Genomic DNA, 61,532 nt, shown 5'->3' with positions numbered 1-61,532 from the left:
CACAGTGGAAGACTATCAATCATGGATTGGCCTCCCCAGAGCCCGGACCTCAATATTATTGAAGCAGTGTAGGATCATCTTGACATAGATTAGAACAAAAAAGCAACCAAGATTCAAAGAAGAGCTTTAAATGTCCTTCAAGAAGCCTGGAGAACTATTCCTGGAGAAGTTTTTATAGCAAAGATCAACCCAAATGAGCTTTAATTTACACCATACCTAAAAAAAAAAATGACAAAAAAACTCAGACTTGGAGGTTGTCAAGTCGGTGATTGATGAGAGTGTGTTTCATTATTTTATTTCATATAAGAATGCAGAATGTCAAACCACACTCCAAAATGGACCAAAACCTGCATCAGACATCCTACACAGGTGACCCAGCTGAGGTTGATCAAGCCCTGACTTGTGCCCCAGCAGAAACCACCCACAGGTCAGCCCTTTTAATCAAAACCCAGCTTCACTCATGGTTTTAATGGCCATCTTCTTTGCCTCTCCTGTAATAAAAAACCTGATACAAAATACCCAGCCTTTTTGAGCTGTGCTGACAGAGGGCCCTTTCAGTCTCTTCTCAATGGGCTCTTGGTACTTTGCATGTTTTGGCTCAATTGCTTCTTCCATATCCTCTTCCCAGGGCACTGCAAGTTCTGGCATAGTCAGCTGTTTTGTCTCTTCAGAGTAGATGATGATCTTGTGTAAACCTTAGCCCTTTGTTCAGATTGATATGTAACTGTCAGTCGTAGGCCACAGAGAGAAGACTTAGATCCTCAGTTTTGATTTTGGGTAGGGTTTCTTTCCAGCTTTCATAAAGGCATCATCTTTATGGTGATGGTAAATGCTTTATGATGGTAAATGCCAGACTGTCTGCTCAAATATTTTTAGTCTGGTTTTCTGGTCTAACTAAAACATAACAAGAGAAAATCAATTAGATGTAGCATGATTTTTATACATGGGAAATAAACAGTTTAAATAAAGGTACAAAAAAAACCCTTGCTCGCAGTAGTGAAATTTTATTTAAGCAGAATAACCATGAGTTGATTACAAAAATTCAATTTAAAATTTTTCAGATTAATCAATTTTTCATTAACTAAAAACGTTAAACACTGTAACCTAAAATCATATCTATCTTGATTAAGAGGATTTTACTTTTTCAGTTATTCCAACAAAAAACGTTTTCCTTTGGGCACATTTGGAAAGACATCTTTATGATTTTATTAAAAACTACATTAGGGGAAGTGAAGAAGGGGAGACTTCCTAGAAACTCCTGAGAATATTGTCGTCATATTGGTTCCTGATAAGATTGTCAAGTTTTCACCTCATCACATTAAACAATCTTACATACTATTAGCCTGATACACACTGACAAAGCGTTCCTGTTTGACTTTCCACTTTTGATATCAATATTTAAAGTTAGGTAAGAAAACAGCGCTTCCTTGTGGTCACTCGGTAGCACTACAGCTTAAACGAACACCTGCTGCAAACTGCTCCCTTTAACCGAGAAGGGTCTGGCTGCAGCCAGGTGCTCCTGTGGGCTTTAACCACCAAGAACAACAGCGGAAAGAAACGCATGTTGTGTCAGGTGATCACGTGACAGGATGAGGCAAGGCGGTAATGACCCAACCTCTTTAGGCCAAACAGCAAAAGCAAAGATTGAAGAAATCTTTGCTTTTGAGAAACTGGGTACAACTGGGTACAACATGTATACTGCAGTGCAAGTTTGGCTGTCAGAGCAGCCCGTACGCACCAAACGTTATAATGTCAACTGAAGTTTGTCATTACAGGCTGTTCAAAGGTCACACTGACTGTGGGTCTGAGCAGGCAGTTGAGTTGCAGCCTCTGTGTCGGTATCTGCTGCTGGCAGTAGAGACACCTCCCCTGCCCTGTAGGAGCACAGAACAGAGTGCTGCAATCCAATGAGATTCCGGTGGGCGGGGCTACAGCCTGGTTCTTCATTCATGATTTAATCTGGCAAATATGTTTTTCTCGCTGTGTCAGTCGGAAGAAAGGTCTAACAGGGCAGGAGACTATTGTACAGGTAACAGATTAAGATTTTTGTTTTAAATTGAGAATAGACGTGTGACCCATACAGGTGCTGTCACACCTTTGCCTTAAATTTGATCAGGTCAGTCACCTTTTGAATCAGGTGCCTCATGTTGTATCATTTACAAAGTGAAAACTTTTGTTTCTTTATGACCTTCCCAGGAAGTGTTCCTACACAGACGACCACAAACTAACAATATGACAGGTGAGCATTTCAATGCTACAAGCTTCTTTTGAAATAGGGAAGAGAGAATATTCCTACAAAGAAAAAGTGAAACAAACTGTAAAACAAAGCCAACAGGGTGACTTTAATCATCCACTTAACTTTCCTTTTGATTTGACTGTCATGCAGATAATAATTATAGTAAATATCATTCAAAGTGACTTGATGTCTTGAGGAAACTGACCTGCATAAATCTATAAAAGTGCTTCATATGCATGAATGGATATCCAACAGTTTCCCCCTAATTACCTGTGCTGGATTTAAAAAAAAAAGAAAAAGAAAATAAACAAATCATAGCTGCATGAAGGTTATTGAGGTTGGATTTTGCTGTGTCGCAGAAGATATACAGTTTATAGAGCGACAGCAGCATTCATGTCAAGACACCTTAGTATAATACATTTCTGCCTCAATGCCAGACACACCCATTCTGCAGAATGGGTGTGGAGAATAGAGCTGTTTCACACGGCTTCTGGTCTTTCAACAGTCTTTCTCCACCTTCCTCCGCCTGTAACCCAGCTATTGACAACTATCAGGACTCTGGGTGTATGGAAAAATGGCTACTTGACCCCAGCACTAGCAGCACTTATAGCTCTATGGTTTAACAAAAAAGAATATTGCAGTATTTAAATAAGCTGTAAAGCAAGATTTGCATTATTACACTGCATTATTATTTTGTAATTCTTGCACTGGTTATTTACGAATGTGCTTTTTGATAATGTGCACAGAGAACCAAAGACAGAATGAGGTCACCATTGAAAGGTAAACACTATTAGCTGGAAAATCTTACTTTATTCTGGTACCAGACACTGAGAATGTTGCCTGCATTTACTGCAAATTGTTTACTCTAAAATCAGCTCCTCGGATGGTGCAGAGGAGTACCAGATGGGCAACAAACGACGAGGTCTTGCACTCATTTTTAACCAGAAAGACTTCTTCTGGCGCCTGGAACTGCCTGAGAGGCGTGGAACCAATGTTGATCGTGACAACTTGGAGAAAAGGTACAACCTTCTAGCTATCTGCTGAAGAACGAGGAAACCTGTTTTTGGCACAGCTTCATGCTCAAGAGCATGCCAGCACGTGTTTAGAGTTGTTGATCATTTTTGTGGTAAAACTGAATATTTTTCTTCTTTACTAGTATCGCCCCAGGGCTGCAATCTTTTACCTCTGTGCCCCAGGGAGTGCCAAAGACAATATGTCATATGCTATATTTTTTTAAGTTCACAGAGAACTTGGTGATTGTTTTTCTTCTTAATAGTGATGACCCTGATCACAATCCCCACTACAGAGTGTGATCGTGGCCCTATAGAGGTTGATTTCACACTGGTCCAAGTTATTCCCACTGCATCAACAACTGAAGAGATGGTTGTGGATTTTAGAAAGAATCCTATGACCGTCTCTCCTGTGGTGGTAATAGCTGATGCTTTGGAGTGTCTGCAGAAGCAGAAATATTGAGGCATTGAAATTTATAGGACTCTGAAAAAGGTCCAATCAATCCTGATCCGAGCAGATCCTTGTCTAAGGAATTTATATTGCTAATAAAGAACAATAAAAAAAAATTTTGACCATTGATCTGCTAAACTAATCAACTCATTTTCACTTTCTGTTCAGACTGAAGGATCTAAACTTTGAAGTGAAATGTCACAATAACCTCAAGCTGGAGGCAGTCCTAGATGAAATCGCCAAAGGTACCCACATAATCATTTGTTTCTCTCAAATGACCAGCATGCATCGAGATGGACAAAGAAAATCATCACCATAGTTTGAGTTCTTACATAATTCAATTTGTTGCTTTGCTGCAAAAATATCTTTGTCAAATCCAACTTTCGCTGCAAGTTTAACAAGTACTTGTTGTCCCACCAGCTGCGGAGGAAGATCACTCAGATGCTGATTGCTTTTTGCTCGCCTTCCTGAGTCATGGAGATGATAACCACGTTTATTGCCACGATGGAAAAATCAGTATCCAGGAGATCACGTCCAAGTTCAAAGGGGACAAGTGCCCGGACCTTGTTGGAAAGCCAAAGATCTTCATAATACAGGTACAAAACACAAAAACCCATACGAGTCCATCAGATTAACCTGGTGTAGCCATTTTTTAAAGATTCAACAGGTTTACAGTCATTCCAACTCATAACGTAGTCATGAGTCTCAGTCTGGATGTTTTGTTGTGTTGCATTCTTTGGGATGAGAGTTGGGTAAACAAAACTGTCTCATATGTGCCAGAAATGAGTTCCACCACTGCTGTGTCATCTGCAAACTTGACATTGTGGCTGAGCACTTATAAGAGAGTAGAGTGTGCAGCAGGGGGCTTATAACACATCCCTGAGGAGAGCCAGTGTTGAAGATGATGGAGAAGGAGGTGTAGGAGGAAGTGAAGTCTGTCAGTCTGTCTTCTGTTTGTCAGAAAGTCCAACAACCAGTTAATTTGATTTAATTCAACTGGAAACCAATGTTCATCCCCCATCTCCAGGCATGTCGCGGAAAAGAGTTTGATGTGTCAGTTACAGTGACCGAAGCTTCTACGATGGAGTCTGAAGAAAAGGTGTTCATGGATGCCAGCACCATACAGACCCTCCCTGCTGGGGCTGATTTCATCATGTGCTATTCTGTGGCTCAGGGTGAGTCTTCTGGCATTTGACTAAACCTTTTTATTTTTATTTTGACTGAGAGGAAATATCAAAGACACAAAGCAGAGTGTTTTTTTCCATAAGGTAGAAATGTGATGTTAGTATTATTTTAAAGGCTAGACTTCTGACAAATCTTCCCTGCTTTGGTAATGCTCTGAGTGTGTCACCGTCATTACAGTGTCACAAACTATCCAACTCTTGCTATACACTGTTTGTTTATATGTGCTTGTAAGCTCATTTATTAGTGAGCAAAAACTGAACAAATGCTTCAATAGAATTTTATTTCTTAAGTGAAACCATAAGAGTCAGCTTAAATAAATCCTGGTATAAAATATTTCATAGCCCTCAGAAAATCTGTCCTCGTTACTTTTACCTCGACATCCATGTTCATTTTTGCCGTTTTGCTGTTGTCATTATTTGTTAGGCTACTACTCCTTCCGGGAGAGGGAAAACGGTTCGTGGTATATCCAGGATCTCTGTCAGCTGCTTCAAAAGTATGGTGATAGCCTGGAATTCACAGAGTTACTCACACGGGTCAACAGAAAAGTGTCACTGAGGAATATTCCAACACCATGTCAACCAAGATTTATCGGGAAGAAGCAAATGCCTTGTTTTGCTTCAATGCTCACCAAGAAACTTTACTTCCAACCAAAAAAGTAACAATGACACACCTCAGTCTCAAAATGATCAGGTTTATATTTGTTGTTCAACTATGTTGTTCTGTGTCCTTATTACTTTTAAGCTTTAGTGCTTGAATTGCTTTAAAATTGCATGCTGATTATGAACCACAGTCTTTGTAAAACTACTGTACTGAAATGACTCTAGAAGCAACAGAATGATGCTTTAGTGCACAGAAATACATTCATTTTGCCTTATTTTATATCAAGTTCAGAACAGTTTACAGTGGACCCTTCCACTGAAAAGACAGAGAGTCTTGGCGGTTGAGTCAGTTTCGACTTTGTCTTTGAGCCAGTTATTTTTCAGACGAGACAGCTTAGCAATCAGGAAACGAAATCAGGATTTTTGTACACATTAGTTTCATCCATACATATCTCACTGTAAGCCTCAGGGATCCAGTAACATTAACAAACTGTCTAAACATTACGTAATCACAGTGTTTCCTCAAGCTTATCCAATCCAGTCCAATTTTATTTATAAAGCACTTTAAAATACCCAGCACAGGAACAAAGTGCTGTACAGAAAATAAGTTAAAACAATAGAATAACAGAAAACAGCAAAATAAATAAATAAAACACATAAAACATAAAATTAAAACAGCCCTATGTTAAAACAAAAACAAGATAAAACAGCATCGAATCACCTAAAAACAACAAAAATAAAAAACCAACATCTCACGTGGTGTCAAAGGCCAGGGTAAAGAGGTGGGTTTTCAAGAGTGACTTACAAACAGATAAAGAACTGGCCTGTCTAATCTCTAAAGGAAGCTCGTTCCACAGTTTGGGAGCTGCTACAGCAAAAGCACGATCTCCTCTAAGTTTACGCCCAGTCCTAGGTATCTTCAGGAGCAGTGGGTGTATAAGGCTGTAGCAGCTCAGAGAGATAAGATGGAGCTAGGCCATGGAGGGCTTTAAAAGTAAATAAAAGAATTTTAAAATGAATCCTAAAAGAAATCGGCAGCCAGTGAAGTGAAACTAAAACAGGGGAAATGTGCTCAAACTTTCGAGTGCCAGTTAAAAGACGAGCTGCGGCATTTTGCACCCTCTGTAGATGGCTAATATATGATGCGCTGACCCCAATATAAAGTGCATTACAGTAATCCAGCCGAGTGCTAACAAAGGCGTGGATCACTGTCTCAAAGTGCTGCCGTGAAAGAATTGGCTTTATTTTTGCCAGCTGCCTGAGGTGAAAGAAGCTAGATTTTACCACTGCCTTAATTTGATTATCAAACTTCAGATCACAGTCCACTTTGACCCCCAGGTTTGTGACAGTTGGCTTAACATACTGTGCCAGGGAATCTACATACACATTGGGGGTCTCAGTGGGGCTACCAAAAACCATCACCTCTGTCTTTTTATCATTGAATTTTAAAAAGTTAACAGACATCCAAGCCTTAATGTCATCGAGACACTGAAGTAATGGCTGTGTAAGATATCTGCCTTTTTTCTTTAGAGGGACATAGATCTGACAGTCATCAGCATAAAAGTGGAAAGCAATGCCGTGCTTTCTCAGTACAGAACCAAGAGGAAGCAGATATAAAGAGAAGAGGAGGGGGCCTAGAACTGAGCCCTGTGGGACACCACACAAGAGGGGAGCGGAGGACGACACATAGTCACCAAAGCTGACACAAAAAGTTTGCCCCGTCAAGTAGGACCTGAACCACTCCAGTGCTGTGCCCCTAATGCCCACCCAGTGCTCCAAATGAGAGAATAAAATGGCATGATCCACGGTATCAAACGCAGCTGTCAAATCTAAAAGCACAAGAACAACACAGTCCCCAGCATCAGTCGCTAAAAATATGTCATTAAAAACTTTTAAAAGGGCTGATTCAGTGCTATGAAAGGGTTTAAAACCAGATTGGAAAACCTCTAAAACATTTTGCTTTTCCAGGAAGGCCATTATTTGGCTGTAAACTACCTTTTCAAGAATTTTGGAAAGAAAAGGTAGTTTGGAGATAGGCCTGTAATTTGCAATAACCGTAGGATTAAGAGCAGGTTTTTTAATCAGGGGTTTGACTACTGCATGTTTAAAATCTTTAGGGACAACACCTGACATCAGACTATGGTTTACCAGCTCAAGAACCAAAGGACCAACTGTAGGTAACACCTCTTTTAAAAGTCGAGGAGGGACAGCATCATTTGGAGATGCTTACTACCGTACTTAAAAAAAGGGAATTTCTGTTCTGTAATGTGTATTTGCATTTACACATTGACAGTGTATTTTTTTGCATTACTTTAATGATTTTATGGATTTTACTTACTGCTTTGCCCTCAATAAAATCTCTTACTTTATTAGTTTTCTTGGTGTGTGTGTGTGTGTGTGTGTGTGTGTGTGTGTGTGTGTGTGTGTGTGTGTGTGTGTGTGTGTGTGGATTCTCTTATTTGTCCTGAAATGGTTTAGAAGCAGGTTAAATGAAAGCAAAACTGATTTACAGCAAAGAAGTAAGTTTTATTACTTTTCACAGCACCTTGCAAGATAAAATCACAAGGTGCTCCACATCAAATACAAACAGCAAAACAGGAAGGAGACATTACTACAAAATAAATCAAAATGCCACCAAAGTGTTCAAAATATGAGTGTCTTCCACGTCGAAACCACTGAGGTGACCTGGGAAACAGTCCGTGCTTGTCATACTCAGTATGAGATAAATGCCAGTAGCCAGTATGTTATGTGTTTTACTTCCTTCTTTTCCCAGTGTTTGCACTGAGTAAGAAGTCAACAGGCTCGTTCTGTCTGTCATTAGATTGAGATTATAATAATCGGACAATCTAACTTGTGATTTAATCTTTAGCAAAGTCACAAATCTATACAACTTGAATCATCCACAAAAACACTTTTCATGTCTTTATTGTGATTTAAACACTGAGTAAGAATTCATGATCGATAGTAAAAAGGTAAGTGTCTTCTTGACTTTTCCAAAGGTTAGTTTTTCAGGGGAGACTAACAACCTACCATCCTGAATGCTGCTGTGAAACAGAACTAAATTTGCCTATCATTGGGTGATGTAAATATTCTGCTTTCCATAGATGGGTTGTGTACTGTCACACAACTGCCAGTCAACTAAACACAGCAGAGCATGGAGGAGGGGGCGGAGCAAAGCGTGAGAGGTGGGGTGTTTGCACAGACCTGTTTTCAAATGAACGGGAGCAATAAACTGAACTTAGAGGAGAGAATCAAAGTAACAGTCTTTGTGCTAGTATCAATCTCATACCAGTACCAGTGTTGGTATTGATGCTATTAATATTTACACTGGTCCACCCACAGTGTTACAGATTGTCTAGGCGATCCTTGTTGGGATGCAAGCACGTCTCCTCTCTGAGATGTTTACAATCCATGACATGAACATGCATAACAAAATAAACTTGATCAAACTAATATTTAAAACCATATTTATTTTCTGATCAATAAGCAGACGTTTGATTTCTCCCATGATGAAGAACAGCAGTTAGGCTTTGCTGGTAGAGGATGATCGCAGGCACTGAGAGAGCAGTTTATTAAATCAACATAATCATTCTTATGTGATTCACGTTACATTTAATCTGTGTCACTACACTTTAACGGTTGTTTTCAACCTGATCTAGTTATTCAGGTCTAAGGTTGCTGATGCACTGATAAAAGGTTATCTTTAACTGTGGCAAAAAAGTCTTTCTTATCTACATTACTTCCTTCTCCTCAGCATCATAAATAAATAAATAGCCTACATCTCCCACCTCCTTGTCTGGTTTACACTCCTAATAATTTCTTGAAAGCTCCTGTAGGACACACAAAGGCTGGTCTAACGTTCAGCTATATTTGTTATCAACGATATCTTGTGCTTTCTGTATATCAGCTGGTTGATCTACAAATCTTTGGACTGCAATCACCATTCTTCTCTCGAGCAGCTGAAACTGTGAACACTTCTCCATTATTGTAGTTCACAGTCAGTAGCCTATGTTGATCAAACATAGGAAGAAAATAAATAAAAAATATTTAAGTAGTAGGAAATCGTAAGCACTGAGCTACTAAACTGCTTAACTGATTTTGCTCAGTATAAACTTATACTTTCACAATCATCTCTGTAGCAAAATCATCACCAAACACAGACATCTGTGGTAAAGTGATACCACTGCAACCTTTCATCATCTGCATACATGAATGAATGACCGTGGGTGGAGATTTCTGACAACTCAGATCCTTGACGGAAGGCAATACTTCAGATTCAACAAAGACAGCTGGGGGCAGGGCTACAAAATGCCTCTTTAGGATGATTTGAACTGAAATGTCCAGCAATTGAATTGAAACGTCTTTTTCTCTCTGCGTCAGTTGAAGGCAAGGTGATCTGCGGACATGTCTAACAGGGACGAAGACGAATGTGGAGGTAACAAATTACAATTTTTGTCTTTATTTTAAAAAAAGACACCTGACCTGTTTAAGTGCTGTCACACCTTTAATAATTTTTTAATTTCCTTAAGGCAATCCCTATGTTACTACAACAGGTGCCAGGTTCTCTATGACCTTCCCATTAAGTTTTGCTACAGACACAGTAGAAACAGAATAAGACAGGTGAGTATTTCAGACTGTGATTTATATAAACTGAAAACTTATTTTGAAATATGGAAGAGAGAATACTTGTTAATACCAAAGCACAAGTGAAACAAAGTGCAAAGTTACAAAATTTTAAAAAAGTATTATTTTATTATGGCAAAGTCAACATTGAATTCAAATTAAATAGGGTGACATTGATCTAATTACCTGTGCTGGATTTTTAAGGTGGATCTCAACAAATGTTGATGTCCACAGTATTCTGTCCACCATCCTGTCATTTTGTACTAAAATATGTATGAGTGTGGAGTAAATATGAAACACACAGTTCAAAGTAGAGCCTATAACCATGATAATGTGCTGTCAGGGGCTGGGCCTGTGACCCAGCATGTTCATTTTGTATTTTTCATTTCTTATACTGAAAATATGTTAAGTCTTGTGTTAGTATTATCATTTAGGATTTAGTTGAATGTTATTCTAGTTTAAGTTTTCATCTATGTCCCCTTGTGTGAGTCTGTTCTTGTCTTCTGTGTCAGTATGACTTGTATTTCGTGTCTGTGTTTCATGTTGTCAAGCCTGTGTTGTCATGTCTACGTCTCTCCGTGTTTCCTGATTTTGTTTCTTTGTTCAGTGTGTTTAGTTTTACTCTTTCCCTGTGATGTTGTTATGTTCATTTGTGTCAGCTGTTTCCCCAGTTGTGTATTTAGTCTCTGTGTTTCATTCGGTCAATGTCATCTGTGTTCCTTCCCTTCACTTCACATCAGGTTAGACGTTTTTCATGTGTTTGCTCAGGTCATGTTCATGTTCTTGGTTTTTCATCATAGTTATTTGCATGTTCCTGCTCAGGATCATGTTCCTGTCAGTAGTTATCATAGTTTAATGATAGTAATCACAGTTTAGTTTGCCCAGTTTAGATTTTAGTTTAGTTTTTGCCCCTGTTCGCCTTTTGCCTTATTCTGTGTATTTATGTCATCAGCCACAATAAAAGGCTCGCTTTTTGTTTACAGCTCAGTTCCATCTCCTTCGGTGTCTGCATTTGGGTTCGTTTCCTTAAACACACCGGCTGCTCAGCCATGGCAGGAACTTTAGAAACAGAAACAAAAACTGAACCAAATGAAATTCCTTCTGTCAAATACACCCATGCCACCCTAAGTCTACCCTACAGTATATTATCTGTAGAGTAAAGCTGTCCCTCTCTGTCTCTATTCTTTTAGCAGCCTTTGCCATCTTTCACCATGCATCACCCAGCTGTTAACAGCTGTCAGGACTCTGAATGGATGGAACAATAACTGCATGACCATATTTGAGACAGAAGTAGAATAATTTCTGTGCATTTTTGGCCATTTTTTTTGTTAATACTGTAATGACAACTGTCACAACAAGCTCAATTATTTTAATGTGTGTGTGTGTTTGTGTGTAGGTGGTTGTTTGGTGATACACAAATACAGGGAGTGCAGAATTATTAGGCAAATGAGTATTTTGTCCACATCATCCTCTTCACGCATGTTGTCTTACTCCAAGCTGTATAGGCTCGAAAGCCTACTACCAATTAAGCATATTAGGTGATGTGCATCTCTGTAATGAGAAGGGGTGTGGTCTAATGACACCAACACCCTATATCAGGTGTGCATAATTATTAGGCAACGTCCTTTCCTTTGGCAAAATGGGTCAAAAGAAGGACTTGACAGGCTCAGAAAAGTCAAAAATAGTGAGATATCTTGCAGAGGGATGCAGCAGTCTCAAAATTGCAAAGCTTCTGAAGCGTGATCATCGAACAATCAAGCGTTTCATTCAAAATAGTCAACAGGGTCGCAAGAAGCGTGTGGAAAAACCAAGGCGCAAAATAACTGCCCATGAACTGAGAAAAGTCAAGCGTGCAGCTGCCAAGATGCCACTTGCCACCAGTTTGGCCATATTTCAGAGCTGCAACATCACTGGAGTGACCAAAAGCACAAGGTGTGCAATACTCAGAGACATGGCCAAGGTAAGAAAGGCTGAAAGACGACCACCACTGAACAAGACACACAAGCTGAAACGTCAAGACTGGGCCAAGAAATATCTCAAGACTAATTTTTCTAAGATTTTATGGACTGATGAAATGAGAGTGAGTCTTGATGGGCCAGATGGATGGGCCCGTGGCTGGATTGGTAAAGGGCAGAGAGCTCCAGTCCGACTCAGACGCCAGCAAGGTGGAGGTGGAGTACTGGTTTGGGCTGGTATCATCAAAGATGAGCTTGTGGGGCCTTTTCGGCTTGAGGATGGAGTCAAGCTCAACTCCCAGTCCTACTGCCAGTTCCTGGAAGACACCTTCTTCAAGCAGTGGTACAGGAAGAAGTCTGCATCCTTCAAGAAAAACATGATTTTCATGCAGGACAATGCTCCATCACACGCGTCCAAGTACTCCACAGCGTGGCTGGCAAGAAAGGGTATAAAAGAAGAAAAACTAATGACATGGCCACCTTGTTCTTTTTTTTTTTTTTTTTTGCCTGTCCCGTTTGGCTCTTTTGCCATCAGAATTGTTGTCTAAAGGCAAAGAAAGATGCCCAATGGATTTACTTTACCAAATTGACCATCCCAGCCTTGCCGTAATGGTCCATTTGATTCACCTTTTATTGTTCATTTTATTTTCACTTACTGAATACGGGACAGACTTGACTGGGGGAAAGAAGGGGAGAAAGAAAGAGGGAAAGAGAAACAGCTGAGAAGAGGGACGGGGGAGAAGGGCAAAAGACAAAAACCAACAGAATGAGCAGAAAAAAAAAGAAGAAAAAAAAAATGCATATATCAATCACCTGGGTCACCTGCTGAGAAAGAAAAAAGAAAACAAGCAGAAGAGAACAAGAGCAGTAGAATAAACAACATCACAATGATATACGGGAATATGACAGTAAATACTAAATATTAAACATTATTGTGCAGCACATAAGATCAACAGAACACAGTGTGCTTTGAGGTAGGAGCCAAAAAGGGTGTAGTTTGTGGGTGTGATCACCCGTGTGTACATCTGTGAGCATGGACGCGCTTGTTGTTTTTTTTGTTTTTTTTTTTTTAAAGGTTCCTTCATGTAATGATCTGCTAGAGGGTGTGGGGGGGCCACAGCCCTGTCCTCCAGGGCATGAAGCAGGTATGGAGGAGATCAAAACTCCAGACATCCAGAGGCCCCCAGAACACAAGAGACCAAGGAAGACCAACAGAGGGGCAGCCGCGCCACTGTCCCAGAAAGAGCTGAGGAGAGTCCCAGATGAGGGCTCACTCAGCAGCCGCGGAGCAGAAGCCAGGGGGAGTTGCAGTGACGCGCCCGTGAGCTCCGCCGGCAGCCAGCCGTGCCTGAGTGACCGAGGCCGAGGGCACCCCACCTCCGAAGTGGCCCGAGCGAGCCCCAGGCTCCAGGCCCCGATATGCGGCCGCCAAGGAGTGAGCCGGTGTGTACCTGGACGCCCATCCCCGGACACAAAGAACCACCTGATACCCAACCTGACATATAGACACAGAAATACAGGCACACACATATACAAACATCCATCCCACCCTCATGCTCTCATATGCACTTACTCCACACTCAACCAACGTGGAGACAGACATAAAGAGACGCTGTACAAACCGGGTCTAGGTACCCTTGCCCCTGGAGGGGGGAACTGCACCCAGACCCAGGTGGTGTTACCCTTTTCCCTGCGGTGGGGGGAGGCAGACCGCCCCGACTCCGCAGCAGCAGGGAGGCCCCACACTCCAGACCGCAGTCGGACGGCCAACTCCTCCTCCTAGCCACCTTGTTCACCTGATCTGAACCCCATTGAGAACCTATGGTCCATCATCAAATGTGAGATTTACAAGGAGGGAAAACAGTACACCTCTCTGAACAGTGTCTGGGAGGCTGTGGTTGCTGCCGCACGCAATGTTGATGGTGAACAGATCAAAACACTGACAGAATCCATGGATGGCAGGCTTTTGAGTGTCCTTGCAAAGAAAGGTGGCTATATTGGTCGCTGATTTGTTTTTGTTTTGTTTTTGAATGTCAGAAATGTATATTTGTGAATGTGGAGATGTTATATTGGTTTCACTGGTAAAAATAAATAATTGAAATGGGTATATATTTGTTTTTTGTTAAGTTGCCTAATAATTATGCACAGTAATAGTCACCTGCACACACAGATATCCCCCTAAAATAGCTAAAACTAAAAACAAACTAAAAACTACTTCCACAAACATTCAGCTTTGATATTAATGAGTTTTTTGGGTTCATTGAGAACATGGTTGTTGTTCAATAATAAAATTATTCCTCAAAAATACAACTTGCCTAATAATTCTGCACTCCCTGTATGTCCATACCGTCCAATGTTCTTTTCAATACAATGGTTATCATTGGTAATCATAATCATCAATATTTAGATAAGTTGTAAAGCAGGACGTGGCTCTGTATTATTATTATTTTGTAATTATTGCGCTGGTTATTTATGAATATGAATTCGTTTTTCAATAGTATGCAAAGAGAAACAAACAGAGAACAACTCCTTCATCAGAAGGTAAATTCTTACTTCCAACTTTTTTGGCTATTAGCTGGAAATTATCGCTTTAATCTGGTACCAAGCACTCAGACACACTGCATTCATTACTCTTTTTTTTTTTAAAATCAGCTCCTTGAATCCTGCAGAGGAGTACAAAATGTGTAACAAACGACGAGGTCTTGCTCTCATTTTTAATCAGGAGAAGTTCTTCGGGCGCCTGGGCTTGAATGACAGAGTTGGAACCAGTGTTGATCGTTACAACTTGAAGGAAAGGTACAATTCCCAGCTATCTACTGAAGAAAGGGAAACACTGTATTTGACACAGCTTTGTGCTAAAGAACATGCCAGCACTTGTTTAGCAGCTGTAGCTCCTTTCTGTGGTAAAAATGTGTGAGAATTTCCACAGATTTTTCCTGATAATAAAATGTTATTTTCTCTCCTCAAGCCCCTTGGTGCTGATTTCACCTTTGTGCTCCAGTTAGTGCCAAAACCAATATTTGATGTGCTTTTCACAAATTCCCACTGTAGAGAATAATGTCGGTCCTGTAGTGTTCCAAAATCCTGTGACCCACAGCTTGTTGGGAAAAAGCAAATGCCTTGTTTTGCTTCAATGCTCACTAAGAAACTTTACTTCCGACCAAAAAAGTAACAATGTCTCACCTCAGTCTTTAAATCAGCTGATTTATATTTTTTAACTAAAACCAACATCTCACCACAGAAAACAAAAGATCTTTTAGAACGCTAATTAGGATCCTCAATATTTCTAGTGACAGAGTTCTTATAAAATCATGGGAACATCCTCTAGATGTACTATCTATGTATTATAGAGGTACATCTATGCTATTTTACTTAATGGTTACAACTATAGCTGTCTCCTGAGTAACTAAGCAGCCACTTAAAGTACTGATTTTATACAGTTGTATGTAATTCAGATTTGGGCTGCTTTTTACCCCACTTGATTGCTTTGCTGTTAGTTACACAGTTTGGTGATATCAGCTGTTGAAATGTTTCGCTACTTGAATTTAACAGAACTAAATGAAATGTAAATCCAGCAGCAATGTTTTTTTCCAGAAATGATGTTCTAAATACTGAAACGGTTTAATTTTGGAACTGTTTTCTCTTTAACTGTTTGTAGAAGCAAGAATGTATCAACATGTGGCAGGATGGTGGGATGTTCAAGTTAAAGGTGTCCCAGCCAGCTGAGCTGTAGTGAAACTAACTGCATCTTTCTCTTGGTTGTCCGATTTAATTCCATAGAATTAAAATAGTTTTTAAATGTAATTCTTCATATTACTATTTAGGCATCACAAACTGGCATTTAGTTACATTATGTCAAAGAGGAGGCACACATTTCTACAGATGGTGTCTGAGAAACTGATCAACTAGCATCTGGTTTGCTTAGTGTCAACAGCCAGTTGTTTCCCAACTTATCATGAGAGGCACATGACGTGATAGCTTAGCAATCAGAAAATTGGTTTTTGTACTCATCAGTTTCATTCTTACTTTTCTCACTCTAAGCCTCAGGGTGCCAGTAACACTTACAACTTGTCCAAGCACTTCACAATCAGAGTGTTTCCTCAAGCTTACTACTTGAGGAATGGAATTAATGACCTGTCAGCAGTTTATGGTACATGTACTAATGTGTATTTGCACCTTAGTGATCACACTAGCGTGAAAAGTAAGAGGCTGTGTTTTTTCTACTCTAGTCAAAAACACTTGTAGTCATGATCCCTGTGAAGAAAAAAAGAAAATACACCAAATTGCACACAGACTTTGGTCATACTTTGTGAACCAATGAGATTTTAGTTATGGCTTTGCCATCGTTAATTTTGTTTTAAATAAAAATCTCCATTGTTTTTGTGACAGAAAGTGTGTGCGCATCCTTTATTTGTCCAAACAAATTCATTCAAAATACAACCAATTCAAACAGACTTGGGGAAAGATTCATTTCATGCCATTAGTAATGCCTGTACTTGTCATAGTGTAGTAATTTGCCCATTGTTCCTCTTCCTTGTTTCCCCAGTGTTCGAGCTGAGTTTATATTTTTTTCAATTAATGTTTTAATTAATTGTAATTAGTAATATTAAAGGTGTTACTGAAACTTACATCACAGAAAATGATGCAATCTTCATATGATTACTGTACGAATAAAGATATAGAACTTTGCTGTAGTCTAAAGATAATATCGGAAATTATAATGTGTGTTTGTGTATTGACGTGAAAGTGATTATGTGTTGTTATGCATACCGTTTCCAACAGAGGGAAACAGAGCTTCATTTAACATATTTCCAATATAATTTCCCCATATCTCCTAAAACTGCCAAACAGGACATTATTACAAAACACAGTAAAATAAGGCGGTCAGTATCCACTTCCTTATACCATGAGAAAAACGGAACATATGATGAGTTGGCAGTGTTAGCACATCCCCCCCTGCCCTTCCACAGAATGTAACTGAATGCGATGGTAAAGCTGTGACTTGTAGAAGCATCTTTTTAATTTGTTACCTGTCATTCGTTTATAAATATGTGGACCTTTAAATGTCTCAAGAACAATGAAGTGTACTTTATGTTTTTAGTCATGTATGAGATGAGGCTCGTAACATAAATCTGGATTAGGCTTTTAGCCCACTTAATCTTTTACTTTCTTCTCATGCTCTTGTCGTTGTTCGTGATTTGGTAGTTGCCTGAACTTGTTGCAATGTTGCAAACACGGAAATACTAGTCTTTAAATCTTTGAATGACAGATGCGAGAGCCAATAGGTGAAAATCCGAGCCAATGAGATTACGGTGGGCGGAACCACACCCTAAACTCTTTTTAGGGTGGGCTCTACGACGGTGAGGTTTTCTTCTCACGGCGTTAGTCCGAAAAAAAAGACGAACCGTGAACATGTCTGACAAGCAAAAAGACGACTGCGGAGGTAATAAATTTGCATTTTAAAAAAATATTAGAAACAGACAGGTGACCTGTTAATTTGAAAGCCGAACAATACGTGCAACGCTACTAAGTTTCGATCTACCCTGAGCTCAATGTATTTTAAACTGTTTGGTATGCTCTATTATAAATGCTGTCACACATTTACTATAAGCGTTTCTTTACGTCAGTCACCACGTTAGTACAAAGTGTATCAGTTTTTTTTAATGTAATAGCAATGAAGTCGGGACTTCACTGCTCCTCCTTCTCTGACTTTCTTAGGAAGTGTTGCCACAGACAGCAAACCAACAGGTGAAAGCAAGCAAGGTGAGTATTTCCTACCGTGAAGTATATAAAAATTCTAAAAAAAATTTTTAAAACATGAACGACAAAGTACTTGCTCATACCAAAAGCAAAAAGTGAAACACTAAAAGCTGTAAAATTGTACAAACAATGTAATAAAAGTAATGTTTGGTGGCTGGTGAAACAAACAGGGCATGTAAAACAGCGTGTGATTAATCATCAGCTCAAAGATTTTTACTATCGCTTTCATAGCTGTACCCCTCAGTCCAGGTCAGGAAGCTGCTTTATGGCTGCTTTATACCCAACATTTTTTCTCCTAATTATCAGTGTTGGACTTCCAGGTGCACTTCCAGAGTTTTTGTTGCTTGCTTGTTTTGTATTCAGCTGTGAGTTTATTTATATATGTGAGTAACTAATAACAAAAGCAAAACATCTAAAGTGATGGTAAAGATTGCCTCAGAGCCAGGTTATGGAAATAAAAATGAGCAAATCGCCCTCACGGATTCACTTTAACAAAGGTTTATTTACATAGAACCAACAACAGTCACCTCAAATAACCTTTTACCTTCAAATACACCCATTCTACCTCATTTGCACAAATACTATGCCCTATGTATCTGTAGGGTGGAGAATAGAGCTGTTCCTCTTGGGCTTTGTTCTTTTAGCAGCCTTTGCTATGTTTCTCCACCCGTCACTCAGCCATTGACAGCTGTCAGGACTTTGAGCGGATGGAACAATGGCTGCTTGACCCCCACACTAGCAGCACTTGTAGCTGTACTCTTAAACAAAAACAAAAGTCTGAAAAGCTAAATCCTGCTATGGATAAGTCCTCTGCTGTGTTTTCTTTTTCCTTTTCCCGCATGGTTGGAGGATGAGGTTGAGGGTGGCTCCTCCCTGTGCCTGTTTCTGCTGGAGGTTTCTTTCTGTTACAAGGGAGTTCTTCCTTCCCACCACTCAAAAGTGCTTCCTCATAAAAGATAATTTGATTGTTGACGCTTTCTCCTGAATACCGTAGGGTCCTCACAGTATAAAACACATTAAGGCAACTGTTGTTGTTATTTAGCTCTGTATAAATAAATGTATAAATATATTTATAAGTATTTATAAGTATAAATTGAATTGACTTGAATTGATTTTCACTACACAAAATGTTTCTCAATTACAATATTAAGAAACCTAATTTCCTGTATTAACAGGATATTAGAAATATGTTAATGGTCAAATTCATCTTAATTATTTTAAGACGTTTGCGTGTGGAGTTAGTGAGGACAGCCTGAAGAAAAGGAACAATTACACAACTATGATATTGTCAAGTGCATTATTGATGCAGTACTGAGATTTTAAAATATCACGGTTGTCGTCTGTGCTCGGTTTATTCTAACACTCTTACTGGCGCATTAAGCAGGTAGTTACTGGCACAGTACGATGTAGGATATTGTCATACATGTGTTACTACTTTCTTTCCAATATCATGTTTATCATTAACACTGGCATGTTGCAAAACTTGGATAAGCATAAAGCAAGACTTGCTACAGCATTATTATTTTGTAGTTATTGCACTGGTTATTTATGCATGTGCTTTTCAATAGTATGCACGGAAAACCAAACAGAGACCGACTCCTTCATCAGAAGGTAAATTCTTACTTCCACGTTTTGTGGCTGTTACTTGAAATTCTCACTTAGATTATTGCGCTGTATTCATGTGCCCAATTTTCACTCGATATTCAGCTACCTGGATCCTGCAGAGGAGTACAAGATGGGCAACAAACGACGAGGTCTTGCACTCATCTTTAATCAGGAGCGCTTCTTCTGGCGCCTGGGCTTGAATGACAGAAATGGAACCAATGCTGATCGTTACAATTTGGAGAAAAGGTACAACTTCTAGCTACCTGCTTAAGAAAAGGAAATTGCATTAGCCCACGCTTTCATGGCAGGTTTAGATCTATTCTGTGGTAATATCGTGTAAGAATTTCAAATGTTTTTTTCCTGGTTATTAAATGTTATTCTGTTCTCTGTTGGATTGCCCTGAGGCTGAGTTATTTCACTGCGGTGCACCAGGGAGTGCCAAGGACAATATGTGCGCTATATTTTTAAGTTCACAGAGAACTCTGTGATTGTTTCTCTCCTGAATAGTGATGACCCTGATCACAATCCCCACTACAGACTGTGATCGTGGCCCTATAGAGGTTGATTTCACACTGGTCCAAGTTATTCCCACTGCATCAACAACTGAAGAGATGGTTTTGGATTTTAGAAAGAATCCTATGACCGTCTCTCCTGGGGTGGTAATAGCTGATGCTTTGGAGTGTCTGCAGAAGCAGAAATATTGAGGCATTGAAATTTATAGGACTCTGAAAAAGGTCCAATCAATCCTGATCCAAACAAACCCTTGTCTAAGGAATTTATATTGCTCATAAAGAACAATAAAATTATTTTTGGTCCTTGATCTGTTAAAATAATCAACTCATTTTCACTTTCTGTTCAGATTGAAGGACCTAAACTTTGAAGTGAGGTGTTATGATAACTACAAGCAGGAGGCAGTCCTAGATGAAATCGCCAAAGGTACCCACATAATCACTTGTAACTCTCAAATGACCAGCATGCATCCAAGATGGACATAAAAATCATCAAGAAAATCATCACCGTAGTTTGATTTCTCCCATAACTCTTTGCTCTCCTGCAAACATATCTGTCTCAAATCCAACATACAGCTGCAAGTATAACAAGTACTTTTTGTCCCACTAGCTGCGGAGGAAGATCACTCAGATGCTGATTGCTTTTTCCTCGCCTTCCTGAGCCACGGAGAGGATAACCATGTTTATTGCTACGATGGAAAAATCAGTATCCAGGAGATCACGTCCAAGTTCAAGGGAGACAAGTGCCAGGACCTTGTTGGAAAGCCAAAGATCTTCGTAATACAGGTACACACTAGCCAAAATCAGTCAAGTCTATTAGAGCAGCGGTCCCCGACCCCCGGGCCTCGGACCGTTACTGGTCCGTGAGTCGTTTGGTACAGGGCCGCGAGAGTTGAGGCTCAGGTGTGAAATGTATGGTTTTCAGGGTTTTTATCGGTTTTCAGCGTTATTTTGTTATTGTTTTTATCGTTAACTCAGTTTTCCTGGGTCTTTTCACGTGTGTTATGAATAAATCTTCTTTTTTTCGGTACCGGTACTAGTTTTATTTTGTTGTATTTATCCGCGACACCTTAAAGGCCGGTCCGTGAAAATATTGTCGGGCATAAACCGGTCCATGGCGCAAAAAAGGTTGGAGACCGCTGTATTAGAGCATGTTAACTTGCTGCATTACCTTAGTTTAATGCTCCATCCATCCATCTCCAGGCATGTCGAGGAGAAAAACATGACGATCCAGTTACCCCTGCTGATGCAGTGGATAGCAAAGTAGAGGTGTTTGTGGATGCCAGTGCCATACACACGCTCCCTGCTGGGGCTGATTTCATCATGTGCTATTCTGTGGCTGAAGGTGAGTCTTCTGGGATTTGACTGAACCTTTTGCTTTTTATTTGGGCTCAGAGGAAATATCAAAGACACTGAACTGAGTGTATTTTTAATCATAGGGTAGATATGTGATGTTAGAATAATTGTATCCTCAAATACATCTAATAGTTTCTTCTGTTTAATATAATTAATAATAATATAAAGCTAAAATGTCTCCACTTGGCTACCAGTGACACATGATTACAGTGTCACAAACTGTCCAGCTAGTGTTATACACTGTTTGTGTATTTGTATTTATATGTCTAAGCTCATTTATCGGTGATCAAGAGCTGGACCAGTGCCTAAATAGGTTTATTTTTCTTAATAAAACAGTACAATTGAGCCACTATAAATCCTGGTGTAAAGCATTTAACATTTCATAGCTTTCTAAAAATCCATACTTCTTCCATTTGCATTTTCTTCACCTTCCATATTAACTTTTCTTTTCAATATTTTTTAGGTTATTACTCACACCGGGAGACTATCAATGGCTCCTGGTATATCCAAGATCTGTGTGAATTGCTCCAAAAGCATGGTGATACCCTGGAATTCACAGAGTTACTCACGCTGGTCAATAGAAAAGTGTCCATGAGGAGTGTTCTGAGAGCTCGTGACCTACATGCTATCGGGAAGAAGCAAGTACCTTGTTTTGCTTCAATGCTCACCAAGAAACTTTACTTCCGACCAAAAAAGTAACACTGTCACACCTCAGTCTTTCAATAAGCGGGTTTATGTGGGGTTTTTTTTTTAACTAGATAGGGCTTCTAAACAGGAATTTACACTTGGCACCAGATTATGACTAAATGTATATAATTTTCTGCATCACCATCTGAATATGAACACATGCAAAGTGACCATCTAATGCAGTTTATTGCTTCATTCAGCGCCTGTTAGGCTCTATGGGGGTCATATGTAAAACATGTTTCTTTGGCAAAGAATTAGTGTTGTTCTTATGGCAAAAATTTAAATAACTAAACAGTGAAAACGTGGTTTCCAGAAGATTAAAACAAACAAACAAATGAACTCTTTAATCTTGGTCAGACTTTCCCAGTTATCTCTGAATGCAAACCAATAGTTGGGATTATAATGGAGTCTAACCCAACAACCCCTACAGTAACTGATATTTGAACTGTTGTTGGAAATAGAGATGCTGTTTTACTTAGCGAGCACAACTGTGGCTGTCTTCTGACTAAGTTGAATATCCATCCATCCATCCTCTCCTGTTTATCCAATTCAGGGTTGTCAGGGCCAGCTGCCATAGGTCGAGAGGCAGGGCACACCCAGGACAGGTTGCCAGTCTGACTAAGCTGCTTATGACACAAAATATAACAAGATCTAATGAGTTTATAGAGAACATCCAACTGAAAATCAGTTGTATATACCTCAGGCCTGTAGTTGTGTCTATCCATCTTGACTGCGTTAGTAATGAATTAATTACAGAGTTTGGTGATATCAGCTGTTGAAACGACCACTCTGCTTGAATTTAACACAACTAAATGGCACTTATCTCGTAAAACATAAGGACCCAGAAATATATTTCTCAGATGTCCACTTTCAGGAATTATTTCCTGAGTATTAAAAAGAGTTCATGTGGGAATGCCAGGATGTTCAAGTTAATGGCTGAGCTTCACTGATAGATGGCCACACATTTTTTTGATGATCAGATTTAATTCCATACAAAGAAAATAGTTTTTAAATGTGATTTGTGGTTTTAGTCCTTTAAGCATAATGAGACAACTGACATTTAATTTTATTATATAAAAGAGAAGGCAGACATGCCTGGAGCTGGAAATGAAGAAAAGGCACTACAGGCCAGAGGAAAACTAGCAGAGATGTTTTGTTCTGGGGGACAGGGGTGTGTAAAAGGCCACAAATTTGCCAAAACGGGCAACATTAAAACTACTGTCATCGTTTAAATACTGCCATTGATGGCGTAGCTGTGTTAAATTTGGTATTCCTGTTATTTTTTTCTATCCCCGTCCATGTGGATTACAACCTATCTGTATTCAAATCATGATGGTTATGAATCAGTCTTTTTTGGCTGCTTCGTAAAACTACTGAAATAACTTTAGTAGTACAGAACGATGCCTTACTGCACGGCAGTGCGTTCAGTTTGCCTTCTTTTATAACAAGTTCAAAGCACATAGTTTACAGCGGCCTTGTACACAGAGCTTATCACCTTGAAGCTTGAAAACTCAGGGAGTCTGTTTCACGGGTTTTTGAGGATTTTTTTTTTTCAGCCAGACAAATATTTTCCAGTTCATCTTCAGAAATAGGCGACATGCAGTGCATTCCACTTAAAACTGGAATTTCTTAGTTCTTAGCTGGAATTTTCCGGTGGAATGCTCCTACTCATCAGTTTCATTATCTCACTATAAGCCTCAAGTAGCCAACACTTTAACAAACTGTCCAAGCACTACATAAACAGTGTGTTTCCTTAAGCCTTACTGCTTTACAAAGGGATTTCATGTTCTTTATGTGTCAGTAATTTATAGTACATTTACTCCTGCATATTTGCACCTAGACGACAATACCAGTGTGAAAAGTACCTCAGGGAGGAGGGTGTGTTCTTTAAAGTTGTACTTTGGACCTAAAACTGTGTGTGGCGTGGGTGTGTGTGGCGTGGGTGGGTGAATACGCCAGAATAAACAACAATGCTGTATGTTTGTGGTCATACTTTAGTTACTTTACTTGCCCTCAATAAAAAGGTGTTTTATAAAAATCTTCATTGCATTTGTGTTAGAAAGTGCGTTTGCATTCTTTATTTAATAATCCTGTAACGGCCACGATGCAGATTTAATCAAAGCGCTTCACAATCACACAATCAGACCAGAAAGACACCAGATTCAAATGAGGTTTGGGAAACATTTCATTTCATTAGCAGTCAATTTTTGTTCTATTTTTTTTTTCTTTTGATATATAATTGGCATCATTATTAATACTTAAAGAAAACAATTTCATGGATTTGAGATAAAAAGATGCTATTATCAAAATAAAGCAGGAAAATTAGTTTTGTTTTTCCTCTGTTAAAGTTTGAGGGACCATCATTCATGGCTTGGCTTCATTTATGGCTTTGGCTGGATTTGTTCAATTGGTAGCTGGAGTTGGGTTGGATATCTCAGACGCCTCAGGTCTTCCTCCACCTGAAACGCAGAAAACAGAAAATCAAAGACTGTAAAAGCAGTTGTTCATACCTTTTGCAGGTCTCTGAAAACAATTTATCAGAGCTTTTATTTTTGGCTGATATTTCCTTTAATAATAAAAAAAACAAAACCGTTCCTTGTAGATTTGTTTAAGAAAAAAAACAAACACATTCAGTAACAAAGATTCTGACTATTTAGTCATTTATTGTAAAACAAAACAGTCAGCCAACCTGGGCCAGCTTGTCTTTGAGTTCATTGTATTTTTCCACGTTGAATCTCTTTTTCCTGGCCCCCTTATAAAAATAACGCAGGAACTGCCTGTCCTGGGCGTCTGGGTATACATAATCCTGTAGGAGAGAACAAAGTAGGTTAATTATTTAAAAATATATCTGCACACATGACTATTTTACACAAATGAGCATTAGGTGTAACTAAAATTTGTTTTGTTGTAACACTTTAGATTTTTTTTTAACATCTAAAGTGTAAGATCAGCCTTCTAAAGGAGGTTATTATCATTTCTTGGGTCTAGAGAGTTAGGCTAGATTTTATGGTTTTTTCCAGACTATTAGCTGGGCAGAGAAAATTGATGTATTTCCCAAAATGTGATCTTGAAATGATCAGAATATTTAAAAGGAAAAGCATTTTGAAAGTCAGTGAAAGTTCTGGTACGTGACTTGCTGAGTAATAGGTTCTAACTGCTAGTTGTCAGTTACCCTGATAAGAAGTCAAGTTGAGCCATATTTATTTACACTACAAACAGCCTTCACCCCTTCAGAGCAATACAGGACATCTTTATTGTAGCTTCCATGTTGTTTTCACAGTCCACAATAAATCGCACGCCCAAGTCTGAAGGAACAACTTGTGAAATGGCCTGAGGAGCACCTGTCATCTATACCTAGAGGAAAACGGTGAAGTCAGTCAGGTGTCTCTGAGTCTTACCTGTTTGGTGAGGATATAGTAGGCGAAAGCTGCCATGCTGGTCGAGTAGGTGATGAAATACGTGACGGGCTCCATGACGTCCCACGAATAGACCCACCAGGTGAGCCAGGCCAGGGCGCCGCCCTGCACGGACAGCAGCGCCAGGCCAATATACAGAGCCCTGGATGTCTGGAAGTCTGCTTTACCGGACAGGTCTGCCTTCATCTTTCACCAATAAAATGCAGAGAAAAATGGGTTACCAAGTCTTTAAGGCTGACATGTCATCATTACCTTTAAATGAAGCTTTCAAGCAAGTATAACAAGGTATAAAGTAATTTCATGGGTGAGTGGTTGTTGCAACACATCGAGTACCTTCTCCAGAGGAGAAAGCTCCTGTTTGAGGTTGTCCAGTTTCTCCAGGAGCTCCCTCTCCTTCAGCAGCTGGTGTTCGGGCTGGTGGAGCGCCGTGTGCAGCAGGTGCACGACATGTTTCATGTCCTCCAGCTCCATAGCGTGCTCAGCAGATGCACACACTGCAACGGAGGCGCAACAGGGCAGACAACGAGGAGAAAGTAAAAGTGAAATATGAGAAGAATGGAAGATAATAACCACATTTTATCACCAGGATCAAGTGTAATTGGAAAACTGCCAAATGGAGAATTTATGAATGGAGATAAATGTACCCCTTTCAGGAGCGCAGATATTATAAACTGCATTGTTGATGACAAGCTGAAAGTCCTTGTCCAGCAGGGCATCGATCAGCGTGCTGTTGGCAATGCGCTCCCCATCTGTCAAAGCAAGCGCTGAACTGAATTAACTTTATCTTTTATACCGTGAAAAAAAAGGTTTGCTGGCAGAGGGACCAAACAAATTCAATAGAACATGAAAGAAACAAAAAGTTTATCAAATAAACCCCACGGTAATGGACAAAGTCAGTAATTTACACCTTAAAGAATGTAGTTCAGCACTGCATAACTACAGGTCATGTATGGGAACGAGAGCTGTGTGGAAAAAAGGTCATCTGCTAATCTCTGCTGCTCTGGTCTAACATGTCCCGTCTTCTAAAGTGATAAAAATCCTTGCCACAACCTGCCTCACCTGTCTCCTTCATGGAAAAATACACTTTTCACAAGTTACCCTTAAGGTAACTTAAGGAGGACTGCATCAGATACCCTTCCTAACCGCTCTGGTTCCCATACCAACTCAGATGTGAGTGGCTACAAAATGATTAGAAGTTTGAAAAGGAAGCGTGGAGTACTGTTACAGAAAATTGCCCTATTTTTCTCCACTGTGTCAAAACATGGCACGCTCAAGGCAACACATAACTTTGGTGAGAGACACAGGTGTGTGAAGATCGTGTAGACCAGTGTAACCTTGTGCCACTCCCTCCTGCTCACTGAGGAGCCACAGAGGTTTGCAAGACTATCTGCATGTAAAATACACTGCAGTATTCCCCAAAATCGCATGGTTTATGAATTTCTTTTAAAAGCAATGATCTGTGCTACAAGATCATAAAACAGACACCGCCCTGTTTTAAAGGGCAGGGAACCGTGACCTATTGTACTACAAACAGCCACAGTTACTCGCAGTGGAAGGTGATTAACTGATAACTGCTCAGTGTAAATGTGAAAATGAGTAAATGATTATTGTGGAGGCATCTTGCTTGACTGGCTATTGTTCATCCTTTTTGTGCGCAACCCGGCGAACCAGACCGACTGCACCTGTTGCATACTGAGCATGTCTTACCTTTAGAGAGAACTGAGGCGGTAGCTCCTGGGTCCTCTTTCTGCAGATCGCCGATCAAGTCGCCCACGCTCATCAACATGGGCCTTAAAAAAAACAGACACTTCTCATTCCTGGATGGCAAGGGGACTTCCAGAACCAAACGCCCATGTTTGTACTTCAAAGATGCAGCTGCTGCACAGTGAAGGGGGTGGGGGTGGGGTATGGACAGTTTAAGTGTTAAGCTTTGCATTTATTATTCCAATTATGTGCACAGATAAGGCCAGTCTAACCACCCACAAGTAAAGTCACAAACCAGGTGCACACGTGTGACATAAAAGTTCAATATTATGTGGATGTAATAACATCATATTACCACTAGAGGGAGCATTTGTAGCGTAGAAAAGAGCTGGATAACTTCCAAGTGGAGGCCTTCTGTGCTGAACCTGTAAAGAAGGATATGAAGGGAGAATGAATGAAAGGAAAGAAATGACTCAGTTTTTTTCTTTGTGTTCTCACGTACACACAGACACACACACAGACACACAAACCCCGCCCTTGGCAAACTGTCATGTCAGCAGATGTTGGAGAGTAAACAGATCCACGGAATACTAAAAGGAAGCATCCAAACAACCAAAAAGAAGCACTTGGAAACCTTCTGCCACAAGCCAGTTCACAGTGGTGCTTAATTACACCGTGGCTTCCTAATATGCTTTTATGTCACAAGGAACAAACTGATGCATGACTTTAATTCTTTTTGTGACAATGGTATTAAATGCTTAAATGAAAAACAAGTGCATTTGTAAATATGAGACGTACTGTCACACAGTGAGACCTCAGGTTTCTCCCAGACTCCTGAGTATGGAGAACACATCCACTGAGAAGTTCATTATTCTAATCAGCAGGAGTACTTCTTTGTCCTACGCTTGGCATTCACTGGGCGTAGTCCTTCTGCCGTCTTTTTAATGCATGCTTGTATGCCTACACAGTGCAGGTATTTAAGTTGCAAGCATAATTTAACACACTAAATACTAAAGCGCACTAAATCTGACCACAATCTGCACACTCAGAAAGTCAGAAGGGTTCCCGCTTGGATACATCTTCATCCCACTAATGCCCAGTGATGCTGCAGACACTCTCCCATCCCTTGGCCTTCAAGCTGGGAGTTTGGTCAATCAATATTACATTAAAGAAGAACAAGGGAGCTGTCCGTTTTCATGAGAGGAAGGGGGCAGGCAAGTCTCCTATCATAGGAACATAGACACGAAGAGACCAGATGTGCCGTTTCTCACGCAGCTTTGGAGTGAGCGCTTTAAGAGGGAAAACGTTTTAAACGAGCAATAAGTAACACGCACTTTAAGCTGAAGCTTAGCCTAAAACTTTTAGTACCGCAGTGGTTCAAGCAAACTGTGAAAGTGCTTTAAAAAGTTACTGACAATTACCTAAAACCTCAGGATACAAGGGCTTGTGTATCGGTTATGTATCACACAATGAAGAAAAATGTGGACAGCAAGAGTGAAGCAAATTGGTCCCATGAGTCAAATTCGAGTTGCTCCAGATAGAGATAGAGAGCAATTAAGGGCTGCCCACACTTGCGGTGAAACCAATATGAAGGTGCCTTCTGTCTGATAGCACACACTGAAAAATGTCTAAAAGCTGCAGTGCACTGGGTAAGGCAACCTGAATAAGCTGTAGTGTCAAAGTCTCAGCTTTCTTATCAGGACTGTAAAAGACGTCGAATTAGTAGAATGAACAGGAACATCGTGAGATCCTGACACTCCCTCACTATAATTTGCCCGTAACAAGTTAAATATCCATTTACAGCGCGCCTCCCCTCCATCCCTTATAGAGACCATCTACAACATATCCACTACCCCTCCTCTGCACACGTCCGAACCACCTCATCCTTGCCTCTCTTACTGTGTCTCCACCCTGCACAACCTGACTTTCATTCCTCCTCTCTCCATCGTATACTTGCTCCCTACTCTCACTACAGATCATAATGTTGGCTGTGAAAATCATAGTCCACAGAGACTCCTGTCTGACCTTACCTGTAAACCTGTCCTTCACCAATGCAGACAAGGAGTCCCACCCCTGCTGCACACCTCAGCACTGTCTCACTGTCCTCATAAATGTCACGCACGACCCTTTCTGCCACTCTTGACTTTCCTCAGACAATACCACACTTATTTAGCCTTTAAATGTTCAAATATACAACATTTGAGAGGCTAAAAACATACTTTTGCTTCCCTGCTAACAACTCGCCCAGAAAACACTGCGGGTAGACCCACACAGCATGCTGTAGGGCAGTCCACATTAAACCACAGGTAACCATTTGGGCCTGTATGGGTATGTCCACATTAAGGCCATAACCTACAGTGAGGGACAGAGCTTTGTTTTAAGGGCTCACAAGCGAAAATAGATCGACAACAAGTGGCCCAACACACCCAGAGAGATTTAATATTGATAAGTGCTTTGTGTGCTGTTTTCAGGCGCTGCCAAATTTGACTTTTCTCCCAGTCACATTAATCCCGGAAAACATAACCACGTTATCCAAAGTGGCCAGAAATAATCTAGTTATTCTGTCACTACAGAGTTAACCTCTGACACCAAACACCTTCCCAGCATATTTAACAACAGACTAGGAAAACCTTTTACTTGCCACCTCTGCTCCAACAGTCATTGTGCTTCATTAAACTGAGAGTTGCAGGCATTCACTGCCAACACACACGATAGGTGCTTGAAATAAAATGCATTCAACACTAGACTCGCATTAGCAAACAGTTCAGGCCAGAAGCGGTTTAACGGCCGGTGTGAGCGCAGCGAAGGTTTTTGCACTCTTTGCGCATCGGTGATCTGCTAATGTGAAAACAGCAGAGCTGAAGTTAAGCATTAAGGACGAGGACAGACTGTTTGCTGAATGGGTGTGTGTGTGTGTGTGAGAGAGATCACTGACCGGAGACAATTCAACAGCTGAGTGCCTACAGGCATTTTATATTCTGTGTACACACGTTACCAATCCCATTTTTAAATCAACACAATGTGGCTACCATGGCAGATAATACAGCTTCAGGGCTGTGTAATGAATAATAGTCCACTTCCAAAGCCATGCTCTCAGCCCTCTGTTATTATAGGCTCTAACACACTGCATGATAAATACTGACCTTCGTTTGTCTCTTACCTTCCTGTGGCAGCTACAAAGAAAAAAAACCATTAAAGAACAATTTGGGAATGCTAGCAAACCGATCAACATTTACAGGGTGACAGATGACCTCCAAAGTAGATTGTAGGGTTTGAAACTGAAAACTGAGGCCCAAATCAAATGTTTTTATTTGCATTTTCAATTTTCACCTTGAAATAGGCAGTGTTTGAACATGAATATCTCAAAAACTATTACAACCAAAAGCCTGAAATAACACATGGCCTTTCTTACCATAAAGAAAATGGATCAGAGCTGTAACTGGGACAGAGTGCCTGTTAGTGTCATTCTAATTTAACCTGAGTTTTCCAGCTCTTCCAGGACATTGTGCATGCCTACAAAGATTGTCTGGGAAATGAAAAACATGCACTTATGTAATACAATTACTTCTTAATTATAATTACAGTTCTATCTGGAAACTTTTTTCTTTGGGTTAGACTATCTACTGATATTCTGTTTCTGTGGAACAACTTGACATATTTGCTCAATCCAGCATGAAAGCTGAATGAAGATTTTCTTTATTTTTGTATATAAAATTTAATTAAAAAAATATCATTTTGCATTAGTGTTCAGTTGCAGGTCCTGGTTCATGTTTATGCTATCTTTAACAGTTTTTGAGACATTTATGTTCAAACATATTATTATTATTATATATATCCAAATATCTCTGGACCGTAAAGTTGTTAAGTAAATTGTAAGCGGCTGAGCAGAAGGTCCCATGATGATTTGTAGCTGTCACGGGATCAGTGACTGGTCTCTATGGCTGTGTGACTGAGGCTTTAGCGATCAATTTCACAGTGGCTGCTCACAAATTCCGGCAAACACTCGCCAACCAATCAACAAATACACATTTCTCAGTTCCACTGACCCAAATTAATGGAGTTTAAAATTGGCAAACAGTTATCAGCTACAGCTGCCTGTGCTGGCATCCACCTCCCAATCAGCATGCTTATTTCTCCTGCACAGTTTGACATGTTAACATGGTGGCATATGAGGATTGAAACTTCCACTTTGGCTTCATTTTCACTGAGCTCAAGTTTTACTTGAGCTACTCTAGTGCAAACAGCCGGGCCCGCCCATAGCTTATGCAGCACACATACATGACTGGTTATCCCATCCTGCAAGTTGAAGACTGTAGTGCCTGAACAAGCCCACACATGACAAACACATGAGTAACAGCTAACCGAATGCCTCTCATGGCACAAAACACGCCTGACTCGGAGAAACGATTGGGCTCTCTGCTTTGGCAGAAATTGCCATTGCCTAAATTTGTCTTCTTATCAAAACAAAACACACTTCCCTGATACGCAGCGCATCAATATTCAGAGCGCAGAGTGGTCGTTGTCTATCTATTGTCCTTCACACATTCCTGGAGCTGCAGGGAACATCACTGCACATCTGCCCCTCATCACCGAATCGTTTCATCCAACTGTTCTTTCACAGAACAATCAGCTGAAGGTGTATTTACGCCGTGAGCTAAGCATTTTTTATTTATGTCATGCAAACAGGGAAGGAGGAGAGAGAAGCCGGGCGGTGAAAACTTGGGAATATGGTGACAATCTGCCAGCCTCTCTCCTTCCTCACGCAGAGGCTGTGGCTTGCTGCTCCAATAATGATCGGCGTCTATCGCCAGCCTCATTTTCCCTGCAGTCTTCCATCAGTTCCCTCCATTATCAATCCTGTCACAACTGAGCTATGGCCTCCTAAAGGAATCGGCTCCCACTCTGGCCACAGATTTGATATTGCCAAGCAAAGGGGAAAGAGATTTTTGCCGTCGCATAAGGAATCATAAGAGAATAACTTACAGTGTCTACCCAGCATGACCCGAGGCATAAAGAAAAATGTGCAAGCGTGATAAACTACGGCTGCCAGGAGGAGAAATTGAATTACTCTGTGTTGCCATTATGATTGAGAACAGCCAGCACTCTGGCATGAAAATGATTTGCATTGAACCATTTATCTTCTCCTACTCAGTTAATGATCCGGATCGCTTAAGAGAACAAAGAGAAGGTGGGAAGCGGGAAGAAGATGACTGCGGGGTTGGTGTGCTGTACGAACACGAGGCTGAGGTTGTGTTTCATGCAAATACAATGAATAAAACGTTTTGTAACACTATTAGACAAATAGCAGCACACACACAAAACCAATTTCTCCAAATCAAAAATGGCTTCTGGAAATACAAAGTGAGCTTTAAAAGGAAGGCGCAACAAGCAGAGCGTTCCCATCTGCGACCACTGTACAACTGCACTAAAAAGGGCGGAGCACGTACTCACATTTAGCCCATTTAATCTTACAGTTAGTCATCTCTCAGTCCAAACGTCCACATTTATAAGCAACTCATCATTCCCCAAGCTTATCTCAGCAAAGAGTGGTACAACTTTCAACCCTGAATGCCACAGAGAAGGAGCTGAATACTGAAAAACATGGAGGAGGAGGAAAAAAACAGGAGGGCAGAAATTAAGGAATTCATGTGGTGTTCGCAAAGGTCCAGAACAGACGGATCTAAAAAAGTTGATTAAAAAGGAGCAGAAAAACAAACGCAAAGCCGATACAAAAAAACCCTCTGAGTGATTCACATTAACACTTTAGTGACACATGGCTTAGCAATGCTTCATCACAAGGTCGCAACAGGACAAGAACAGCCCATATAGATGAGTATCAGCTATAATGAGTTTACTTATTAAACCCTCAGTGAGAAAAATGCCCTCATTTACACGAGGATTGAAGAGGAGTTTACTTGTGACTATAAACACCAGAGCAACTTTCACTACTTATCACACACAGTGCAGTGCTCTGATGGGCTGTTATCACAAGACCATAACAATGCAGGGTCAACACCGTCACACCCACTGTGCACATGCTTCTGTAAAGACAGCGGCACCATTACCATGGTATTAAGCGAGCTACTGGAATGTTCCTTTGACTGGATGTGCTTTAAATCTGTTCTAAGTTTATCAGCGACTGTTGTGGCACAGATTAGGAATAATATGTTTTTTTAGCTTTATGTGTATTAATGCTATTGTAAAAATATCGATTGAACTGAGAACTATTATTATCTAATTTTAGATACGCCTGTAGATGTGGTCAAGCTGAGCTGCTGAAGTTCAAACCCAGAATCAGAACAGAGAAGAAAGGTGGTTTAAGTGACTTTGAACGTGGCATTGTTGTTGGTGCCAGATGGGCTGGTCTGAGTAGTTCTGAAAATGCTGATGAGCCATCTCTAATGTTTACAGAGAATGGTCTGAAAGAGTAAATATACAGTGAGCTGCAGTTCTCTGAGAGAAAAAGCCCTGCTGATGGCCAGAGTGCCGATTGCTGACAGGAAGGCAACAGTAACTCAAATAACCCCTCGTTACAACAATGGTATGCAGAAGAGCATCTCTGAATTAATACAACGTGGAACCTTGAAGCAGATGAGCTGCTGCAGCAGAAGACCATGCCGAGTGCAACTCATGCCGGCTAAGAACAGGAAACTGGCTGCAGATTGGAATAACGTTGCCTGCTGCAGCATTTGGATGGTAGGGTCAGAATATGGCATAAAGATGATAAAAGCATGGATCCATCCTGCCCTCTTTCAATGGTTCAGGATGATGGAGGTGGTGGTGTTATGGTGTGGTGATATTTTCTTTACGCACTTTGAGGCTACGGCCTTCCTGCGTATTGTTGCTGACCATATGCACACCTTTATGACTGCAGTCAATTTGATTTATTTAAAACATTTGATTATATGTAAAGTCAATGTGTTTACTGTGTTTACTATATAAACATAAAAAACTATGTAGGTCTACAGGCAACAAAAAGTACAATATGTTACAAAGAATTCCCCCAACCATAAAACTAGAGCCTGCATCGATGCCAGTGGCCCATCTACTTAATAAATTCTATGTTGTTCTATGTGCAATCCACCAGTTGCTGATGGGCGAGCCAACATAACACAGAGGAAGGGCATTAGTGTAATGGCAAATGTGTTATTTTTGTACATTTGTGATAGTTTTTTTTACTTAACAGAAAAGTGTCAAAGTGTCAAAGTGACACTGACAACGACGCTCTCTTTTCATGTTTGACGTAACACAGTTTAGGAAGCTTTTATGGTAACAACATGTTTACTGTTTCACTCCACACACGAATTACGCAAAGAGAGGCATGTCCGTAAAGACAAATTACATGAAAATTACACGTTTTTTTTGTTGTTGCTTCATTTATCTAGGGCCTGTTGTCATTCATTATCTGATCATTTTCCAATTCAAACTTTTCTATTAGCTCAACTTCTTTACTCCTCTCAGGTCACCCTGCCCCACCTTTTCAAGCTGAAGAAGTGCTGTTGCATAACCTCTGATGACACCTTGCATAAACATGTAATTTTCCCCCTCTTAAGAAGTAAACTTAGGAAACTTGCTGTCTGACATCACATCATGAAAACGAGTTCTAAAGCTCGCTGCACTCTCACCAAACCACAGTACTGTTCTTTCTACACATTATTGTATTGAGCAACGGCTTCCTCTTTAAGCAACGCTGGACCACAGATGACGAGATCAGTTCTTGATATCTGCTGAGCCTTCTTACAATTAACAGTCACTTTATTTGTTGCCCTAATGAATACAAGTATCTGCACCTGGCATGGCCACACTTGGTTGTCAGGCTTCTTCAAATTAGATTTTACAGTGTTTGCCTGCCCAGTGCCAAGACAATAAAAAAATGAGCAAATAGTTATGCCTAATTTATCCTACCCCGGTTGTGTCCTTTACTAAATTCCCAACTGCATGATGCTCAGCGTGGATGACACTGTGCATCCGCCAAATGCTGATTGTTCAACTAGTCGGCCAGAGCAGCGGCGGATTTCACCGGGAACGGGAGAACATTTTTTAGAAGTAGGCTGCAAACAAACTCACTTGCAGATGACTTTATCATGTGTCCTGCCATTGCGCCTCAAGGGCTGTTCAAACAGACCCGTATTATAAATGCTCCCAAAAGCCTGACGTCTCATTTTAGCATTCAACACATATTCAATACACTAAACTAATGCTTTTGCGTTTTTTCATCCTGCTTAGCCCCATTGATTCAGCACTTTTGTGGATGCACAGAAACAACGCTAATATATCGATTCTCTCATCTGAATGTGTGAAACTGCAAACAACTAACAGCGAGCAGCACTTGAGTTTCCTGCAGGCCAGTCGGGTTTCTCTCAGCCTCCTGAGAATTAAAACATCCTTGTGTTATATGTTTACCTGTATAGCATTACAGCAGTGACGGAGAAGCCCTAACTCCCTGTCACGTCTCTGGTGAAACTTTTGCAAAAAGGTGATATTGAATGTTTTGTCTCTAGTGGAATCTCAACAGGGAAAGGCTTGTGTTACAAATTCATAAAAGACGTGGCTTGAATATGAATATCGCCCTATAGACACCCAAAAGAGATCATATCTGAATTCTGAGCAACTTAGGCCACAGGCTGCTCACAGTGCTTAGTAGCTGTACGTACTCTTACACGGTGGTTTTGAACTGAGGATTTATGTGAACCTAGCTTTCTGCTGTCTCATGTACAATCTTCAGAGTGACCTCTGCCTCCTGCAATGCAGTGTATCAAGTCCTCTGATACACTGCATTGGAAGGAATCTGATTAAAAATTGGCAACTCGCTGTGTGGATTCTAAAAGCCAGATCTGTACATTTGCATGCAGCCATGCTCTCTGCTTTTCTAAGTGCATTACATTCCTATTAAAAACATTCTGTGGCCCAGCTGCTCCTTTACAAAAGACACTTTCACTCTGAATGGCCCGTTTTTGGGAGGTAATGTAATTTAGATTCTCCTCTGAGGTTGATACGTTTCTGGCTGGGGAAAGAAAATTACAAAAAGCAGAGAAACGGAACATTTTATAGTCTAACTGAAATCTATCTATCGCTCAATATAGGCCGGTCTACAGAATGAGGAGGTTAAAGACCACAAAACCTTTGTGGCAGAGCATTCCCAGTCTTTATTGTTTCACTTCCTGTCTTCTAAACTGCCAAATAAAGTGGAAAGAAATTCTGAAAACGACTTTATAAAACACACTAACTCTGTTCTTTTTGCAGCCGATATGAATTGTATTCTTTTTGCTGAAACATGGGTTGCTGTAAGGATTTCGCTTACTGAAGCTCCACTTTTATATACAGTCCAGTCTAAAAATAAAACTCATCTTAGTCATTCTGGCTTGTAGGAGTGAGTCACTGCATCCTGCCCCTCTGACAGCTTCCTTTTTCTTCCAATCCAACAAACTCCATCTCAGCATCCATCTATGGAGGCTCTGATTGCACCGAGCAAAACAGAAAAAAACAAAACAGTGTGCACTGTTCTCCCTGCACACTCACAGATTTGAGGCACCCTAATTGAGATCTGCCTGCCTGCAGCTGAGCTGACCAAAGCAATTTCATGCAGCGAGCGATAAAAGATGTGGGCTGAACTGGTGCCTTAATAAAACTGTGAGTAAAAGCTTCACTACAAAAAATAAATAAATAAATAAAATCTCAAGATGATGCTGTGATGGAGCGTGGGTTTTCACTTTCTGCAGCATTTCCCTGCTGCACTATTTCCTGACTGTGGGCTGGACACGTTTGTTGATGGGTGACTGCATGCAGCTATACGTCCAATACCAAGTAAATACAGGGCCAGTATTGCCAATACCGATACCAATACTTTTACTCTATCATGGCAGGTTTTGTATGGGTGAGCAGTGTCTCGTGACTTATGGGACGAATCATTGTCCATTTGCAAATTATGAACACATTTTAATGATCACTAAATCAATGTGATTTTTACTTTCCACAATAAATACCAAAACAGCTTTTCATATATTTTGAAACAGTTTTTAATAGCCTGAAATTTTAATCTACCTCTCCTTAAAGCACTTAATAAATCAATAAATCTGAAGCTAGTAGCACAGTATAGATCCTATCACTAGTATCGATCAGACACTTTTGTATCGATAGCCTCGATATTTGGATCGATCCTCCCAGATCTTCTGTACAGGCTCCGCAGGCATAGAGACGACAGGAAAACGAAAAAAAGTTTTTGAGAAGCGCTCAAAATAGAGACAAAAACAGCGTCTTGTGCTTCAACAGGAAGCCACGGCACACTTTACACTGTGACGCCCACGAGGGACTCAGAGTACAGCGTTTATTTACCTGGTGTAGAAATGTAACCGGGCGAGCGGGTCTGAGACCGCAGCGTAGGGTCTGAACACTTCCCACGAGTCCCGTCGCAACTTTGCACACCGCCCGCACCGAAGCCATCGTCAGCCGGTAACCGTTTTTAGCCGCCTCGCTGGGGCATGCCGGGAGGAGAGAGGTCCAGGACGAGTACCTCAGAGCTCCGTGTTTCACTTTAAAACGGGCTGCTGTCTGTGCGTATAGCAACAGACAGGAGGATCGCTACGGGACCCGGAGGAGGAGGAAGAGAGCAGGCTTATGGCTGAGCTGCATACCATTTCCTCCTGACTACACCCGCGCGCTCTCTGCCAGACTCCGCTTCCTTTGTCCCCCACCCCTCCTCTTTCTTTCTGTTGGGTCTGTTTTGCGTGAAACAGCAAGTGGGAAGCATATGCGCCTGCCAGGCTCACGGGACTGTAAGCCGACATCCCAAACATCACCCCCTCTCCTCTCACGAATCATCACGAGTTGGTCTGATCGCTAAAATAACAAATTTATATGAGGCTTATTAGGGCTGGAGCCGTTGTAACGTTACACTTTGAAGTCTTCATAACTTCAAAGGGTGAACTAGGCCAAGAGCTCCACTTTAAGCATTCCACCCACAAATCGATTTCCTCTGATCCCACATTAAAATAGGCCCTTAGAGATAAAGCGAACTTTCTAATCACGGTGTTACGTATGAGCAAGGACTGCATTTCAGCTGTCAGCCAACAGGGGGAGCACTTACAAATATGTGTCACTGACATAAAGGTCAATGATGCGCAATTCTTTGTTCTTTCAAATACAAAGATGGATAATGTCAGAAGTTTCAATCTATGAGGTCAGCATTTGTGTGCAAAATCCATGTAAGCCAAAGATTCAGGCCTCAGTCTGCTGAAGCATTTAAAGACAGCTCTTTAAATGTTTGGCTCTGTATGCGAGCTTCTTTCTGCCACTGTGGGGGGAAAAGCTATCTGTAAGTCAAAGTGTATGCTTATTATTTTATTAATTTACATGTAATAAGTCCAAAATGTTTACTTGTACAGAAATTAGAATCAACTAGTCAAAATGTTGCGACAATAACTTCAAATTGATTGCTCTGGGCAAACAATTTGAGTCTGTGTCTGTGAGTGTAGATATCCCTGATATGGACCTATTAGGTATGATGTGATATGAACTTATGCAAAGAAGCTCCAGTAAAGTTAATAAATCAATAAAAATAATAGATTGAGTGTTGTGCAGAGAGGTATCCTGCTGTCCAGTGAGGTTGGGCTCATAGACCATAATCTACTGCAGTGCAAGCAGTAGGAAGCTGTGCACACAATGAAAAATGTTCACACTGCGTTCTGTGTATCATCCCCAGAGCGAAGTATGTGCTACGGCTGGTGTATTGTGTCACAGAAAATGCGAGCATAACCGAGACAAATGGTGTTGAAAGCAGACAGGTCAGATAAATCTGTCATGAACACTCCCATCCGGTGATTTATAATACTCCAGTCAGCCACAATATTAAAAGCACTGACAGGTGAAGCGGCAATGTAAAGTTTTTTTGAGAAACCTTGGGCCCTGGCATTCGTGGTGGATAATTCTGCAGCATTCCACCACAATGCGCGACTGTTTAGAGAACAGGTCCAGAGACCCTGAGACGAAACACAATGGATGAAACAGCCTTCGAGCTCTCAGATCTGGAACAGGCCCCACCAACAGACACCTCACACTGCAGCCCACAGGAACTGGCAACATCCCAGTGCTACACACTTCAGCACAGCCCTGTAGGTCTCGCTTTCCATGCCTTGAAGAATCTGAACTTTTTTTCAGGGGTGGAATACACTAAGTTAGGGAAAAGCTGTAATAAATGCTGAAGGTAATGGAACAATGGAACATTACTGTCATTAATCACCACTGAGTTTAAAATATTTACCTCCACTGTGTATGCATTTAATTTTTCTAAAGTACCCCACACACTGGACCAAATGCCAGTCTGGAAAAATGCACTTATATTAGCCTGTTCATTAATATTTAAGTATACCATAGTTAAGGCAAACACTTGATCAGCACAGTGTGAGCTGTCTTTTTAACCTGCTGGCCTTGAAGCGTGACAACAGTGACTTTCTTTGAGCGCACAGTTGAAAATTATGTTCTGCACATTGTGGCGTCTTCTTCTCTACTAGATTTATGTGGCATTTTATCAAACAGTAACACAATGGACCCTCTTCTATACTAAGAGGGGGGGTGATTCCTAAAAGCCACTCTTTATTTGTCAGAGATTCTTTCTTCATGCAATCTGCTTTAGTCCACAGTGGTGAGTCTTTAAAGACTGGTGAGAGGCATCAATACTCCCAGAGAGAAGATGCATGACGGAAAGGCTAGATGAAATCGATATGCTCCTGTGGCCACTGAGGCTGTTTTACTGACAGATTACTTTGATTTAAATGTGCATTTGTCCAAGATTTTGCAGACAAACTGCAAGGAATTGTTGCCTTATTAGCACACACAGTGAAATTGAATGCTGTTTACGGTGAAGTTTTCTGCTTAGTTGTTGTTGTTCTTCTGGTCATCTGTTACCCGTCACCTGCTGCTAGATTTATGCTCTCGTTTTGGCCACACGCTGGTGGATTAAGACTGCAGCAGGGCTCTCTCGCTGAATGAAGTTATTCAGGGGAAATGAGCCAGGTTTCATTTTCTAATGAGTTGGCAAATGTGCTTCGGGCCGTTGAAAGAAGCTTCACTTTAATAACAAAATCTGCTTGCACAGAGAATTATGTAGTAGTTAATTATTTAATAGCGAGGTGATGCATGGAGTGATTCCATATCTGTGATGACAAAACGTTGAAAGTCCAAGTGATCACCGAGCAGGAATTAACACATTGTAATTTATGACTTTCATTTTATCTTCATTTAATGTTTGAATGCCCTTCTAAACTACGAGCTGTTGTCTCCTTAAAGCATTTTTCCACTATGAAGAATGATGAAAGAAGAGTGAAGATATTTTAACAGCAAGGCTATAAACTGGAGAGATTATATCTCTCGGCTGGCCTGGGAACGCCTTGGTGTTCCCCCAGACTAGCTGGAGGGGGTGGCTGGGGAGAGGGAGGTCTGGGCTTCTCTGCTTGGGCTGGTGCCCCCGCAACACGGCCCTGGATAGGTGGAATATCAGGACTGGTGTACTCCTCAGAAGGTTTGTATCTTATGGATACTTGGCACCATCTTGTGGGCGCTAAAAGGAACATAATTTCTGCAAAATGAGACTGTCTTTGTGACTGTAAGATAGTCTGTTGACATCACTTTCACACATTGTGTGCATTCTGAGTTTGTGACAGATTCAGAGTTTAAACAATGACTCCAAAACGAGTCCAAAATAAACAGTTGTGTCAGTTTAAGTATTTTAATATCTGTAAAAAATGTACAGGATGTGGATGGGGAGGCTTTTGCATACCTCTCTTTTATACTTTAGCTGAAGTGTGTGCATCACTCGTGTAATTCCTGCAACATTTGACATTTATGAAACGTGTGACTCCCCATAAACAGTGTGGCGGTGGTCTGATGATTTAGGAGCAAAGTGTGTGACAGTCAGTGCTCCTTTGTGTTTCTCGCTCTTGAAGTTTTTTTGCAGCTTTGCTGAGATCAAGTTTCCACCGAGGATTTTAAAGTGCTGTGCACTGCCCCCTTAACCTTTAGTGAAGCTGCAATTTAACACCAAGGAAATTGTTCTTAGCTTAGAGTAACTCCTATATTATATAACATACTATAAGAATAGTATGTTTCCCATCCTCACAGTCAGCACTGATATGGTGTGAAGCTTGTTTCTAAAAGATGAAGTGAATGTTTCCAAGCTGTTTTCTTAAAATGTTATTATCATTATTATTATTATTATTAGTAGTAGTAGTAGTACACTTAATTATGTTATCATTATTATTATCAAGGTAGTCGTGTGAATATGACTATTTTCATCAGCTACCTAAAACATCTGTTCTGATGATCATTAAAAATAATGACTCAAAAGTAATATATCAACAACATATTCAACAATCTCTTGTACCAGATTATCAAAATAAGCTACAGTTGTCCTTTGACAACCGTTTCAAACATTAGCCCTCCAGTTACTAGAGCCTAAACTAGTATCTGGCAGTTTGTAGTCACATTATGTGACATTATGTGTTGTGCCTTTAAAACCTAAAATAAAAAGTTTGGTTTCCTGAATAAAAATAGTGGGGTCTTCTCTGAGCCTCCACTATTTTTTGGAAAGAGTCCTATGAATAAATGGAAAAAGGACTGAGCCATTTGTTAAACACAGCAGCTGAGTGGAGTTTTCAGCTCCAGCTGCTGTTAAAACTGAAGAACTACAGATGAAGCATCAGACAACGCACCATGTTCCCGGGTCTATGTGCTTTGGTCCGTTTGCTTTAACAACAACAAACGTGGATGTTCTTTGTGTGATTTACTAACAGTGAGCTAATCTATACAGATATACACTATATACTACACTATATACACTATATAGTGCTCTTTCTCTCTCCAAGAGACCAAGTTGCATACGTGAGTTTTTTTCATCTGTAGGCCGACTGTTTTGCCTCAGTCTGTGCTGCATGCAGAATTCCAACACAGCCTACATCCATAAGTTTAAAAATCATAATGACAGCTGAATTTAATTCAGTTGCATCAGTTTGTGGGTGCATCAAATCACTGTGCCAGCTGCTATTTCACAGCGTAAAGAAAATGCAAAGCCCCTGACGCCCTGTGACGAATACAGAAGAAGAAATTCATAATCACACTTGTTACCGCTGTATTGGCAGGAAAAACATTTTAATACAAAAATCACAAAACAACACGAAAAGACGAACCTGGAACTCTAATAGACAACAAAGAAAACAGAAAAAAGATTACAGATTTTTGTTGGAAATGTGTATGGAAGAACTGGTTAAGCGAGTGGTAAAAAAATCAGTCGCAGTCATCAGTCAGGAAGAAGTTGTAGCCATCTACACGAGGCTTACCAACAAGCTCTGGGCTGAAATCGATGATCAATTTGATGAAATTCTTTTAATGAAAGCTATTAAGCATTAACGACCATGTCGGACTGATTCCGTAGACCAGAACCATTGGTGTTCAGTTGCCGAAAAGTGGCGTGTGTTTGAGCAAGAATACGACATATTCACAGCCGCTACCCATTCCTATAAAGATGCCAGAACTAGAGCGTTCATCCTGGTAAATCTGGCCAGCTCTGAAGATATCGAGTGGGAGCGTGCCTTCGTGTACGCGGGGGAAGGGGAACACAGACGATTAATGACTGGAGCAAAATTGAGAGAAGACCCGGAATGTCTCAAACGCAAATTCCACGAACTGTGTAATCCTCAAACAAACATAACTATGGAAAGGCACAAGTTTAACACCAGAAACCAGCGACCAGATGAAAGAACATAGTCTTACATGAGTGACGTGAAAAATAAGGCAGGCAGTTGCGGATTTGGCCAGCTTAAAGACGAGCTCATCAGAGACATACTCGTTTGTCCCATGATGCATTGAGTTTTTCCTTTTCAGTCACCCTTTTCACTCGCTATGTGTTAATAGACCTCTCTGCATAGAATCGTACTTGTTATTAATCTCTATCTTCCACAGCATGTCTTCTATCCTGTCTTCCTTCTCTCACCCCGCAGCAGATGGCCGCCCCACCCTGGGCCTGGTTCTGCTGGAGGTTTCTTCCTATTAAAAGGGAGTTTTTAATAATAATAATGGATTGCATTTATATGGCGCTTTTCGAGACCCTCAAAGCGCTTTACAATTCATTCACTCTCACATTCACACACTGGTGGAGGCAGCTACAGTTGTAGCCACAGCTGTCCTGGGGCAGACTGACAGAAGCGAGGCTGCCATATCGCGCCATCGGCCCCTCTGGCCATCACCAGTAGGCGGTAGGTGAAGTGTCTTGCCCAAGGACACAACGACCAGGACAGACAGAGCTGGGGATTGAACCGGCAACCTTCCGGTTACAAGTTTTTCCTTCCCACTGTCGCCAAAGTGCTTGCTCATAGGGGATCATTTGATTGTTGGGTTTTTGTAGGGTCTACCTTACAATGTAAAGCGCCTTGAGGCGACTGTTGTTGTGATTTGGCGCTATATAAATAAAACTGAGTTGAATTGAAAGTTCGCTCACACAATAACTAACTGCAACAACTGTGGGGGCAACCACGAGGCAAAAAGAGATCAATGCCCAGCATATGGCCAGCAATGTCATAAATGCAAAAAATGGAATCACTTCCAGAAATGCTGCAAGTCATCACAAACAAGGGGATTTAAAAAGAGATCCGTAAACCACATTGAAATGCAAGCGCCCAGCAGCGATGAGGAAATGTTCTTTGTGAATGGGATCGATATAGACACTGTGAATCCCTGTTTTCTGTACAAGAATTACATATTCACCACTGTGCATATCAATGGAAAACCAATAGAGCTCAAAGTGGATACTGGCGCCAAATGTAATGTCATGCCAGCTGACCTTTTTGCACAACTGAAACAAGATGAAAAACTCCTGCCATCACAGAAAACCGTACTATAAAATCCTACATACATACTAAAAAAATATAGGAACAACATAAACGCTTTTTAAGGACATAAAAGTAAAAAAAGGCAGATAGTAGTAAGTAATAAGGCAATAAACCATTCTGAAAGCTTCTGTTAAAGGTGTCAGCGGATTACGATACATGATAAGAAACCAGGAGTCAGCCTGGAGATTCTTTGTCACCACTGAGACAAAAATTATTACATTATTTGTTATTATATTACATAAGAGTCAATAGAGATGATTTTATAGACAAAATTGATACTGCATAATTTAGAGATTACTTTCTGATTTTAAATTAGATCTTACAGTAAAGTACATCTCTATTTTTCTGTGATTAATGACAGATTAATGAAAAATCAGGCAGACAGTAACAGCAAAATAAATCTGTTTGCTAATGAAAGTTTGTGTTGAAGATGTCAACGGAGGAGACACCAAGATCTTTGCTCTCAAAGGTTAATCAGTGGATCTGCCCTGCCCAGATCAAAATGTGACTTCAAGGAGGAAATGGTTCATTGTACACTTGAATGACTGAAAGTTTATTACAAATTAACTGTGTGCTGATAAAGAACAACACACAACAGAAACCACGTTAACAAGTTTGCAGATGACACCACGGTGGTGGGACTCATCAGGGACGATGATGATGAGTCATACAGAGAGGAGGTGCAACGGCTGGCACTTTGGTGCAAGGACACAGAGGACCTGTGATGTGAACCAATCCTTAACACCTTCTACAGAGGCACCACAGAGAGTGTCCTTACCAGCTGTATCACAGTCTGGTACGGAAACTGCTACGCGTCCGACCACAGAGTCCTCCAAAGCCCACCAACTGTTTACTCCTCTTTCATCCGAAAGATGACTCTGCAGCATCAGGAGCAAGTCGGTGAGATTGTGCAAAAGTTTTTTCCCCCCCCAAGTAGTCCAGCTCCTCCACACTGGACACAGGATAATCCAATGCTGTTTGTCTTCATCAGCTCAGTCCTGGTCCTGTGTATGAAAACATCCCATCACAACCAAAGGAGGAGGATGAAGCCCACTACAGCAGGGTCCACTTCAGAAAAAGGCATGTGGTTCCTCTTTATTCCACCGTACAGTCAAATCATCCTAGAAAACAGGAGTATTCTCATTATGCTGCTGTCAGCTTCAGCTCTGACGGAGCATCTGGTGTCACTCCAGAAGACACAGACTTACAGACTTACTCTACTGTGAAAGTTTGAGAGAGAGTGTTCAACAACTGCTTATCCAGTTCAGGGTTGTCATGACAGGGTACAACCTGAAGAGGTCACCAGAAACTCAGCCAACCTAATCAGAAGAAAAATGGTCAGTTGTTGACAGCTGTTAGAATGTGTACATGTGCTTCACTGAGCCTTACTGTGTCACTCTCTCTCTCTGTCACATTATTTGCTATTTCTCTAGTCTACATTTATTAGGAGACTAGAAGTAAATTACATTTATTACTATTATCTCTCTTCTGGCAGTGAGTGTAACAAAAACACATTTGAATGTTCTTTTTCTACCACAAGACACACCTTCTGTGTCCTTTTTTAACAACATACAAAAAACCCACAATAAATATCACTGACTCAATTATGTGATGTTAAGTCATATTGACTATTTGTTGTTCAAAATGCTTTTCATTGTATGCTTATTATCCGAATAGTTGTCTCATAAGCAATGACTTCAGTGTTATTGCTGTATAAGTTACAAACAGGAAATGCTCTGTTAGTAAAATATATTTTCAATTGTTTTGCTATGATAAGATTTTTAAACTTCATTAAAGTACAAAATTATGATGATCTCATTAGAAAAGAAGATTGAAATAGTATAGATCTGTTAAGTGTTTGGTAATGAAATGTTCTTCTGAAGAGTTCAGTGGTAATAAACCAAGATGCACATTTAAAACTAACAAGTGTAATTTCACATTAACAATAAAATAACAGAGTTGTGAACATTTTTACTGTTTTAGTGAAGCTGCAAATGAGACAACTGCCACCAAAGCAGAATTCAACTCAGTGTTGCAGATACAGCAGATTCCACAAATTCATGCTCTATAGGAGCCACTATTTGGAAAAACTGAAGATAATTTATTGAGAAATTAATTAAGCCATTTGGCAATTAGTCTCCTATGATCCATCACGGCAGAACAAAAAGACAGTGGTGACAGGATTTAAGGTAGGACCCAGAGTCTAGATGTTGGCAGAGATGTACAGTAACGCGTTACTTGTAATCTGATTACTTTTTTCGAGTAACGAGTAACGTAAGGGAACACTATTGCAAAAACGGTAATTAGATTACCGTTACTTTCCCGTAGGAACGCTGCGTTACTGCGTTACTAAAACCGTGATTTTTTGTGAGAATGTCTCACACAGTGGCGTAAGCGAGTGCGACGTTCGTGACAACAGCTGTGTGCAGATCAACAATGGATCACATTTCGATTGTGGGAGAGAGTATGAGCGTGCAGCGTGGAAGTACTGACCTTACTTTGAGTTTGATTCCATAAAAAGTGACAAAAACATTAGTGTCCGTTGTGCGTGGGAAGAAAACTTCTTTTTACAGCGAAAAAAACCCCTAAACTTCCAAGAAAGCACCGAGTGCGCAACGACGTAATGGGAAACTCGCAGAGACACTGCCGTATCCTTCCACTGACCGCTGCACACCTGCACCAGGGTAAACCTCCGCCTACCGCAGTCCTGCTTTACAGGTGAAAATAGAGCAACAGGACCGCTGAGTCTTTGACTTTATTTATGTTCTGCTGTGTTTTACTTGCATCTATTTGAAAGAGTGAGTGTAAACAAAAAAAATATTTTATTTTATGTGCTGGAATGTTCAGAAAATAGGTTTAAATGTTAAACTCATTTATTCAACTCAGAGAATGTTGCATATAATTAAATTTTTGCTTGATGCATAAAGTTAAAAGATTAAAACTGATAAAACAAGTTAAAAAAAGAGACTTTTCCATTTGATTACATTTTGTATGATGGATTATGTAGAAAAAGTAGAATTGGGCTGAAAGAGCTATCGCTTTATCACCTCTTCAGGTTGTAAATCGTGTTTTTAAAAAGTAACTAAGTAACTAAGTAATTAATTACTTTTGAAAATAAGTAATCAGTAAAGTAACGTGATTACTTTTTTGGGGAAGTAATCAGTAGTTAGTTACTGATTACTTTTTTCAAGTAACTTGACCAACACTGGATGTTGGTGATGATGAAGACGAGGTTTAGATGCAACTCTAGGTGACATGGGTGATGTGGAGATGAAGAAGAAGTGGGTTGCATGAAAGAGAGTCTGCAAGGGAGAATGAGATTTAAAGCGTGAATTTTTAGCACTGTCTACCTTTCACATTGCTGCTGGAACACCTGAATTTCATAATAAATGTGTAGTTAAACTTCTTTACACTGACTGAATGGGTTTTGCTGGTCCGAACCACTTAAGAATAAAGTCCTCCTACTGCAATAAGTGAAAGGAAAAGAAAAAAAATTGTCAGCACTTTTGGTTCAAATTGTAAGAAATATTTAAAATTACAGAAAAAATATTTTTATTGTTATTGTAATTATTAGCGCAGAGTAATATTACACAAATTGTTCTTAGTAAATGTGTTTCCCCACTGAACAGGAGGATTAAAGTGTTTTGTAAATAATCCTTCAAAAACGATGTTTCATGTGCAAGCCAGAGCAGATTTTTCATAAGATAAGATTTTTTTTGACCAATTTTCAGAGCTGAGAGTGAAGATGAGTCCTGCAGTGGTGACAGAGTGTCAGAGAGTCACGCTGAATTGTAGTACCAGCTGTCCTCTGACTGACAACACAAACTACATTTGGTACTTGAACAGTCCACCTCTGACCCTGAGAGAGAACCAGAACAAACATCTGATCCTAGACCGAGTTATCAGGGAGAATTCGGGAAGCTACTCCTGTGCTGTGAAAACCAACAAAGATATCAGCTCTGCTCCAAAGACTCTCACTGTCCAAAGTATCACAGGGACATGGACACCAGCAGCTGCAGGAGGTTCTGCAGCTCTGCTGGTTTCAATACTTCTCACTGTCTTCTGCTGGATCAGGTGAGCAACAATCTACTCTGATACAGACCAGTCATTTTCAAATTCTCATTTGAAATCTCTTCTTCACTCACATATTAATTTATTTTAGCACATAGAATAAGGAGGACTTCCAGTCAGTCTCTAAGAAGAGAAATGTCTGACAACCAACTGCAGGTACAAAACAGGATTCAAATATACACTACAGTGTACGCTGTACACCTACTTACTGGTTTTGTCGCATCAGTCTGTGTCTCTGAGTTAACTTGTGTTTCTCCTACAGCTCCGGTCCGCAACAAATGCGCGTGCTCTTTGTGAGCTCGTTCCCGGCTCGTAACCAGCGCGTTCTGCCGTCAAGGGCGATCATTGGTTAAATGTGATCATGTGACTGATGCAAGCCAGATCCTTTTATTTAGCAAAACTGTGATTAATAGTTAAATATTATTGTTGAGGGGCACAGACAGGACTCCGCACGCACACACATTAAAAATAATAATAATAATTTAAAAAAAAAAGTTGCCTCAACAAAAGGGCACTTTGGGCACCCATCAGGAAAGGGGCGGGTGCTCAAGCCCCTCTAGCCCCCCCTCTGCACATGCCTGAACAAAACCAAAACAGTGGGTAACTTCCTTGTTACCCTTGAAGGGAGTGTTCCCCGATAATTTTAATGCTTCTGTTTCCCCTGTCAGAAATATGGCAGCACTGTTAATGGGAGGGATGTAGTTTTTACCTTAACTGGTTTTAACAACTGGAAAGCAGCACTTGATCAAGACAAGGGGCTATGGCTGAATACATGAGTAGGGCACAGAAAGGAAATGGAAGGAATACCAAAGGCGCAAAACACCAGCTACTGGTGTGGATGTGTCCTGCTTGTTTAAGTTCAGTGTTTAGTTGTTGTTTAGAGGTATAGATGCAAATCTCAAACGCAGACTTAAACCTCGGCAGGCGAGCTGAAGCTTAAAGAGTATCTTTAATGAATAATGGCTGAAACAGTCCAAATAACAAGTCCTAAATGGTAACAAAGTCCAGGGAAGACAGGAGAACGGAAACAGGAAACACTCTGGGACGGGTAAAGACATGCACTGGCCGTTGGTTTTAAATACACACACTCACACACGTTGAGGGAGAATGCAAATGAGACACAGCTGGAGAACTAAATACACCTGAGGTAGGCGAAACAAGAGAAGTACAATTAAATACAAAGCACAAGACACCAAAGTCTACCAAAATATGAAAACTCCAAACACAGAGACGGAGACTTAACAATGAGAAAAAAGGAAAACAGTGGAGGCTGGAAACTATAACCAGGAACAGAACCCAGATAACTAAACTAAAGTAAAAAGGCCTGAGAATGTAGACATAAGCAAACCAACCAGGAAAACTAAAGTGTATAAACAATAACAAACTATGAGTCAAAGAAAAAATGACATAATAATAGAAACTGAAATTCTAAACCCAAACCTCTGGGACAAAGACCCACAACCACGACTAATAAAACTGGCAGAAAAATGAAATCACACATCAGTATACATTTCCATCTCCAATGTAAATAGGAAACACAGCAAGAACTACTAATTCTTGTTATATAACTTCAACAGCTGCAAATAAATCATCTTCATACGCAGACCACACACAAATTTGCTATTTTCTATTGTAAAGTTTGGTATTGTCTGTGTCACAGTTTGCTGGGGCAAGCCGTGTGGTGTGTGGAAATTAGGACCCAAGGTGCAGGCACGGCTGAGGTGCAAGTGAGCTTTATTTAAGGTTGGTGAAACAAACAGCAACGGAGTTGGCGAGGATGGGAACCAAGCAAAAACCTAAACTGGGAAAACTAACAGCACAGAACTGAAACTGGAATACACAGGAAAACACGAAGGAAGCACAGGGTGACGTAGGGAGGTAACACAGATGGACTGACGACGAGCACAGGTAAGCGCACACTATATATACATGTGGAGGGGAACTGCTATGGGAGACAAGAAAGTAACCTTCACATTAGTGTACAGTTTTTTTGCTTTTGCATGAACAGTCTAGGAACTACAGAGATTTTTATGCACAGTCCCTCATTTTCAGTGGGTTCGTGTCCAGGTGAGGCGTGTTCTTTAATTATTCCTTGACAAATTAAGCAGATAAAAGATCTTGAGTTGACTCAAAGTGTTGAACTTGGTAGTTTTTCACTGGAACTCTCAATATGAGGTCCAAAGATATGTCAATGCAAATGAAGGATGCCATAATGAGGCTGGAAACTCCCAATAAACCTATCAGAGAGAAATTAGGAGCTTAATAGTCTGGTACCTTTTTAAGCTCTGCAACAACAAAAGGCCTCAAAGACCACTGAAGACAACTAATTGAAAAATTCTTTCCTTGGTTTTGAAAAACCACTTTAAAACATCTAACCAAGTCAAGAACACTTTTGAGCAGACAGGCATATCATTGTCAAAGTCAACAATCAAGAATCATGAATAGAAATATAGAGGGTTTAAAACATGGTGCAAAGTTACACTCAAGGGCAGGAAAGTCAGCTTAGACTTTGCCAGAAAGCATCTAAAAGAGGACGATCAGTTGCAAGAAATAATCTTTGGTCAGATAAAAACAAGATTAACTTGTACCAGAACCTTGGGAAGAGAAAAGTATGGTGAAAGAAAGGAATGTTAACCACATCAAACACAGTGGGATCATTAGTGTTTATTGACAATATGACTGCTCCTAAAAGCAGCCGGGTGAATTCTGTAGCTATGCTGTTCAGATTCAGCACAATGCTGCAAACCTGATTGGACAGCGCTTCACAGTAAAATGAATAATGACTCAGAGCATCCTGCAAAAGTGTCCCAAGAGTTTCTCAAGGCAAAGAAATTGTTCAGTGGCTAAATCAGTCACTTGATCTCAGCCCAACAGAGGATGCTTTTCAGTTTCTGAAGACAGAGAGAGACCTACAAACAGCAATAATGCAGCAGTCTGCTCTAACCCAAGGAAAGAAACACAGAATTTGGTGATGTCCGTGGATTCTAGACCTCAGTTAGCATCTAAAAATGTCTGCAATTCCAAAACAGCTAATGCAATACTTTTTTTAAACCCCTATGAATTAAAGCTGGAAGTCTGCAGTCTACTGTGGGGTTGTACGGAGGAAAATTACAAACAAAAAAACCTAACCTATCCAAAAATGTATGGACCAAACTCCTAGTCAGAGTCCTTATAGTGTTGGGAATTAATTGTTGTCATACAGGATAAAGTCCAAGTGCACCTCATTAACTGTAAATGTTTAACTGTATTTGTTAAAATAAAGTGTCCAAAAAAAAAATGAATATAGTTGGGTTAGGTGAGTTTAATGTTCACCTTACACACTCACTGATCTAAAAAGTTGAGCTATAGCTTTTCATGCATTTTTGTGGCCATGTTACAGCTTATAACTAATACTCAACTTTGTGATGCATTTCGGGACTCTGTGTGTGTGTATCTGCGTGTGTGTGTGTTGGCTGAACAGAGGCGGTAGAAAGTGGTGGGCTGTCAGAGTCAGAGGGACGGGCTGTTGTTTGAAGTGCCGGGGAGCATGGAAGTGAGGTAATTGCGTCTGACGGGCGGCGATAATGATGAGGCGCAGATCAGATCAGCTGCAGATCCCCTGCTTCCAACCCCCCGCTGCCTGCCTTCACTTTTCCCTTCTCCCCTAATTGACCGGGCTGCGTCTCCCCCGGGCCCTTTTGTTATTATTTATTAATAATTCATCGCTAAATAATTCACACCCTTGGAGCCGCAGTGTTAATTGAGCGGGGTGGGGTGGCAGTGCTGGCGGGTGTGTAAATGTCTGCGTGGTGACGGTGGAGGGAGGCAATGGGAAGCGGGTTTTCCTGAAGTTGTAGGGCAACAAAAAAGGAAAAAGGTTTGTTTTTTGTTGTCAAAAGGGATGGCTGCAAATGTTCTCAACTTTTGCATACTTTGCAAATAATAGGAAGGAAATAAACATTTTTAGGCATGTATTACTCTTTGTTGTAAACTGAGGAATTTGTTAGCTAAACAGCCCTCAGAATTTGTGAGAAGCAGATTCTAAGTGTTTTTACTGACAGACTTGCATTGATATATTGCTTCGAAACAAGTAATGTAGAACTGCAGATAGATGATCTACCAGGGAGTAGCACATGTATTCTACTTAAAATAAAAAATGCTGGGAATTTTTGGTATACCACAAACAGCATAAAGTCTAACTGTAATATTGTGCATGAAGACTTTAAATTGTCAAATGAAGTTTAAAGTTTTAAATAAATAGTTCAGTATATGTACACATAAATCATATGAGGCAGAAGCTTTGGCTTCAAACTTATCTAAATGCACTGCTGCAGAAACGTCAACAACAGCAGGTATCCTTAATATGCATCATCTCTTGTTTCAGACGATGCCCGTATAAGATAAACAAGGATTATTTTGTACAGTGGATCCTGTAAGTCAGTTCTAGGAAATTTTAAAAATTAAAATACATAACTAAAAATGGGCACAATACCCTTTCAGTCTTAAATACTGTCATAGGGGTTTGAAAGTAAAGGAGATGGTAGATATGCATGGAGATTGCATGCAAAATGTTATTGTTAAAAACATAGTTAATCAGTGGACTAAAAGAAAAACACGAAGCAAAAGTGATTACAATGAGTTTATAGCTGACCTGCTCAGAAAATAAACACACTATCAAGTTGGAAAACCTTAGTCTCACATATATTGAAACATAATCTGCAAAATCATTTAAGTTACCAGTCTTTCAAACCAGCAGTCATTCATTACTTATTGTTTTTATATATATGTAGTCTCACCAAGAAAAAGTCACCACCTAAGCAAATATGTAAGAGCGCTTAACTAGATCATTATTGCAGTGATTACTATGTTTGGGCGGACAACAGGTCATTTAAGACTAACTGATGCAGTGAGGACATGTTCAGGGTGTAGCCGGCCTCTGATCCTGTTGGCTCTAGCTCGCTCTAGCTATCCCAGCTTGGATAAGAGGAAGAACATGGCTGGATGGCTGGATGGATACAACCAGCAGCAACAACTATACTAGAAGATGTATGCCGTGGTTGCAGAAAATAGATTACTCCATTTTAGAAGGGTCATTAATAGTAAATAATAGTAAAACGACCAGTAGAGGTCAGCCTCTGATCACCATAGCATTACCACATGCAGCTTTGCTGCTTCTCCTGTTTGCAGAGCTGCAGTTAATTTGAGATCACATGCTTTGTTTATGTTAAATTATTCATGCAAGCTTTCATTAACACCCTAAGCAAATACAAATTGCACAGCATACAGTAGAGGGAATCATAGCAGTCACACTGTGCCAAGGAATGTTTTCTTAAGAAAGTGTCTGCTTGCTGATTTGTAAACCAGCTTACTGTGTATTATTACTGCGAATCACACACTCTGGCCAAAACCCCAACAGCCGGTTCTTTTCGCTTTCTGCTTACTAACTAGTTTGCGAGTGATTAGAATATATAAAATATGAAAAGGTTAGAATTTGGACTGTTTGGCCCCTCTGGCTGACTATCTCATCACACTGAATCCAATGTTTAAATTAGCAGATGGTATCTAAAATTGAAGATGCTGACTGTTTCATAACAGGTTACAAAATCATTCTCTCTCGTTCTTCCTCTGACTCAAACACTGGCGCTGTGTCAAGTTGCTTGCTCGCCTTCTGAGCATTGCCTAGTTGCTAAATCTCTTTTAAGCTGAGCAATACATCAAAAATCAAAGCAACTGTGAACCCAGGCTTTTAAAAGTTTTTTTTTTTTTTGTTGTTGTTGGAAAAAAAATCTCCCCAGTTTGCATTTCTTAGGGGAATGGTTCATCTGAAGCTGTCGACAAGGTCCATACAAGTCTCCCGCTACCACTGAGCATACAGACTGTCTTTCATGCTGTGGTGGTTTGGGACCAAAGAGGAAGGGCCAGCAGAGAGGAATCTGTCTAGCTGAGCACAGTGTATACACTGCATGTATTTCTGTAGACATTGCTGTAGACTTCACTTAATCTAAGAGTACATCAAAGCATCCTCTGCTCCTCTTCTTCAGCTAAATCCTTCTTTGGTCCTTATTACCAAAGTGCTCATAAATGCCTTTGGGGAGTTGAAAAGAGGGGAAAAAAGAAAACACAAACAAAAAAACAAACATGTTTGCTTTTATCTCTCAAATAACTATTTATGCTGGTACAAATGAGCATTCTGAGATCTCATTGTATCACAGCGAGTGAAGATGTAAAGATTCCTGCTGATTGAAGGGAACAAAAGGAAGCGTGCAGCACAGCAAATTGTCTCGGCGATGACTGCCAGGATGTCGTCGTCGTCGTCATCATCATCATCATCATCATCATCATCATCATCATCATCATCATCATCATCATCGCCACCATCGCCATCGTCTCTCTGAGATTAAAAGTGGGCTGCCACTCTTTAAAATGAAGCTTCTTGATTCAGCAAGTGGTTTCAGAAAGCGCCAACGAACATCGCATTAACAAATGGCTCGTGCCACTCCGTTTTGATTTATTTTTGATGGCTCTGATGTGAGCTTGGTAGAGAAGGGACCGGGTTGTATACTCCAGCGGCACGCAGTGGTGCTGGGGGCCGGAGAGTAAACAGCCTCTCAGCGGTACAGGAGTCTTTCCATCAGGATAGAGAGTGTAACCCCATGGAGATCCTAGAGAGTTCTGAAGCCAGAGATGGTGAATAATAGAACAAAGTGAGGATGAGTCTTCTGAGGTTCCACTTCTCTTCCTCATCCCTCCATCGCCAGGGTGTAGGGATGTGTTTGCGTGCGAGGGAGAAGCACGGATAGTCGAAACTTCTCCATCCGTCCTCACTAAAGTGTAAAAAAACTCCTATCCTATCTGACATGACTCTCTTTTTTTAAGTACATCACCAAAACTTTGTTCTGTAATTGTAAACTGGCACAGAGACATTTACATGACAGCATCCAGCATCTGATCTCATGGGACTGTGGGCCCCCTTCTCCATTTTTTCTCTCTCTTTGCTTATGAAAAATTCACCACAGCCACCCCCCACTCCTCATGTCTCTTCTGTGTGTCTCCAGCACCGAGAACTGACACACGGTAAACGGACGAGTATTCAAAGGCAGGACAAGGCTGGCTGTCTCCCAAAGGGGTCTTCTTTTTTTTACCCCCCTCACCACTGCTGAGAAATCAAAACTCTTTGGATGTCACACGGGCCCATTGAAGTTCGGAGCCTTCTCTTGAGTGGTCCCTTGCCCGTCGATGGCAGGCTTCATTAGAGCTGTCAGTCATGCCCCAGCGACAGGGCAGCGCCATAGGGCACCCTCAGGGCCCAATCAGTGTTGGGTTCCCCGAGAAAGGGCCATCAAACAACCCTACAAGACGGTGCACCGTAACCCTGCATCATCAAGATTGGCGCTCATCCCCCGCCGATCACATGATTAATAGCTCAGCTCCACACTTTTTCAACTCTGTGTTTTTGAACTCGACGCAAAAGCTGCGGTCTTGTATTTTTAATCACCGACTTCCCATTGGCTCGGGTATGGAAATGAGCACCCTGGAAGTCTATATAGGAACGGTCTTATTGAAACTCTAATGATGAAGGAGAATGAAACTTCTCTCACAAACAGCTTCTCAGTAGTGGCAGTGGGAAACTGGAGCCAGTTGTTATTTTTTGCATCATTCCTGCCTGCTTTTTCTTTTTTTCTTCTTCTTTTTTTTTCTTCTTCTTCTTCTTCTTCTTCTTCTTCTTCTTCTTCTTCTTCTTCTTCTTCCCAGTGTCTTGCAATTACAATGAGTCACATCATGCAATAAAAATAAATGAGCCAGTGGGCGCTTCTCTGTCCAACAATCTCAAATCCTGAAACAATGAGATATCCACGAAATCGCCGTACACAATTCAAGTACAGGAGCAAACAAAACCCAAACAAAACAAAGCAAACGTCTTTGAAGAGCGAAAAACTCCAAATGCCCGAGTTCCTTTCAACAATATACAGAGTGCAATATTCTCAGCACCAGTATGTTATTCAGAGCGTTCCTCCAAATATTTGGAGAGAAGGAGGAGAGATGAAACGGGGATAGAACAATGGGACTTTGGCTGTGTTATGGCGTTCGTGCACCTCGCCCCGCCAGCCCTTTGTAGTGTGTGTGTGTTGTGTAGTGTCCGCGTCCCCAGTTGGTCCCCCGCTTGTTCTGAGTCCAGGTGGAGTCTCAGTACCCCCCTCGACCCCACCCCACCCCGACCATAGTCTCCCTCCCCCCTATCTGCCTATCTCGCACACACCTGCTCCATCATCCAAACACACACACACACACACACACACACACACACACACACACACACACACACACACACACACACACACACACACTTTTTTGTTTTTCATGCATGCAAATAGAGATTGACTGTTTTTTTTATTCATTATTTTGCATTTTAAGCTCTTTTTTTCCCCTAATTGAATATCATTCTCTGATGAGGAGTGTGCTTGTAATCCAAATCTGACTTTACCCATAAAATAATTTATCCCTCTATAATGTTAAAACACTGAAATATTCCCTTTGATCTGTTTCGTCCAATTTAGTAGAAGTTATTTTGAGAATATAGATTTTTTTTTTACAAAGAACATGATTAAAATCCTGATTATAAAAAGCTGAGCTAATATAATATACACAAATTATGTATATACATATTGATTAGATCCATATATTATTGATCATAAACAAGATTGATGATCTCATGAAGTGCTGTAGTCGGGCAGAGAAAGATAAAGCTGATACTAATTTACTCAGGCTCTCTTCTAACGGAAGTGGGTAAAATATTCTCTCTTGACTGGAACAGTGATCAACTGCAAAAGTTGTGCAGAAAGACCCCCCCCCCCCCTTCCCCCACCCCCCTCATTTTAAATGCCTTTCATATTTAAAAAGTTGATCGTTTTAAAAAAAGATTGCCCCCAAAACAACATTTTATAGTGTTATGATATCAGCTTCATTTTATCTCATGCTCACATCAAATCCATGCGATAAACCGCTTCACCCCCCCCCCCTCCCCAGCGTGCAGTACCCAAATGAACCACCTGATGTTGCTGAGACATACGGTGCACAAAAATGAAGTTGTTGAGTATGGAACAAAGAAAATAAAAGTAATGAATCCTCTGTCAGATATTTGGCTTTGGGTACTAAGCGCTCCTCGTGTTTTTAGTAAAAGCAGATCATTAGCAAGTAACGGGACTGCAGACACCTTTTTTTTTTTAAATCCACCAATCAAAGGCAAATAACAGCAGAAAATGAGGCCTGACCTATATTCACTCTACAGCAGAATCCCACAGGAATGACAGGTACCGGGGCATCGTGCACCCTCCTAGCAGATATATTAACTCCACACAGGATGTGAGACTCAAATAAATATAACGTTCACCAGATCTCACTCTCTCTTTGTTACAAATACCAACATGTAATCAATAAATTAAGCCGTTTGCCACTGAAGCTTATTCTGGCTCCCTGACTCTTACCCTCTCCCTGTGGGGGGCAGTTGTGGGGGCATCTATGGTCAGCGTGTAGAAGGCTGCGTCTGGTGGAGGTAATCCTCAGTGATCTGCCCTAATCTGTCACAGATATGCAGCTGAAGTGCAAAGAAGCTGCAAAAGAAGAGAAGGAATGGGGGGTGGATGAGAGTGAGAAGTGGGGGGGGGGGGGGGGCAAACTGGATTATGGCAGTATGTCTGCATTAACTCACTGGCCTTATCTCTTAAATGCTCGGCAAAAACAGATTTGGCATGTGCACGGGGAACGGTGCGGCACGCAAGCTCGGATGTATGCGCGTGAGCTTATTTCATGCCAGCAGTGCAGGGCCTGTAAAAGTGAGTGTCCCTATAGAGAGAGACCCTGTGCCATCGAAAGGCTGGCAGCTATTCCCAGATGACACAGTTTCCGATTCTTCCTCTTTGGTCCGTGCTCAGTGGCAAATCTGCTTCTTGGAATATGGTTTCTGGATTGCCGGGCACTGATATCAGATCTCTCCCTTTTTTTGTGTGTCCCCATATCTGAGAATTACATGCTTTTGGACATAATTTTCCTGTTGAAATCACATGCAATTATGTTCTACATGGTTTTGTTGATGAAACTGTCTCACGTGGTTTGGAGTCTGATTCGCCCAGGAGCGCACACGTACGCAGAAACGCTCTTAGAATCTGCTCACAAACAACCGTTATGAATCTGATATGTTGATTGATACAGTGGCTGCATCTCCCCCTAAAACAAACAGTCCGGCAGACAGAAGCACGCACAGCCCTGCACTCGTGCAGTCCCTCATCTCCAGTCATGGGAGGGTCACCCCTTTTGGCCCTGAGAGAGAGACTGTGTGGATGCTCTCATGTTTATGTTTGGGAGATTAGCAATGATGAAAGAATGCCTTTTCAAGTCTGGACTAGAGGGGCCTCTGTTCAATGCCCCACCCTTACACCATATGCACGCACACACATGCTCCCTCGCAGACATACGTACTCATGTGTGTACGTTTATACACACTTATAACTTTGTCGTCGAACCTTACGTTTTAGTCCACGGCCACATTACATGGTGCAGCCACATCCAAAGATATGCAACACAACCTGTACAAATGTACGTCTGACTGTGATTCAGTCATCTCGCCACAATTTGAGCCCGTGGAAGCTACGTTGACACTTCACCCTCATCTGTCCTCTTCCCTCTCATCTTCCCTTCGTCATTAAGGCAGAGTGAAAGAGCCTCATTGTTCTGCTCTGCCTGTTTGTAGTCTCTCAGTCTTTTCTCTAAGATTTTCCTCCTCCAGTCCCCTCGCTTCTCTCTTGCAGCCGTATGCCTGGCCCTGTTTAGTGCTTCTTCATCTTCGTGTCCTTGTGGTTTCGTGGATTATTATGTCACTTCTTCATTATTTTGGTGGTGGTGGTGGTGGGGGGGGAGGTTCCCATGCCCACGTCAGGAGAAGACGGGCCCAGTAACCCTCGATCTTGCTTGTCATTATCTCTCCCTGCCAAACCAAACAGAAAAGGTTATGCGCTCTAAGGGTATTTGAGTAGGGAATACCAGAGTTTTAGGGAACTATATGTTCAAGCAATTTGTTTCCTATTAGTTGTAATATAAACCAGCCTTTCTCCAAATAAAACATGGTTACCAGTGAGTGAATCACTCGCTGCCTGCAGCCCTCTTCCATCTATAGACTGCTCGGTCAGAGTCCCATGTTTCTCATGGTTCTCTCTTGAACTATTCCATTGTCTCGAGAGCATCAGTCACAGGATTGTTTGACCAGGTATTACGGGCTCCATTGTGTAACTTTTCTCTTTATGCAAAGCTGATTCTGTTTTCATTGGCTCCCTTTCAAGTCCCTACATGGCAGTTTCACTCACTGCAGAGATTCGTGCTCGTCTTTAAACTGACTAAAGACTTTGATATTCCCCGGTTTTATTACCCAGCGTGGTGACTGTATCCAGCGCTCCCTCCTTTGTTGTCTTGGCAAGTAAACCGTTCATTTGTCAAATGGCTCGAGCCACAGATGTAATTGAAGTTTTTAGAACGATCTCTGATTGTGGGGGGCCCTGGCTGTTAACTCCCTCAGGTCTTACCTACCAAACAGTGGAAAACACCTTTTCAGGTGAAGTCATTAGACAGTTGCTTTTTTTTTTGTGGTGGCAAGATGAGGGTAGGAGAAATAGGAGGCTTCTGTTAGAACACACTGGAAAGTGCTTAATTAAACATAGATCCAGATGATAGTCATTATCTCCTGATTGGCTTGATAATGTGTTAGCACCGGGAGTGAGCGTCCTGTTCATGACACAAAGGAATGCTAGAATGAATAGAAGGAAAAGACACACAAACGCACACAAAAAAAGATGAAAAGCTGTTATAAAAGGCACCTTAAAGAGTAGTAGACCTGGAGGCAGTGGCTTGGCTGCCTGCATGCAACCCGATATGGTCTCCGTGACAGCTGCTGATGCTGCTTGATGTGTAGACAGAGGTTGTGGAACCAGTCGGGAGCTATGGCTGGCAGCGTGCTCGGTTTTTGTGTGGGGTCGCGGTTGGCATGCTTCTCCCAGAATGCCACAAGGCAAATGATACACCATCCTCCATTTTTAGGATTGTTGCTTGCAGATTAAATTGCACCCCAACGAGACGTCTCAGCGTGCCGCGCCCGCTGTCAGTGACTGTCATGGCACTTGTTGTTAGTGACACAGGAATGGGAGCTGACCCATATCAGCATACCGTTAACACAGATCATTAACACTGCATGTGCCAGGCTGCTGCCGGGGCCTCCCAGCCTTCTGCTTTTTGAGTGAGGCATAAAATGATGGAAGCAACATGCCGTCTCAATCAGTGTCCTCGTGAAACTTGTATTACTAAGTACAGGCCTCAATATAAAGCCTATTTAGTGACCGAGGCTATACTCTGAGGAGTCAGGCCATATCGTGGGGTGGGGTACGTGTCTGGACAGTACAGCGGTGTGCAGATGTCGATGTGTAGTATTTGCTGTACACGAGGAGCAGATGGCACTACTGTTGACCCCTTCGTGTGTCTTCCTGTCCCCTATCCGAACCACAGCGTGAGGGGGCCCTTATCTGGTCAAACTGGGCGGTGGGGAGGGGAAGGCTTTGAAGGCACGCTTGTGTGGCGATGTAATCAGGCAGACTGCTGTAGGGCCGCAAACACCACCCCCACCGCCGCTGTCCAAAACCCCTCTTCACCCCTCTGCTTTTCGAACCTTACAGAGGGATGCTCACAGCAAGCTCTGAGGCTCCTTGTTTGAGCAGTCGAGGCTCAGGAGAAGCCTTGGGAATTATGCGGAAGGCATCACATAGAGTTTTTACCGCTTCCCAATCATCAGTACCATCTCCTGGAGAATCTCTCAGTGATAAAACACTTACAGAAACCCGAGGGATTTGTAGCAAATTTTCCACCCTGGACAGAAAAATAAATAGAGATTATCTGTAGAGACAGTGTGATCCCAGTGGTCTTCCTTATGCTGCCATCTGCATGAGGACACAGATAAAGCCTCTCAGATATAGACTGGGAATAAAAATAAGAAAAGGCTTCTGATATGGGAAACATGTACAGTAAAGCTATCACATTTACATTATAGGTCCTCAACAAAGCTTTGAAATGTTGCATAAATGTTTCTGCCAGCCGTCAAAAACAGCGTGGGTGTGTCTCCAAGTCAAGTGATTTCCACTGATGCTGTTTGACATGCTGTTGATTTATTTTGATGGACGCAGTGGGAAAACAGTCTTCTTATAGCTGTCAGTCAGGTTAAATGACTCCCGGGACAACGAAAGATACTACTTCTACTTCCCCATATAAGAACATTTGCATGTTAGCAAAAAAAAAAAAAAGTATGCCAGCTCTCCCAGATTTTTCCAATTATTTCTCATGATATAAAAGACATAATTTTATCTAGCTAACCACTTCGATGCTTTCATCTTCCGCTAATATGTTCCACACTAGCATTGTAACAACACTCCACCACTCACAGATATTGATTTGGATTAGGCTCTGTCACGTTCGGGGATTGCG

General features: G+C 41.0%; 2 protein-coding genes across 3 annotated transcripts; one reads left to right on the top strand and one right to left on the bottom strand.

Moving 5' to 3' along the window:
• Positions 1-1,942: 1,942 nt before the first annotated feature.
• Positions 1,943-21,988, top strand: LOC309708910 (uncharacterized protein; the record flags this gene model as incomplete). Its single annotated transcript, XM_082537261.1, has 17 exons — positions 1,943-2,029; positions 2,197-2,239; positions 2,983-3,016; positions 3,112-3,255; positions 3,866-3,942; positions 4,118-4,293; positions 4,725-4,872; positions 5,306-5,537; positions 8,586-8,659; positions 17,425-17,502; positions 17,778-17,822; positions 19,388-19,430; positions 19,527-19,670; positions 20,284-20,360; positions 20,544-20,719; positions 21,137-21,278; positions 21,753-21,988. Exons 2-17 carry the CDS (start codon positions 2,233-2,235, stop codon positions 21,986-21,988), a joined length of 1,833 nt encoding a protein of 610 aa, XP_082393387.1. The 5' UTR covers positions 1,943-2,029; positions 2,197-2,232.
• Positions 21,989-24,025: 2,037 nt separating this feature from the next.
• LOC309708070 (calcium uniporter protein, mitochondrial-like) lies at positions 24,026-37,794 on the bottom strand. 2 transcript variants are annotated; one of them, XM_082535810.1, is made up of 8 exons: positions 37,429-37,794; positions 27,452-27,521; positions 27,100-27,267; positions 26,037-26,141; positions 25,726-25,886; positions 25,375-25,578; positions 24,666-24,782; positions 24,026-24,435 (listed from the first exon to the last, which is right to left on the bottom strand). In XM_082535810.1, exons 1-8 carry the CDS (start codon positions 37,534-37,536, stop codon positions 24,358-24,360), a joined length of 1,011 nt encoding a protein of 336 aa, XP_082391936.1. In that variant the 5' UTR covers positions 37,537-37,794; the 3' UTR covers positions 24,026-24,357. The 2 variants fall into 2 exon arrangements, with proteins under 2 accessions (XP_082391936.1, XP_082391935.1); XM_082535809.1 differs by having other exon boundaries at positions 27,100-27,270; positions 37,429-37,782.
• Between the last annotated feature and the right edge of the window lie 23,738 nt (positions 37,795-61,532).

Source organism: Aulonocara stuartgranti (assembly GCF_965226115.1).
Source record: "Aulonocara stuartgranti genome assembly, chromosome: 6".
Classification (NCBI taxonomy): Eukaryota; Metazoa; Chordata; class Actinopteri; order Cichliformes; family Cichlidae; genus Aulonocara; species Aulonocara stuartgranti.
The sequence above is the reverse complement of the archived record's forward strand: the minus strand, read 5'-3'. Positions and strand labels throughout refer to the sequence as shown.

Coding starts and splice junctions, on each gene's coding strand:
- LOC309708070 (XM_082535809.1), bottom strand. CDS start 37,536: ATGGCTTCGGTGCGGGCGGTGTGCAAAGTTGCGACGGGACTCGTGGGA. Junction 27,522..37,428: donor CGGTTACATTTCTACACCAG/GTAAATAAACGC, acceptor CCTTCTTTACAG/GTTCAGCACAGAAGGCCTCC. Junction 27,271..27,451: donor TACAAATGCTCCCTCTAGTG/GTAATATGATGT, acceptor TTCACTGTGCAG/CAGCTGCATCTTTGAAGTAC.